The sequence below is a fragment of the Lactuca serriola genome, chromosome 1 (assembly GCF_051521515.1).
Source record: "Lactuca serriola cultivar US96UC23 chromosome 1, Lser_US96UC23_V15, whole genome shotgun sequence".
NCBI classification, from domain to species: Eukaryota; Viridiplantae; Streptophyta; class Magnoliopsida; order Asterales; family Asteraceae; genus Lactuca; species Lactuca serriola.
The window spans coordinates 181,230,886-181,302,974 of record NC_136408.1 but is presented as its reverse complement, the minus strand read 5'-3'; positions in this window follow the sequence as shown (position 1 = coordinate 181,302,974).

Sequence of the window (72,089 nt, the reverse complement as noted above, 5' to 3'; positions counted from 1 at the left end):
CCTAGACACAACTACATAACTGCCCAGGTTTAACCGCAGTGTACAACACCCATTTGCTTATATTTTTTTCTACTTGTAGTTACGGATCTCGACGGTCGGTATAATTGTATACTTTAGAAAATACTTATATTTGTAGAGTATACTTTTAGTTCAGAGCACTTAGGCCCCTTAATGTTTATAGTCTTATACCATGTAAGCTTTGGTATACTAGTTCACTATAAACAAGGGCTCTAATACCAATCTGTCACACCCCGAAAACCAAAGGCGGAAACATTTCCGGGGTTGACTCCACGTTGAGTATCAAATCCAATGCACATAGTAAAACAGTAAACACAAAACATTACATTACATAATATTGTTTACATCTGTTTCAAAGAAAAGTTATACAAGTTTTATACATATATCATATGAACAAAAGTAAAGACAAGTCTTCGGAACGCTCCGTCTTCTCCAAAAGGTGGCGGTGTACCTGTCTAATGCTGACCTGAGAATACAAGCGGTTTGAAAATCAGCATAAAGCTGGTGAGTTCATAAGCGGTTTAGTTTTGAAAAGAACGAGTTTCCTTTGCCTTCTGAAAAAGTAGTTCAATAAAATCCCATATTTTCTTAAGAAAACAGTTTAGTTATCTTTTGTTACAAATTCGAAAACGGTTTGTTATATCATTCCAGGAAAATCCCATATTTTCCTAATAGTTTAGTTATTCGTTTGTTACTTTATTCGTATATGAGTTGTTATGCTATCCCAGGAAAATCCCATATTTTCCTATGTATTAAGTTGTCTATTCGTTTCTAATTTCGTTACTAGTTGTTATGTTACTTCTGGAAAATCCCATATTTTCCTATGTGATAAGGTTGGTTCTTAAGTTTAATTTCGAAGTCCTAATGATACCATACTTACAGTATTAGTTAAGTATTCTAAACTCTTAATTATCCTACATTTGAATGTCTATCATCTACTATCTTAGTTGTATTTTCAAATATTTGGATTCACCAGAAACGTACATTATAGTATTTTCGATTATTCTGATGATTTCCAAAAGAGTACATTAGTTGTATTTTCGTATCTAATTAGGACTTGATTAATTTATTTGTTAGGGACATACGCTTCTAGCTGCGGAAGCACCCCATTACAAGTGTTTGGAAGGACCCAGGTGACATTTGGGGACACATATAGGCTAGGATATTGAGTTTACTCTTCAAGAGTAAACTCATACATGAGTTTTTGGCCCTAATGACATATTCCCCATGATTTTACGGCCATAAGCTCATGGAGGGGTACTTTTGGTTGCTAAGTGGCTTCATATCATTTAGGGATTAATGCTAGACGTGGTTTTGAGGCTTTGGAATGGGTTTGACTTACATAGGGACCATTTATTGGAGTTTACCGCAGTAAACATGGAGTTTACGGTCGTAAACTCCCCCTCACTCTAAGTCCTTGATGATTTGGGTCTTAAATCAATCACATGTGATTCCAATTGATTTTTCCAAGTCTTGTATGGATTTTTAGGGGACTTTTAGCATGGATTTAGGATTTTATGGCCCATGAACCTCCTCATGGCCGTGAACTCCTTGGAAGGGTGTTATAATATGTTTTAAGGTCTAATACTTGTTTGTAAACAATTCTAGAATTTATCCCAAGGCTTTAGGTGTGTTAAAGTGGCATTTTAACACATTTAGAGGAGTTTACTCCCCAAGAGTATGAGTTTACAGCCCAAGCATGTTCTTGGGCAGTAAACTCAAGTTTACTCCTCTAAATTTATGTTCAAGGTGTTCCAAGGCCAATTCCAATATTCTAAAATTCATATCTAAGCTTCAATGGTATTTTGGAAGGGTTTAAGGGCATAAAAACTCCATTTATATGAGTTTACGGCCCAAGCATGTTCTTGGGCAGTAAACTCATGTTTACTCTTCAAAATCCATGTTAAAGGCATTCTAAGTCCAATCCATTAAGCCATTAAGCCATATCTAAGCTCCAAATGTCGATTGGAAGGGTTTTTGGGCTCCAAAACCCATTTTATATGAGTTCACGGCCTAGGGCTCTTCCAGGGCCGTAAACTCATGAATGTGGTCCTATTCCATGATTTGATCTCGAATTTGAAGGCTACAGGGGTTGCATAACAAGTTAGGGAAGGTACCTTGGTGATTAGAAGCCTTAAATTTGAGATTTGGACCCTTAAACTTGAATATTTAAACACGTTTAAATAGGTCCCAAAACTTGGACACGGAGGAATTCTACCCGATACTAGCATTAAACGGGGCTTCTGGTCGCACCCGATTAAGTTTCAGTAACTCGGCGGGGACGTTTCTAAAATTTCTGAAATGAACATTTTTGGGCTAATTTAATGAGTTCCTAAGGGGTTTGGACACTCATCAGATTATAATAAACATATAAGTTTAAATAATTTAGCCCAAAACGAAATCGGAACGAATCGATAAAGGCGGATTTTTACGCGCGGAACGGATTTCGGCGATGGACAACTTCGGGTTGTTACACATTCTCTACAAGGACAAATGTGACAACCTGAAATTTCCATTTGTACGAACGTTATCTATTCAATAGAAGCTAGTTCAGTTTCAGTGAATTTCATACTTTTCCGAATGAGTTTGTGTACATTAGGGTCTACGTTTAAGGAGATATCAGGAGAGTGGATGCTCCTGGGTTTGTGAAATTTCAACATTCCAAGTTTCATAATGTTATAGTCCAATTTCCAGAATAAAAATATTTTCTGTCAAAATATTTTAGGACAATAAATAGATTTCTGAATTAAATTAATTCATTATTCACATTTCCAAATAGAGAAAAGCCATTTTCTCTCTCACGGATCTTCGGGTTTTCATCCCAGATTGTGAGTCTACTTGCCTAGATGTGTTTTAATACTAGTTATATGCTTTATAACATTGATTACATGTCTAAAATGCAAGATCCGGGAGTTTACCGCCCAAGAACGTTCTTGGGGAGTAAACTCCAAAATGGAGCTTTAAGGCTACCTAGTCCCATTTCCTTGGTAGATAACGAGTTAAGGACTTTATGAATGAACATTAGAGGCTAGAAATCAATCAAGATCACCTAGTTTTAGGAGTTTATGGCCAAGGATATGCTCTTGGGCCGTAAACACCTTTTTCAAGGGCTTAGAGTGCCCTAAACACCTCTAAGGCTTTAACACAATTACCCTCAAATACTTGTAACTTGAATGGCGAGTAAATTACATCAAAATCATCCCTTAAAGGGAGTTTACGGCCAAGGAACATCTCTTGGGCCGTAAACTTCAAGTAAAGGCACAAAAGTGTGCCTAAAGTCCCCTTTAGCCTTAAACAAAAACCTAGAAGCTATCCTTTATGTGCAAGTGACTTAAAATAATTAAAACCAACACCCCATAGGAGTTTACGGCCGTAAACTCTAGGGGATATGGTCTTTAGGCCATAAACTCCTCTATGGAGCATTCTAGTTTTTTAAACTACTTCAAGGATTATTCCACAAATGCTAGGCTTATTCTAGGATTAGTTTAGCACCTTAAAACACCCAAAACCACCAAGTGTGGAGTTCACGACCGTAAACTCAAGGGTTTATGACCGTAAACTCCAAGAGTGGGGTTTGTTGGGTGGTGCACTCTTATTCAAGGTCTTTTGGTACATTAAATCCTCTTGCCTTGTCCCATATAGACTTAGATGCAACCCTTTGGACCTTAAACCCTTATACAAAGTGTTTGCATGTTCCTGAGTGTCCCAACTTATTTTATTAAGTTATTATTTGGCTATCTAGTTATATATATGCTTATTATATGATAACTAGGCTTGTGCGTGTAAACAAGTCTCCGTTTGCCACCTAGCACGGTATCTGACACTACAATCCAATCAGCTCACCACAAGTGAGTTCATACCCCTTAAATCAACCTTTGAAATGATTTTAAATGTTTAAATACTTTATGGGGGGGGATACAAGTTAAATACTTATAGTTATTGCTTCAATCACATGTGATTTGCATTAATCACATGTGATTAATAACTAGGAAACCAATGATTTTACCACTATTCAAACTGTTTATCAAACTTTTTTACTTCAAAATGTTTTACAAACTCTTTTACTTATCAAATGCTATTATTTAAACTTTGTTTTACTTCTTATAAATTGCATGCCCATATATGTATAGATGTATAAATAATGTTTAAAGGGCTTAGGAAGGCCATCCGCCCTATTTCCTTTTTCTCGATTTGGATGTGGTCTGGTGGGATTTCGGGTGACCATCCGAAGGTCGTTTCAATATTAATTATATATCAAATATAAATATATAGACATAAAAGTACTTCCATATTCATATGTACTAGACACATCATTAGTGAGTTACCATCGGGGTAACACAGGATCATACTATTACAACTGTTAGATCAATGAGTTAGTTCATTCATGAGTCTATACATTACATTATTATGAGAACATATACAACTATACTAGGAAGAGAACCTATACAACTATACTAGGAGGAGAACATATACAACTATACTATGAGAACATATACAACTATACTAGGATGAGAACATATACAACTATACTAGGAGGAGAACATATACAACTATACTAGAACGAGAAACATTACATTACAGATACAAGAATACGTTAACAATTATGATCCACTATATCGGAGCATGCCTTAAATGTCATGGCCCGAGTTGTAGCCAGAATTCTCTTGGAGGGAGAGCGTGAGTTTGCGTATAGATCTATACTGGATTGACTATCCTACACCTTGCTGCTAGCTACAGCCGGACCTGCAGGTCTGCGGGTGCCAAACGTCATTCCGTTATTACGACCATTCATTATGTCGTTGTTACCAGTCGACAGTATGGTGCAATTATCACATTATACCTTAATATAAATCTGGTTTAAGGTAGTTAGTACAGCAGTAGTTCCTATAATACAAAACTACAGTACTACAATGATTTACCCATTACATATTTTTAGTGATAACCTCACTTAAACATTAATGTACAAACTATATTTTGTTAAATGATAGTTACACTTGGGAAATTACACACTTTTACAACAAACGAGCATACAAAACAGTTAAGCCTTGGTAGAAGGCTACTTTAATAGAAAATATAGGTTTTTCTGAGAGATTCAAACTTTTACAAACACTTACAAACATTTACTTACATTTTACAACTTATACTTGAGACGACGTCAAACGTTTTTGATAACAAACACCAACACTAAAATACTTATGAACTCACCAGCTTAATGCTGATAAACTCTTTCAAAATAACTTGTATTCTCAGGTCATCAATAGACAAGTACTGATGCCAGCTTTTGAGAAGATGGAGCGCATTCAAGACTCATCATATTATTTTGATTCACATTATATTTTTGGTGTCTAAAACTGTACAGAACACGCTTGTATTAAAATTATATATTTAATGCAATGGATGATGTTGTTTGCTTATTTACGTTTACTGTGTTGTGATACTATACATGACGTCCTCCGCCCCAGAACATTTCCGCCGTTCTTGGTTTTGGGGTGTGACCGATTGGTATCAGAGCATTGTTTATAGTGAATCAAGTATATCAACCCATAAAAGATATACTAAACTATAAACCCATTAGCGATTAAAGCACTCTGACCAAGAGTTTATACTTTAAATATTAAAATATTTAATTAAGTATACTAGTCTGCATTCATACTAAAATCAGTGTCACAATGACAAGAACAAAAGTATTACGATTGTTAAATATCACAAGTGAGCTCGGGGATGTATGGTCAGTCCTGGGGATGGCATAGCCTGATCAACTATGATGGTCCTAGGAGTGATTAGCATATGCCCTAGAACGGTTGTGATGTGTTACCAAGTCTAAAAACTTACCAAGAATACCACAAGAAGATCAGTATAACTTAAACTTAAAATACTATAGGTGTATTTTGGACTACTAGTTACATGTATACTATATTCTTATACCTCTCTTCTCGCGTAGATTAAATGGCTGGATTCCATCATGGCGACCCGTACTTTCCGAATGAAGGCAATGCCGGGTGGATCGAAAAAGAGCCCAAAGATGACCATCCAATCCCTTTGGATGATCACCTTGCAGAAGGCTTTTCTGATGGATCTGACTCCGAGCCTGAAGTCAACAACCTACCGCTTGTAGGTCAAGCTCCGAACAACAACCCCCGACCAGCTTTTCCAGGTCCTACTCCCTTGTGGGCAACCAACTTGAATCGCTGGAGTGATGAACAGGGTCAACCCTTACCATACTTTGGGGACCGAACCTTTTACAACGTCAGCGACGGTGGCTCTGCTGACCGAGCTCTGCCTGTCATTATCCGCATAATAGCTCGTAATGTCGAGCAAGGTCGAGAAGCCATCGACCGGGTCATGGAGATTGATGCCAACTCAGGTGTCAACACAGTTCGCATCCGCCGTCTTGAAGAAGACATGGAACGGACCCGGAGAACCAATGAAACCCTACAACAACAGCTGGCTGCCTCCCGAGCTGAGGTCATGGAACTTCGAGCCCGTCAGAGAGCTTAGGATCGACACCTTCAAGAGGTGTTTCGTCAAGTAACAGACCTCAGGGCTCGCCCGAGGAATTCCCGTCACCGTTAGATGATGTCTAGTACATCTCTGTCTTTTGATTTAGGAATAGCCTTGAACATCTGTGCTCTAAGTAGCACTTGTCTGTAAAATATTCCTAACTTTCAGTACTCTAATTAGGAATTTAAGAACAGTCAAACTTTCTGTATGGTATGATGTAAGACCTACTGTTAGGTCGATTTTCCCTGAACTTATTACATCAGTAATACCAGTATTATTGAAATCTATCTATCTGTGGAAAAAATCTATACACTTGTGTTTTCCTACTAATATTCCTTGTTATGATTTCAAACACTCATTCAACTGTTGGACTATGGTTAGTTAGTCCATGTGTCACTCTCACGTTGCTTACAAATTGATTCTTACCACTTTTCTTATCTTTATAAACTTATAGCTGAAAGATGCCTCCTCGCAAATCTCCCAGGAATAACCCTGCACCTCCACCGCCTCCGGTCATCGATACTGCAGCCCCGAATGCTATCGTAGTTGCAGCAGTGGCAACTGCCATGGCTCAGTATCACTCTTCTGACGCCAGCAGAGGTGGAACCCCTATTGAATCAACCCCGGTTGAAACCCCTGTGCGCTCGAGAGAGTGCTCCTACAAGGATTTCACCAATTGCAAGCCGAAGCCTTTCTATGGCACTGGCGGAGTCATTGCCATCTCGCAATGGTTCGAGAAGACTGAATCAGTCTTCGAAATCTGTTCATGCCCTGCTGCGAGCAAAGTCAAATATGCCGCATGCACCTTTGAGGGAAAGGCCCTGATGTGGTGGAACAGCCACGTGAAAGCTCTAACCCTCGTCATAGCCAACGACATAGGCTGGGAAGCGATGAAAGACCTCATGATGGAGGAATACTGCCCGAGGGGCGAAGTCCAGAAATTGGAACATGAACTTTGGAACCTGACCATGAAGGGCACCAACGTGGTCGCTTATACTGCCCGATTTAGCGAACTGGTGGCCCTCAGCCCCAACTTGGTTCCCACTGAAGGGAAAAAGATTGAGAAGTACATATGGGGGCTAGTGCCTCCGTATCAGGGGAATGTCCTAGCATCGAACCCCGCTACCTTTGACAGTGCCAAGCGATTGGCACAACGACTCATTAACCATGGAGTCAAAACCCCTGCAACCATAACAACCCTAGCCATCCCGGAACCCTCCAAAACCGCTGACAATAAGCGGAAATACTGGGATGAAAGGAAGAAGCACCAAGCTGCCAAAAAGCAGCAAATCGTGGCAGTGCATGTCGCGGTAACTGTCACATCCCAAAACCAAGAACGGCGGAAACGTTCTAGGGCGGAGGACGTCATGTATAGTATCACAACACAGTAAATGTAAATAAGCAAACAACATCATCCATTGCATTAAATATATAATTTTAATACAAGCGTGTTCTGTACAGTTATAGACACCAAAATAATGTAAATCAAAATAATAAGATGAGTCTTGAATACGCTCCATCTTCTCAAAAGCTGGCCTTGGTACCTGTCTACTGATGACCTGAGAATACAAGTTATTTTGAAAGAGTTTATCAGCATTAAGCTGGTGAGTTCATAAGTATTTTAGTGTCAATGTTTGTTGTCAAAAACGTTTGAACCTGTCTCAATGTATAAGTTTGTAAAATGTATGTAAGTGTTTGAAAGTGTTTGTAAAAGTTTGAATCTCTCAGAAAATCCTATATTTTCTATTAAAGTAGCCTTCTACCAAGGCCTAACTGTTTTGTATGCTTGTTTGTTGTAAAAGTGTGTAATTTCCCAAGTGTAACTATCATTCAATAAAGTATAGTTTGTACATTAATGCTTAAGTGAGGTTATCACTAAAATATGTAATGGGTAAATCATTGTAGTACTGTAGTTTTGTATAATAGGAACTACTGCTGTACTAACTACCTTAAACCGAATTTATATTAAGGTATAATGTGATAAATTGCACCATGCTATCGACTGGTAACAATGACATAATGAATGGTCGTAATAACGGAATGACGTTTGGCACCCGCAGACCTGCAGGTCCGGCTGTAGCTAGCAGCAAGGTGTAGGATAGTCAATCCAGTATAGATCTATACGCAAACTCACGCTCTCCCTCCAAGAGAATTCTGGCTACAACTCGGGCCATGACATTGAAGACATGCTCCGACACAGTGGATCACAATTGTTAACGTGTTCATGTATATGTAATGTTTCTCATTCTAGTATAGTTGTATATATTCTCCTTCTAGTATAGTTGTATATGTTCTCCTTCTAGTATAGTAGTGTATGTTCATGTTTCTAGTATAGTTGAATATGTTCATGTTTCTAGTATAGTTGTATGTGTTCATGTTTCTAGTATAGTTGTATATGTTCATGTTTCTAGTATAGTTGTATATGTTCATGTTTCTAGTATAGTTGTATATGTTCCTGTGTTACCCCGATGGTAACTTAATAATGATGTACTGAGAAGTATGAATATAGAAGTACTTTTATGTCTATACATGTATATATGATATATAACTAATATTGAAACGACCTTCGGATGGTCACCCGAAATCCCACCAGACCACATCTCAAGGCGCGAAAAGGAAATAGGGCGGATGGCCTTCCAAAGCCCTTTAAACATTACTTATATATCTATACATATATGGGCATGAAATTTTATAAGGAATAAACTAAAGTTTAACAAAAGCATTTGATAATTAAAAGAGTTTGTAAAACATTTTGAAGTGAAACAATTTGATAAACAGTTTGAACAGTGAATAAATCATTGGTTTTCTAGTTATTAATCACATGTGATTAATTGCAATCACATGTGATTGATGCAATAACTATAAGTATTTAACTTGTATCCCCCCCATAAAGTATTTAAAACATTTAAAAGCATTTCAAAGATTGATTAAAGGGGTATGAAGTCACTTGTGGTGAGCTGATTGGATTGTAGTATCGGATACCGTGCTCGGTGGCAAACGGAGACTTGTTTACATGCACGAGCCTAGTTATCATATAATAAGCATATATATATATATATATATATATATATATATATATATATATATATATAACTAATTAGCCAAATAATAACTTAATAAAATAAGTTAGAACACTTAGGAACATGTAAACACTTTGCATAAGTGTTAAAGGCCCTAATGGTTGCATCTAAGTTGCTACGGGACAAGGCAAAAGGGTTTGAAGCTCCCAAAGACCTTGTATAAGAGCTTACCACCCAACAAACCCCACCTTTGGAGTTTACGGCCATAAACCCATGAGTTTATGGCCGTGAACTCCTCACTTGGTGGTTTTGGGTGTTTTAAGGTGCTATTTTAATCCTAGAATAAGCCTAGCACTTGTGGAATAATTCTTGAAGTAGTTTAAGGCCCTAGAATGCTCCATAGAGGAGTTTACGGCCTAATGACCATATCCCCTAGAGTTTATGGCTATAAACTCCTATGGGGTGTTGGTTTTAATTCATTTAAGGCACTTGAACATGTAGGATAACTTCCATGTTTTTGCTTAAGGCTAAAGGGACAATAGGCACACATTTGTGCCTTCACTTGGAGTTTACGGCCCAAGTGATGTTCCTTGGCCGTAAACTCCCTTTAAGGGATGATTTTTATGTAATATACTCCCAATTCAAGTCCTAAGTATCAAAGGTTAATTGCCTTAAAGCCTTAGGGGTGTTTAGGGCACACTTTGCCCTTGAAAAAGGGGTTTACGGCCCAAGAGCATATCCTTGGCCGTAAACTCCTAAAACTCTATGATTTTGTAGTGTTTTGGTGTCCAAATTAGCTACAAGCATTAGAGGGTAAATGTCTTTAAGGCTTAGGGTGATTTAGGGCACTTATAGCCCTTAAAAAGGGGTTTATGGCCCAAGAGATATCCTTGGCCGTAAACTCCTATACCTAGTGGTTCTTGATTGATTTCTAGCCTCTAATGTTTATACATTAAGTCCTTAACTAGTTGTCTAACAAGGAAATGGGACTAGGTAGCTTTTAGGCCTTGCTTTAGACATGTAATCTATGTTATAAAGCATAAAACAAGTAATAAAACACATCTAGGAAAGTAGACTCACAATCTGGGATGAAAACCCGAAGATCCGTCAGAGAGAAAATGGCTTTTCTCTTGTTGGAATTGTGAATAATGAATTAATTTAATTCAGAAATCTATTTATAGTCATGAAATATTTTGGCAGAAAATATTTTTATTCCGAATATTGGACTATAACATTATGAAACTTGGAATGATCAAGTTTCACAAACCCAGGAGCATCCACTCTCCTGATATCTCCTTAAACGTAAACCCTAATGTACACAAACTTGTTCGGAAAAGTATGAAAATCACTGAAACTGGACTAGCTTCTATTGAATAGATAATGTTCATACAAATGGAAATTTCGGGTTGTCACAGCATCCCCCCGTTAGAAGGAATTTCGTCCCGAAATTAGAATTTAAGCAAATAAGGAGTTACAAATAATTAAGCGAAAAGATGAGGGTATTTCAGTTTCATCTGATCCTCGCGTTCCCATGTGAATTCCGGTCCGCGCTTGGCGTTCCAGCGAACCTTCACGATAGGGATACGGCTTTGCTTCGTCTCCTTGACCTGACGGTCCATGATCTCTACTGGTTCTTCCACGAAGTTGAGGCTCTCATTGATCTCGATCTCGTCGAGTGGGATTACAAAAGTCTCGTCGGACAGACACTTTTTCAAGTTAGATACGTGGAATGTAGAATGTATGTTACGAAGTGTGTCGGGTAGGTCGAGTTTGTAAGCTACGGGGCCGACTCTTGCAAGAATCTCGAAAGGCCCTATGTACCTCGGATTAGGCTTCCCACGCTTGCCGAAGCGTATCAAGCCTTTACAGGGTGAGACTTTGAGAAGGACTCGGTCTCCCACCTGAAATTCCAAAGGTTTTCTTCATTTATCGGCGTAGCTCTTCTGTCGGTCTCTAAAGGCTTTCAATCGTTCACGGATCTGAACGATTTTCTCTGTCATTTCCCGAATGATTTCCGGACTGGTGAGAGTACTGTTGGAAGCTTGCCCCCTGGCTAATTGGGTATCACCCACCTCAGCCCAGCACAGAGGGGATCTGCACTTTCGGCCGTAGAGAGCTTCGAATGGAGCAGCCTTGATGCTCGTGTGATAACTGTTATTATAGGAAAACTCGACAAGGGGTAAATGAGTATCCCATGCTTTCCAAAAATCAATCACACAGGCTCGCAACATATCTTCCAGTGTTTGGATGGTCCTCTCACTCTGTCCGTCGGTCTGTGGATGGTAGGCTGTGCTCATGTCCAGCCTTGTTCCTAAGGAATGTTGTAGCGATTGCCAGAATCTTGAGGTGAACCTACTATCTCTATCGGAGATAATGGACATAGGTACACCATGTAGTCGTACGATTTCCCTAATGTATGTTCTCGTAAGTTTCTCCATCTTGTCAGTTTCTCAGATAGGTAGGAAGTGTGCAGACTTGGTCAATCTATCAACGATGACCCATATGGTGTCAAGTCCACCCGTTGTCTTGGGCAACTTGGTTATGAAATCTATAGCGATCCGCTCCCACTTCCATTCTGGAATCTCTGGTTGTTGCAGTAAACCAGAGGGCTTCTGGTACTCGACCTTAACCTTTGCACAAGTAAGGCATTTACTTACGAAGGTAGCAATCTCTGCTTTCATATTAGGCCACCAGTATAGCTTTTTAGGATCCAGATACATCTTATCTGAACCTGGGTGGACTGAATACCGAGTGTTGTGCGCCTCGGTCATGACCAAGTCTCGGAAACCACCGTGTTTCGGTGTCCAGATCCGGTTCATGAAATATAAAGCTCCGTCACCCTTGGCTTCTAAATTCTTGTCCATTCCTCTAAGGGATACATTCGTCATATTTTCAGGTTTCATGGCTTCAAGTTGAGCCTCCTGAATTTGCTTAGACAAGTGTGAATGGATGGTTATTGACAATGACTTGACTTTGCGACCAGAATATTCCTTCCGACTTAGGGCGTCTGCTACTACGTTGGCTTTACCCGGATGATAATGAATATCGCATTCGTAATCACTGAGTAGTTCGACCCACCGTCATTGTCTCATATTGAGCTCCTTTTGATCGAAAATGTGTTGTAAACTCTTGTGGTCGGTAAAGATAGTGCTCTTCGTCCCATACAAGTAATGTCTCTAGATCTTCAGAGCAAACACCACTGCTCCTAGTTCAAGATCGTGGGTCGTGTAGTTAACCTCGTGTGTCTTCAACTGTCTCGAGGCGTAGGCGATGACCTTACCTCGCTGCATCAGGACACATCCGAGCCCTTGATTCGATGCATCGCAATAGACTACGAAGTCTTCTATTCCTTCGGGAAGGGATAGTATTGGCGCGGTGCACAAGGCTCGTTTGAGCGTTTGGAACGCTCTCTCTTGTTTCTCTTCCCAGTCAAAGGCCACGGCTTTCTGGGTCAGGGTCGTAAGAGGTTTCGCTATCCGAGAGAAGTTCTGAATGAATCTGCGGTAGTAGCCAGCGAGACCTAGAAATTGGCGAATTTCAGTAGGCGTCTTTGGCGCTGACCAGTTCTCAATGGCTTTAATTTTGGATGGGTCCACATGGATTCCCTCTTCGCTTACCACGTGTCCTAAGAATTCGACTCTTCGGATCCAAAATTCACATTTCGAGAACTTCGCATAAAGTTTCTCTTTTCGTAATGTCTCTAGAACTTGTCGTAGTTGATCGCCATGCTCTTTTTTACTTCGGGAGTAGATCAGGATGTCGTCAATGAAAACGATGACGAACTGATCCAAGTAAGGTCGGCATACTCTATTCATTAGATCCATGAAGACTGCGGGCGCATTGGTCAATCTGAATGGCATCACCACGAACTCGTAATGTCCTTAGCGAGTTCGGAAGGTTGTCTTCGGCACATCCTCCTCTAGCACTCGTAACTGGTGATATCCGGATCTTAGATCAATTTTGGAAAAATAGTTCGCCCCTTGCAGTTGGTCGAATAGATCATCTATACGAGGCAGAGGGTAACGATTCTTGACCGTCAGTTTTTTGAGTTCTCTGTAGTCGATACACATACGGAATGATCCGTCTTTCTTCTTAACGAACAAGATCGGTGCTCCCCAAGGTGAGACACTTGGTCTTATAAAGCCCTTGCTGAGTAGTTCGTTAAGTTGACCAGAGAGTTCCTGCATCTCAGCTGGTGCTAAACGGTAGGGCGACTTGGCTACTGGGGTAGCTCCTGGGACTAAGTCGATTTTTAACTCGACTTGTCGTTGCGGAGGTAATCCAGGTAGCTCTTCTGGGAAAACGTCGGGGGAGTCGCTCACTACTGGGATGTTCTTTAGTTCTTTCGTTTCTAGGTTTGTGTCGACGACGTGAGCAAGGAATGCGTGGTATTCTTTGCGCAGATATTTCTGTGCTTGAATACTTGATATAATGCGAAGACTCGCACCAGGTTTGTCGCCGTAGACTATAAGAGTTTCGTTAAACGGGAGGTTTAGTCGGACTGCTTTCTCGTAGCACATGATGTCAGTGCGATGAAGACTTAACCAATCCATGCCGATAATAACGTCGAAACTTTTTATTGAGACCAGCATAAGGTCGATTGGGAATGAATGGTTATCTAGGGTTAGGATACAACCTAAGTATATGCTATTTGTACTTTCAGTTTTTCCATTAGCCATTTCTACTGTGAATAGTTCTTTGAGTGCGTGTGGTGGTTGCTTAAACATGCGAGCAAATTTATGGTTTACGAAGCTTCGCTCCGCTCCACTATCGAACAGAATGCATGCATAGGAGTTATCAAGGAGGAACGTACCAGTCACCACTGTCGGGTCAGCAACTGCTTCCCCGTGGCCTATAGCTAGTACCCTCCCTGCTCCTCCAGCATTTCTCGCTTTGGGGCAGTCCCTCTTAAAGTGGCCTGTTTTGCCACATCCATAGCAAGTTGGGCTCGCGCTAGAGCCGGGTACTTGGGAGATCGGTTGTGCCGGGAATTTACAGAAACGGACGGTGTGTCCTTTCCTGTTGCAGTTAGAACACTGCATTTCACGACAGGAGCCGTTGTGGTGGAAGTTGTATTTGTTGTACTTCGGCAAACTTCCAGCATACTGCTTCCCCGGAGCAGTAATAGCAGCAGGGGTTACCGCAGCATGCACTGCCACGATTTGCTGCTTTTTGGCAGCTCGCTGCTTTTTCTTTTCATCCCAGAACTTCCACTTAGTATCAGCGGGTTTGGAGGGTTCCGAGATGGCTAGGGTGGTTGTTGTTGCAGGGGTCTTGACTCCATGGTCAATGAGTCTTTGTGCCAAACGCTTGGCACTGTCGAAGGTAGCGGGGTTTGATGCTAGGACATTCCCCTGGTACGGAGGCACTAGCCCCCATATGTACCGTTCGATCTTTTTCCCCTCAGTGGGAACCATATTGGGGCAGAGGGCCACCAGTTTGCTAAATCGGGCAGTGTAAGCGATCACATTGGTGCCCTTCATGGTCAGGTTCCAGAGTTCCCGTTCCAACTTCTGGACTTCGCCCCTCGGGTAGTATTTCTCTGTCATGAGGTCCTTCATCGTTTCCCAGCCCATGTCGTTAGCCACGACGAGTGTAAGGGCTTTAACGTGGCCGTTCCACCACGTTAGGGCTTTTCCCTCAAAGGTGCATGCGGCATATTTAACTTTGCACGCAGCAGGGCATGAACAGATTTCGAAGACTGATTCAGTCTACTTGAACCATTGCGAGAGGGCAATGACTCCGTCGGTGCCATAGAAAGGCTTCGGCTTGCAATTTGTGAAATCCTTGTAGGAGCACTCTCTCGAGCGCACAGGGATTTCGACCGAAATAGATTCAACAGGGGTTCCACCTCTGCTGGCGTCAGATGAGTGATACTGAGCCATGGCAGTTGCCACTGCTGCAGCTACGGCAGCATTCAGGGCTGAAGTATCGATGACCGGAGGTGGTGGAGGCGGTGGAGGTGCAGGGTTATTCCTGGGAGATTTGAAAGGAGGCATCTTTCAGCTATAAGTTTATAAAGATAAGAAGAATTGGTAAGAATCAATTTATAAGAAATCGTGAGAGTGACACATGGACTAACTAACCATAGCCCAACAGTTAAATGAGTGTTTGAAAACATAGCAAGGAATATTAGTAGGAAAACACAAGTGTATAGATTTTTCCCACATATTAGATAGATGTCAATCATACTAGTATTACATATGTAATAAGTTCAGGGAAAATCGACCTAACAGTAGGTCTTACATCATACCATACAGACCAGATTGACAGTCCTTAGATTCCTAATTAGAGTACTGAAAGTTAGGAATATTTTACAGACAAGTGCTACTTAGAGCACAAACGTTTAAAGGCTAACCCCTAATCAAAAGACAGAGATGTACTAGACATCATCTAATGGCGATGGGAATTCCCCGGGCGAGCCCTGAGGTCGGACACTTGACGAACCACCTCTTGAAGGTGTCGATCCTGAGCTCTCTGATGAGCTTGAAGTTCCAAGACTTCAGCACGGGAGGTAGCCAGCTGTTGTTGCAGGGTTTCGTTGGTTCTCCGGGTCCGTTCCATGTCTTCTTCAAGACGGCAGATGCGGACTGTGTTGACACCTGAGTTGGCATCAATCTCCATGACCCGGTCGAGGGCTGCTCGACCTTGCTCGACATTACGAGCTATTCTGCGGATAATGACCGGCAGAGCTCGGTCAGCAGAGCCACCATCGCTGACGTTGTAAAAGGTTCGGTCCCCAAAGTATGGTAATGGTTGACCCTGTTCATCACTCCAGCGATTCAAGTTGGTTGCCCACAAGGGAGTAGGACCTGGAAAAGCTGGTCGAGGGTTGTTGTTCGGGGCTTGACCTACAAGCGGTAGGTTGTTGACTTCAGGCTCGGAGTCGGACCCATCAGAAAAGCCTTCTGCGAGGTGATCATCCAAAAGGATTGGATGGTCATCTTCGGGCCCTTCTTCGATCCACCCGGCATTGCCTTCATTTGGAAAGTACGGGTCGCCATGATGGAATCCAGCCATTTAGATCTACGCGAGAAGAGAGGTATAAGGATATAGTATACATGTAACTAGTAGTACAAAATACACCTATAGTATTTTAAGTTTAAGTTCTACTGATCTTCTTGTGGTATTGTTGGTAAGTTTTTAGACTTGTTAACACATCACAACCATTCTAGGGCATATGCTAATCACTCCTAGGACCAGCACAGTTGATCAGGCTATGCCATTCCCAGGACTGACCATACATCCCCGAGCTCACTTGTGATATTTAACAATCGTAATACTTTTATTCTTGTCATTGTGACACGGATTTTAGTATGAATGTAGACTAGTATACTTAATTAAATATTTTAATATTTAAAGTATAGACTCTTGGTCAGAGTGCTTTAATCCCTATTGGGTTTATAGTTTAGTATATCTTTTATGGGTTGATATACTTGATTCACTATAAACAATGCTCTGATACCAATCTGTCACACCCCAAAACCAAGAACGGCGGAAACATTCTAGGGCGGAGGACGTCATGTATAGTATCACAACACAGTAAATGTAAATAAGCAAACAACATCATCCATTGCATTAAATATATAATTTTAATACAAGCGTGTTCTGTATAGTTATAGACACCAAAATAATGTAAATCAAAATAATAAGATGAGTCTTGAATACGCTCCATCTTCTCAAAAGCTGGCCTCGGTACCTGTCTACTGATGACCTGAGAATACAAGTTATTTTGAAAGAGTTTATCAGCATTAAGCTGGTGAGTTCATAAGTATTTTAGTGTCAATGTTTGTTGTCAAAAACGTTTGAACCTGTCTTAATGTATAAGTTTGTAAAATGTATGTAAGTGTTTGAAAGTGTTTGTAAAAGTTTGAATCTCTTAGAAAATCCTTTATTTTCTATTAAAGTAGCCTTCTACCAAGGCCTAACTGTTTTGTATGCTTGTTTGTTGTAAAAGTGTGTAATTTCCCAAGTGTAACTATCATTCAATAAAGTATAGTTTGTACATTAATGCTTAAGTGAGGTTATCACTAAAATATGTAATGGGTAAATCATTGTAGTACTGTAGTTTTGTATTATAGGAACTACTGCTGTACTAACTACCTTAAACCAGATTTATATTAAGGTATAATGTGATAAATTGCACCATGCTATCGACTGGTAACAACGACATAATGAATGGTCGTAATAACGGAATGACGTTTGGCACCCGCAGACCTGCAGGTCCGGCTGTAGCTAGCAGCAAGGTGTAGGATAGTCAATCCAGTATAGATCTATACGCAAACTCACGCTCTCCTTCCAAGAGAATTTTGGCTGCAACTCGGGCCATGACATTTAAGGCATGCTCCGGCACAGTGGATCACAATTGTTAACGTGTTCATGTATATGTAATATTCCTCGTTCTAGTATAGTCGTATATGTTCTCCTTCTAGTATAGTTGTATATGTTCTCCTTCTAGTATAGTTGTGTATGTTCATGTTTCTAGTATAGTTGTATATGTTCATGTTTCTAGTATAGTTGTATATGTTCATGTTTCTAGTATAGTTGTATATGTTCATGTTTCTAGTATGGTTGTATATGTTCCTGTGTTACCCCGATGGTAACTTACTAATGATGTACTGAGAAGTATGAATATAGAAGTACTTTTATGTCTATACATGTATATATGATATATAACTAATATTGAAACGACCTTCGGATGGTCACCCGAAATCCCACCAGACCACATCTCAAGGCGCGAAAAGGAAATAGGGCGGATGGCCTTCCTAAGCCCTTTAAACATTACTTATATATCTATACATATATGGGCATGCAATTTTATAAGGAATAAACTAAATTTTAATAAAAGCATTTGATAAGTAAAAGAGTTTGTAAAACATTTTGAAGTGAAACAATTTGATAAACAGTTTGAACAGTGAATAAATCATTGGTTTTCTAGTTATTAATCACATGTGATTAATTGCAATCACATGTGATTGATGCAATAACTATAAGTATTTAACTTGTATCCCCCCCCATAAAGTATTTAAAACATTTAAAAGCATTTCAAAGATTGATTAAAGGGGTATGAACTCACTTGTGGTGAGCTGATTGGATTGTAGTATCGGATACCGTGCTAGGTGGCAAACGGAGACTTGTTTACATGCGCGAGCCTAGTTATCATATAATAAGCATATATATAACTAATTAGCCAAATAATAACTTAATAAAATAAGTTAGAACACTTAAGAACATGTAAACACTTTGCATAAGTGTTAAAGGCCCTAATGGTTGCATCTAAGTTGCTACGGGACAAGCCAAAAGGGTTTGAAGCTTCCAACGACCTTGTATAAGAGCTTACCACCCAACAAACCCCAACTTTGGATTTTACGACCATAAAACCATGAGTTTATGGCCGTGAACTCCTCACTTGGTGGTTTTGGGTGTTTTAAGGTGCTATTTTAATCCTAGAATAAGCCTAGCACTTGTGGAATAATTCTTGAAGTAGTTTAAGGCCCTAGAATGCTCCATAGAGGAGTTTACGACCTAATAACCATATCCCCTAGAGTTTACGGCCGTAAACTCCTATGGGGTGATGGTTTTAATTCATTTAAGGCACTTGCACATGTAGGATAACTTCCATGTTTTTGCTTAAGGCTAAAGGGGACAATAGGCACACATTTGTGCCTTCACTTGGAGTTTACGGCCCAAGTGATGTTCCTTGGCCGTAAACTCCCTTTAAGGGATGATTTTTATGTAATATACTCCCCATTCAAGTCGCAAGTATCAAAGGGTAATTGTCTTAATGCCTTAGGGGTGTTTAGGGTACACTTTGCCCTTGAAAAAGGGATTTACGGCCCAAGAGCATATCCTTGGCCGTAAACTCCTAAAACTCTATGATTTTGAAGTGTTTTGGTGTCCAAATTAGCTACAAGCATTAGAGGGTAAATGTATTTAAGCCTTAGGGGTGATTTAGGGCACTTATAGCCCTTAAAAAGGGGTTTACGGCCCAAGAGATATCCTTGGCCGTAAACTCCTATAACTAGTGGTTCTTGATTGATTTCTAGCCTCTAATGTTTATACATTAAGTCCTTAACTAGTTTTCTAACAAGGAAATGGGACTAGGTAGCTTTTAGGCCTTGTTTTGGAGTTTACTCCCCAAGAACGTTCTTGGGCGGTAAACTCCTGGATCTTGTGTTTTAGACATGTAATCTATGTTATAAAGCATAAAACAAGTAATAAAACACATCTAGGAAAGTAGACTCACAATCTAGGATGAAAACCCGAAGATCCGTCAGAGAGAAAATGGCTTTTCTCTAGTTGGAATTGTGAATAATGAATTAATTTAATTCAGAAATCTATTTATAGTCCTGAAATATTTTGGCAGAAAATATTTTTATTCAGGATATTGGACTATAACATTATGAAACTTGGAATGTTCAAGTTTCACAAACCCAGGAGCATCCACTCTCCTGATATCTCCTTAAACGTAAACCCTAATGTACACAAACTTGTTCGGAAAAGTATGAAAATCACTGAAACTGGACTAGCTTCTATTGAATAGATAATGTTCGTACAAATGGAAATTTCAGGTTGTCATAGTAACCCCTACTACTGCTACTGCTCCGGGAAAGCAGTATGCTGGAAGTTTGCCTAAGTGCAACAAATGCAACTTCCACCACAACGACTCCTGCCGTGAAATGCAGTGCTCTAACTGCAACAGGAAAGGACACACCGTCCGCTTCTGTAAGTTCCCGGCACAACCGATCACCCAAGTCCCCGGCTTTGGCGCAAGCCCAACTTGTTATGGATGTGGCGAGGCAGGCCACTTTAAGAGGGACTGCCCCAAAACGAGAAATGCTGGAGGAGCAGGGAGGGTACTAGCTATAGGCCACGGGGAAGCAGTTGCTGACCCGACAGTGGTGACTGGTACATTCCTCCTTGATGACTCCTATGCATGCATTCTGTTCGATAGTGGAGCGGAGCGAAGCTTCGTAAACCATAAATTTGCTCGCATGCTTAAACAACCACCACACACACTTAGGGAACAATTCACCGTAGAAATGGCTAATGGGAAAACCGAAAGTACGAATAGCATATACTTAGTTTGTATCCTAACTCTAGATAACCATTCATTCCTAATCGACCTCATGCCGGTCTCAATAAAAAGCTTCGATGTTATTATCGGTATGGATTGGTTAAGTCTTCATCGCGCTGACATCATGTGCTACGAGAAAGCAGTCCGACTAAACCTCCCATCTAACGAAACTCTTATAGTCTACGGCGACAAACCTGGTGCGAGTCTTCACATTATATCAAGTATTCAAGCACATAAATATTTGCGCAAAGAATACCACGCATTCCTTGCTCATGCCGTCGACACGAACCTCGAAACGAAAGAACTAAAGATCATCCCAGTAGTGAGCGACTTCCCCGACATTTTCCCAGAAGAACTACCTGGGTTACCTCCGCAATGACAGGTCGAGTTCAGAATCGACTTAGTCCCAGGAGCTACCCCAGTAGCCAAGTCACCCTACCGTTTAGCACCAGCTGAGTTGCAGGAACTCTCTGGTCAACTTAACGAACTACTCAGCAAGGGCTTTATAAGACCAAGTGTCTCACCTTGGGGAGCACCAATCTTGTTCGTTAAGAAGAAAGACGGATCATTCCGTATGTGTATCGACTACAGAGAACTCAACAAATTGATGGTCAAGAATCATTACCCTCTGCCTCGCATAGATGATCTATTCGACCAACTGCAAGGGGCGAACTATTTTCTAAGATTGATCTGAGATCCGGATATCACCAGTTACGAGTGCTAGAGGAGGATGTGCCGAAGACAGCCTTCCGAACTCGTTACGGACACTACGAGTTCGTGGTGATGCCATTCGGATTGACCAATGCGCCCGCAGTCTTCATGGATCTGATGAATAGAGTATGCCGACCTTACTTGGATCAGTTCGTCATCGTTTTCATTGATGACATCCTGATCTACTCCTGAAGTAAGAAAGAGCATGGCGATCACCTACGACAAGTTCTAGAGACTTTACGAAAGGTGAAACTTTATGCGAAGTTCTCGAAATGTGAATTTTGGATCCGAAGAGTCGAATTCTGATGATAGTGGTAAGCGAAGAGGGAATCCACGTGGACCCATCCAAAATTAAATCCATTGAGAACTGGTCAGCACCTAAGACGCCTACTGAAATTCGTCAATTTCTAGGTCTCCCTGGCTACTACGGCAGGTTCATTCAGAACTTCTCCCGAATAGCGAAACCTCTTACAACCCTGACCCAGAAAGGCGTTGCCTTTGACTGGGAAGAGAAACAAGAGAGAGCGTTCCAAACGCTCAAGAGAGCCTTGTGCACGGCGCCAATACTATCCCTTCAGGAAGGAATAGAAGACTTCGTAGTCTATTGTGATGCATCTAATCAAGGGCTCGGGTGTGTTCTGATGCAGCGAGGTAAGGTCATCGCCCACGCCTCGAGACAGTTGAAGACACACGAGGTCAACTACACGACCCACGATCTTGAACTAGGAGCAGTGGTGTTTGCTCTGAAGATCTGGAGACATTACTTGTATGGAACGAAAAGCACTATCTTTACCGACCATAAGAGTTTACAACATATTTTCGATCAGAAGGAGCTCAACATGAGACAACGACGGTGGCTCGAGCTACTCAGTGATTACGAATGCGATATTCGTTATCATCCGGGTAAAGCCAACGTAGTAGCAGACGCCCTAAGTCGGAAGGAATATTATGGTCGCAAAGTCAAGTCATTGCCAATAACCATCCATTCACACTTGTCTAAGCAAATTCAGGCGGCTCAACTTGAAGCCATGAAACCTGAAAATATAACGAGTGAATCCCTTAGAGGAATGGACAAAAATTTAGAAGCCAAGGGTGACGGAGCCTTATATTTCATGAACCGGATCTGGACACTGAAGCACGGCGGTTTCCGAGACTTGGTCATGACCGAGGCGCACAACACTCGGTATTCCGTCCATCCAGGTTCAGATAAGATGTATCTGGATCTCAAAAAGCGATACTGGTGGCCTAATATGAAAGCAGAGATTGCTACCTTCGTAAGTAAATGCCTTACTTGTGCAAAGGTTAAGGTCGAGTACCAGAAGCCCTCTGGTTTACTGCAACAACCAGAGATTCCAGAATGGAAGTGGGAGCGGATCACTATGGATTTCATAACCAAGTTGCCCAAGACAATGGGTGGACTTGATACCATATGGGTCATCGTCGATAGATTGACCAAGTCTGCACACTTCCTGCCTATCAAAGAAACTGACAAGATGGAGAAACTTACGAGAACATACATTAGGGAAATCGTACGGCTACATGGTGTACCTTTTTCCATTATCTCCGATAGAGATAGTAGGTTCACCTCAAGATTCTGGCAGTCACTACAACATTCCCTAGGAACAAGGATGGATATGAGCACAACCTACCATCCACAGACCGACGGACAGAGTGAGAGGACCATCCAAACGCTAGAAGATATGTTGCGAGCCTGCGTGATTGACTTTGGGAAGGCATGGGATACTCATTTACCCCTGGTCGAGTTTTCCTATAATAACAGTTATCACACGAGCATCAAGGCTGCTCCATTTGAAGCTCTCTACGGCCGAAAGTGCAGATCCCCTATGTGCTGGGCTGAGGTGGGTGATACCTAATTAGCCAGGGGGCAAACTTCCGACAGTACTCTCACCGGTCCGGAAATCATTCGGGAAACGACAGAGAAAATCGTTCAAATCCGTGAACGATTGAAAGCCTCTAGAGACGGACAGAAGAGCTACGCTGATAAACGAAGAAAACCTTTGGAATTTCAGGTGGGAGACCGAGTCCTTCTCAAAGTCTCACCCTGGAAAGGCTTGATACGCTTCGGCAAGCGTGGGAAGCTTAATCCGAGGTACATAGGGCCTTTCGAAATTCTTGCAAGAGTCGGCCCCGTAGCTTACAAACTCGACCTACCCGACACACTTCGTAACATACATTCTACATTCCACGTATCTAACTTGAAAAAGTGTCTGTCCGATGAGACTCTTGTAATCCCACTCGACGAGAACGAGATCAACGAGAGCCTCAACTTCGTGGAAGAACCAGTGGAGATCATGGACCGTGAGGTCAAGCAGACGAAGCAAAGCCGTATCCCTATCGTGAAGGTTCGCTGGAACGCCCAGCGAGGACCGGAATTCACTTGGGAACGCGAGGATCAGATGAAGCTGAAATACCCTCATCTTTTCGCTTAATTGTTGTAACTTCATATTTGCTTAAATTCTAATTTCAGGACGAAATTCCTTCTAACGGGGGGATGATGTGACAACCTGAAATTTCCATTTGTACGAACGTTATCTATTCAATAGAAGCTAGTCCAGTTTCAGTGAATTTCATACTTTTCCGAATGAGTTTGTGTACATTAGGGTCTACGTTTAAGGAGATATCAGGAGAGTGGATGCTCCTGGGTTTGTTAAATTTCAACATTCCAAGTTTCATAATGTTATAGTCCAATTTCCAGAATAAAAATATTTTATGTCAAAATATTTCAGGACTATAAATAGATTTCTGAATTAAATTAATTCATTATTCACATTTCCAAATAGAGAAAAGCCATTTTCTCTCTCACGGATCTTCGGGTTTTCATCCCAGATTGTGAGTCTACTTTCCTAGATGTGTTTTAATACTAGTTATATGCTTTATAACATTGATTACATGTCTAAAATGCAAGATCCGGGAGTTTACCGCCCAAGAACGTTCTTGGGGAGTAAACTCCAAAATGGAGCTTTAAGGCTACCTAGTCCCATTTCCTTGTTAGATAACGAGTTAAGGACTTTATGTATGTACATTAGAGGCTAGAAATCAATCAAGATCACCTAGTTTTAGGAGTTTACGGCCAAGGATATGCTCTTGGGCTGTAAACACCTTTTTCAAGGGCTTAGAGTGCCCTAAACACCTCTAAGGCTTTAACACAATTACCCTCAAATACTTGTAACTTGAATGGGGAGTAAATTACATCAAAATCATCCCTTAAAGGGAGTTTACGTCCAAGGAACATCTCTTGGGCCGTAAACTTCAAGTAAAGGCACAAAAGTGTGCCTAAAGTCCCCTTTAGCCTTAAACAAAAACCTAGAAGCTATCCTTTATGTGCAAGTGACTTAAAAGAATTAAAACCAACACCCCATAGGAGTTTACGGCTGTAAACTCTAGGGGATATGGTCTTTAGGCCGTAAACTCCTCTATGGAGCATTCTAGTTTCTTAAACTACTTCAAGGATTATTCCACAAATGCTAGGCTTATTCTAGGATTAGTTTAGCACCTTAAAACACCCAAAACCACCAAGTGTGGAGTTCACGGCCGTAAACTCAAGGGTTTATGACCGTAAACTCCAAGAGTGGGGTTTGTTGGGTGGTGCACTCTTATTCAAGGTCTTTTGGTACATTAAATCCTCTTGCCTTGTCCCATATAGACTTAGATGCAACCCTTAGGACCTTAAACCCTTATACAAAGTGTTTGCATGTTCCTGAGTGTCCCAAATTATTTTAATAAGTTATTATTTGGCTATTTAGTTATATATATGCTTATTATATGATAACTAGGCTCGTGCGTGTAAACAAGTCTCCGTTTGCCACCTAGCACGGTATCCGACACTACAATCCAATCAGCTCACCACAAGTGAGTTCATACCCCTTAAATCAACCTTTGAAATGATTTTAAATGTTTAAATACTTTATGGGGGGATACAAGTTAAATACTTATAGTTATTGCTTCAATCACATGTGATTTGCATTAATCACATGTGATTAATAACTAGGAAACCAATGATTTTACCACTATTCAAACTGTTTATCAAACTGTTTTACTTCAAAATGTTTTACAAACTCTTTTACTTATCAAATGCTATTATTTAAACTTTGTTTTACTTCTTATAAATTGCATGCCCATATATGTATAGATGTATAAATAATGTTTAAAGGGCTTAGGAAGGCCATCCGCCCTATTTCCTTTTTCTCGATTTGGATGTGGTCTGGTGGGATTTCGGGTAACCATCCGAAGGTCGTTTCAATATTAATTATATATCAAATATACATATATAGACATAAAAGTACTTCCATATTCATATGTACTAGACACATCATTAGTGAGTTACCATCGGGGTAACACAGGATCATACTATTACCACTGTTAGATCAATGAGTCAGTTCATTCATGAGTCTATACATTACATTACTATGAGAACATATACAACTATACTAGGAAGAGAACATATACAACTATACTAGGAGGAGAACATATACAACTATACTATGAGAAAATATACAACTATACTAGGATGAGAACATATACAACTATACTAGGAGGAGAACATATACAACTATACTAGAATGAGAAACATTACATTACAGATACAAGAATATGTTAACAATTGTGATCCACTGTATCGGAACATGCCTTAAATGTCATGGCCCGAGTTGTAGCCAGAATTCTCTTGGAGGGAGAGCGTGAGTTTGCGTATAGATCTATACTGGATTGACTATCCTACACCTTGCTGCTAGCTACAGCCGGACCTGCAGGTCTGCGGGTGCCAAACGTCATTCCGTTATTACGACCACTCATTATGTCGTTGTTACCAGTCGATAGTATGGTGCAATTATCACATTATACCTTAATATAAATCTGGTTTAAGGTAGTTAGTACAGCAGTAGTTCCTATAATACAAAACTACAGTACTACAATGATTTACCCATTACATATTTTTAATGATAACCTCACTTAAACATTAATGTACAAACTATATTTTGTTAAATGATAGTTACACTTGGGAAATTACACACTTTTACAACAAACGAGCATACAAAACAGTTTAGCCTTGGTAGAAGGCTACTTTAATAGAAAATATAGGTTTTTCTGAGAGATTCAGACTTTTACAAACACTTACAAACATTTACTTACATTTTACAACTTATACTTGAGACAGGTTCAAACGTTTTTGATAACAAACACTGACACTAAAATACTTATGAACTCACCAGCTTAATGCTGATAAACTCTTTCAAAATAACTTGTATTCTCAGGTCATCAGTAGACAGGTACCGATGCCAGCTTTTGAGAAGATGGAGCGCATTCAAGAGTCATCATATTATTTTGATTCACATTATATTTTTGGTGTCTAAAACTGTACAGAACACGCTTGTATTAAAATTATATATTTAATGCAATGGATGATGTTGTTTGCTTATTTACATTTACTGTGTTGTGATAATATACATGATGTCCTCCGCCTCAGAACGTTTCCGCCGTTCTTGGTTTTGGGGTGTGACAACAAAGAATATGTTCTCGATAAAGAGCTTAAGGATATTGATGAATCTACTGCTACTCCCGAACAGATTACGGAATACAAGGCCCATGAGAGGGACGCGACCAAAGTGTCGTGTATTATGATTACTACAATGACTGCTGAGCTTCAGAAGTCCTACGAGGACTTCTAGCCTTATGAAATGCATCAGGATTTGATGGAAAGGTACCATCAAAGTGCACGGGAGGAAAGGTATGAAGTCATAGCCTCCATGATTACTACCAAAATGAAGGATGGAGAGTCCATCACGGCCCACTTGCAACAGATGCAAAGGTTTGTGGACCACTTGCTAAAGTCGAATGTCAACTTCAACGAAGAGTTTGCCATAGATATCATTCTACACTCTTTACCTCCTTGTTATGAGCAGTTTTGTATGACTTATCATAAGAACAAGGAAAAGGTCACTCTAAGCAAGCTTCAAGGCCTTTTAAGGACTGATGAAAGTAGTCTTAAAGGAAAATCGATTGTTTCTACTCCTACTGCTACTGTCCCTATCTTGGAAATTGGACATGGGAAGGGAAAGAAGAGGAAAGCTTCCTCAAAGAACCACAAGGGAAAGTCCCATCTTGGATCCTCTTCTACTGGGTCCAAAGGTGGTCCTGCTACACCCTCCTCAAACCCAAAGGAAGCAGAGTATTTCCATTGTCATGAAAAAGGGCACTGGAAGCGAAGCTACCCCAAATACTTGCAGGGCATAAAGGATAGGAAGATCAAACCGTCCTTTGCAGGTAGTTACACTATTCTATCTAATAACTCATCACATGCTAATTCTTGGGTACTTGATATAGGATGTGGTTTTCACATTTGTTCTGGTTTGCAGGGACTAAAAGAAAGTAGGGAAGTGGAGCATGGTAAGACGAACTTGATCACAGGGAATAGGAAAAAGTCGCTTGTCACCAAGATTGGAGTTTATTCTTTATTTCTTAGTAATGGTTTAAAATTAGAATTGAATAATTGTTGCTACTCGTCTGATATGGAGAGTAATATTATTTCCTTTCACAGTTTGTATGAACAATGTTTTATCTTTATTTAATGAAATTGGTGGTTTTAATGCTTATTTTAATGATGTGCTTTATTTTGAAGCATTGCCTTGTAATGGTATATATGAAACTATGATGGTTGTTGATAACTTTGGAAATAATGTGCTGCATATCGATTCGTCCAATGGTTTGGATAAAGCATCCTTATGGCATTATCTTCTTGGACATGTCAATATGAAGTGCATATCCCAACTCCAAAAGGATGGAGTTTGGAGTCATTTGACTTAAAGTCATATGACACTTGTGAATCTTGTTTGCTAGGAAAGATGACCAAGTCACTCTTCACTGGTTGTTGTGCAAGGGGTGAGGTTCTATTGGATCTCATTCACACCGATATGTGTGGACCCTTCAAAACCGCCACAAGGGATGTTAACTGCTTGTATGTGACTTTTACTGATGATTATAGTAGATATGGGTATGTTTTCTTAATCATGCATAAGTCAGAAACCTTTGAAAAGTTCAAAGAGTTTAAGCAAGAAGTGGAGAATCTATTGGGCAGGAAGATAAAGATGATTTGATCCGATCGTGGAGTAGAGTATCTTAGTATCGAGTTCCACAACTATCATAAGGAATGTGGAATTGTTTCACAATTGACGCCACCTAGGACACCACAACTTAATGGTGTGGCTGAGAGGTGCAATCAAACCATGTTGAACAAGGTTCGTTCCAGTCGAGCTTCATTACCTATCTCATTCCGGGGGTATGCCTTAGAGACTGCCGCTCATATCCTTAATCTAGTCCCAACTAAAAAGGTTACCAAAACACCTCAAGAAATGTGGACAGGGTAGGTTCCCTCATTAGACCATATCAAGGATTGGGGTTGTGAGGCTTTATTAAGACGAGAGACTAACGACAAGCTTGAACCTCTTAGTGAGCGATGTATTTTCATCGGCTACCCACAGAAATCCTTTGGATATATCTCTTCTATAGACCGAGTGACAATGTTGTCTTCATTGCGAGGAGAGGGGTTTTCCGCGAGAGAGAACTAATATGCCAGGAGAACAGTGGGAGGCAAAATGACCTTGAAGAGCTTTAAGATTTCAGTGATGAAGGAACCTCAAACACTAGCGCTCAACCTGCTAAGGAAACTCCAGTTGAACCAATTGACGAGTTCCTACCTCTTGGGTGTTCCAATAGAGTTAGAAATACACCTGAGTTTTATGGATTCCATATTACTACTGAAGGTGATACATTTATTAGTGATAGCACTCTGGTAAATTTGGATGAACCTAACAACTACAAGGAAGCCATGGCAGCACCGAGCCTGCTAAATGGAAGGAGGCAATGGACAGCGAGATTCAGTCCATGTATGACAATCAGGTTTGGAACTTGGTTGACAATATACCTGGCCGTAAGACATTCGGGTGCAAATGGATCTTCAAGAAGAAGACCGACATGGATGGGAAAGCACACACTAATAAGGCACGATTGGTTGCGAAGGGCTTTACTCAAACTCATGGTGTTGACTATGATGAGACCTTCCCACTAGTGGCCAAGATTAAATCTATAAGGGTTATGTTATCCATAGTTGCATTTCATAATTATGAAATATGGCAAATGGATGTCAAACCACTTTCCTTAATAGGAAGTTGGCTGAAGATGTTTACATGAATCAGCCAGAGGGTTTTGTCAATGCAAAATATCCTAATACAGTGTGTAAGATTGATAAATCCATTTATGGATTGAAACAAGCATCTCACATATGGAATCTTTGTTTCGATGAGAAAGTCAAAGAGTTTTAATTTTTGAGAAGCGATGATGAGTTCTGTGTATATGTCAAAGCTAGTGGGAGTATAGTTAGCTTTCTGGTGTTGTATGTGGATGACATACTGCTCATAGGAAATGAATCCCAACCTTGTAGGAGGTTAATTCCTGGCTTAGGAAGTGTTTCACTATGAAGGACCTCAGAGAAGCTGCTTATATTCTAAGGATAAGGATATTGAGAAACAAGAGTAAAAGACTAATTGGACTTAGTCAAACTACCTACTTGGACAAGGCGTTGAAACGTTTCATCATGAAGGAGTCAAAGAAAGGATAATTACCTATCCATAGCAATACCAAACTGAGTAAGACTCAGTGTCCAAGTACAGATGTTGAGATAGCAGAAATGAGTCGAATACCATATGCTTCTGATGTTGGCTCGATCATGTATGCTATGACATGTACACGCCCTGATTTAGCCTTCGCCTTGAGCATGGTTAGCAGATATCAAGGGAACCCTGGTAAAGCTCACTAGACTACGGTAAAGAACATTTTAAAGTACCTACGGAGGACAAAGGATTGGATCCTTACCCTTGGTGGGAGTGATGACTTAAGAGTGACAGGGTATAGTGACGCCAGCTTTCAAACCGATAGAGATAATTTCTGCTCTCAGTTGGGCTGGATATTTACCCTAAATTGTGGAGCAGTAACTTGGAAAGTTCCAAACAGGAGACTGTAGCTGATTCAACGTGCAAATTAGAGTATATGACAGTAAGTGAAGCATCGAAGGAGGCGATATGGCTCAAGAACTTCATCAGAGACCTTGGAGTTGTACTAGCTGTAAAGGAGCATGTGGAGATTTTCTGTGACAACGAGGGTGCGGTAGCCTTAGCCAAGGAACCAAGGGATCATGGCAGATAAGTCGAGGTTTATCTGTTTCTTTTATCCTAAGAGAATTAAAATTAATATCTTGGGAATCTCGATGATTTTGTTTTGACTTATATGTCGGGCTCGGTTAGGACTCTATTGATGTGTTCAATTAAGTTCTATGTCAAACAAATCAGAAATCAGGAAACAAAATGCTAGACAATGAGTATGAATTTAATTCCATGTCTTTATCTACACAATATCTTGTAGAACAGAGGATTATATGATCACTTATCTAATGGACACATCAAAGTGCGACAACGGATTTTTGGGAGCTACGATTGTTAATCGGATTTTAAATTGCATTGAAAATTATAATTTTACTTATCCAAGTGGGAGACTGTTGGATTAGGTGTCTAAGCCTATAACTATAATTGGTATGTACTTGACCCGATACTAGCATGGTCCATTTCGGGTTTCCTTCACCAGAACAATTTGAAAGATGGATATTTGAGTAAGAGGTTATTTATGATCTATTAATATATTATTATTATAATTTATTAATTGAGGAATCATAATATTTAATTAGTATTGATCATTAATTAATTTAGAATTAATTTAGTGATCAAAAGAGACTAATTAAATTGATAAATATGAGTTGGGTTAATGATCCATGGTTTGATTTGTGATGGGCTTATGCGCTAATCCATGAAGTATTTATCCAAATGAAATGGGTGGATCATAAGCTTATGCGTATGGATTAGGGTTACACATGACCCTTGATATTCTACACACACACACACACACACACACACATATATATATATATATATATATATATATATATATATATATGTATGTATGTATTCATAAGCTAAAATCAGTTACACCTTGCAGTCCAAGAAGTAGAATCCGATTTCTAGTCTCCTAAATGTCTCTCATATCCATCTAGTTATTTATTGGTGTTTGTGACTTGTTTGAGGCACAACACTCGGGGTGCCAAGTTCTCATAAGGCGAAAGTCTTACTAGCTACATAAAAAGGTAATCTTCTAACTAGTATTATGATTCATGTATCAAATTTTGTAAGCTAGTTTAGGCTTCATGCTTTGGATATCAATGTTGCATGTATAATTAGAGTAAACTTAGATCGAAAGCATTAGGGTTTTATGTGCACCATAGGAATGTTAGAGTACATAAAACCCAAGAAAGGATTCACTATATTAGTCATACATTGATAAAACTTCGACACTCTCTACTGATGGGTACATTTCATACTGGAATGTATTACACGCATCATAGACTGATTAATGAGTTACCATATGAAATGACACACTGATGAAATCTCACAATACTATGTTAATGAATGATAATTTAAATACCTATACGATCAGGAGACATCACAATCTTACTAGACTACAAGCTGAAACTCTAATACTCTGGTCTTCTCCTCCAGTTTCATTTTTATGCTGATGTCGAAAAGGGGGAGAATCTTGCTAAAGATGAAGAAGCTACTAGATGCTATTAATATAAAGAAAAGCACAATCTAAGGTGGAGTCAAGCTAACATCAACATTCTCAGCTCATCACTTATTCGTCTGCCGTCCGCTGCGATTCATAAATGTTGCCTTCAAATTATCCACCTTCTCAGGGGGAGCATTCATTAAAGTTAGAGAACTTAAATTTTAATTCTTCCTCTTAGGAGGAGCACGAGCTAAAGAATTCATTGAAGATTAGGTTTGACATCATCAGATATGAGAGATTGTAAGGTCATACCTTATGATCTGATGAGACAAACACTCTACATGCTATCTCTCAGCGTCAACGTCTACGACACCGCCAGTGCCAGTGTATCAAGTCCATCAGCGTCATCATGTAGTTAGCATTTAGTATCGTTATTATATGTAATCTTTTATATATTAGGTAATGATATAGATAAGTATAGAATAGATAGTAGATCTAATAGCCTTATGATGATGATCTGTTCTTAGTATAGATTAGACGTAATCCCTTCAATCAAGGGATATTCTTGTACAAATTAGTATATAATCAACATTAGGTTAAACCCTAATGTAGAGTTCATTCTAGTGAGCGTATTTGTTACAAACCATCTTCTTGGTGAAGACAAACCCTTTCTTGGTGAAAGACAATTTGGAGAACTCCCTATGTTATTTACTTTGTGTTCTTTGATTTCTTAGAATAGTTTATGTTTGATCTTTATACTTGAGTGTATCCATTCGATACGAAACTTCACAAAAATATTGTATTCAGTTATTCTATGACAATCCGTAATTCCAAATCTTGTAAAATTCAATCTTGGTCAATGAAAGTCAAACATATTAAATAAAGGTCAAACTTATTTCTTTAATTATCTTAATATGTTTAGATTAATGACTTCTAGCTTTATAGACCTTGTATTCAAAGGTGTTGTGTGTTAAGGAGGAAAACATTTGGAACCTAGAACCTGCATCCGAGCCTCAAACCCTCGCATAACATGAGACTTCGGACCGCAAACGGTTCGCAGTCGCAAACCTCAGGCTTATCCCTTCGGTGTGGTATCCAACGAAGGTGTCCATCAAGTTTTTGACCCTATATGAGGGCTGAGACGTGAACTCTTCCTCACTTCTCTTGTTCTAGCCGAAAACACTTCCTCCTCATTCAAGAACCCAACTGAAAACACCATTTCTCTCTCAACTATCATCCTTTATCCTTTGAATCTTCTTAGGATCTTGCTTGGATCTTAAAGTGATCTTCCTTTCATCAAGATCCTTGAGCGGTAAACTGTTGAATCTCCTTGGTTTCACTAAGAACACCAAGAACACACACTTGAGTTTACAGCCAAAAACACTTGAACCTTCAAGTGGTTGGGAACTGTTTATGTCCGTAAACACTCAAGCCCAGCCGTCAACTCCAAGCATGACTCGATTTCGCTTTTAACACATCTTTTGTATGTAATTCTAACATCCTAGATTGTTTCCTTAACACCTTTAAGGTTATATTCACTAATTTCATGCCAGTATATCGGGTGGAATGCATTTTAGGACTTGTTTTGTCTAGGGATCTAACTTGTGGAGACAATCATCCTATTTCGAACATCCAAACAAATCACTCCTTTAAGGTGAGTTCATACCCCTACATCTTACCTTTTTAAATGCTTTTCCAGGGGGGGGGGGATACAAGTAGAACACAATTTATTTGTGTTAACATTTACTTGTGACAAACAAACAAAAGATTTCTTATGCTTATAATTGTTGTTAAAATCATTTCAAAAACTCTTTTAAACTATTTTAGATTTCTCTTTATTATCAAAATCGTATTCATTTATATATTTATGTATAAGTATGCTTTAACGGACTTAGGACTACTGCTAAATACATTGACTCCCGTTCCTTGTTTGGTTGTGGGCTTAGGGTAGGATCACTAGTCTGACTGTCGGCTAAATAATATTTATACTTGCTAAATATATACATGAATATTAAACTCCATTTTCAAAGTACATACTTTACTCAGTTGCATACGTTGAGCAATTGTGTCGTTTCTCCAAATAATTTACAGTTCAAACAAACATACTAGTAAACTATAATATGTATAGTTTAGAGGATCAATACATACTATTTTCTAGAATAGAGAAACAATACATGAATCAATACATACATACTATTAATATTCACTACAAAGTATACTATTCATTTACAAGAACAGAAAGGAACTTACATACTATACGTGAACAAGATAACCAAAATGTGAGATACTATTTCATGGCACAACAATATACTTATTATGTCACGTTTTGTAACCAGAGTCTCCTAGAGGGAAAGCGTGAGTTTGTGTATAGATCTATACGGGATTAACCATCCCACACCTTCTTGCTAGCTACAGTGGGACCTGCAGGTCCACGAGTGACAAATGTCATATCATTTTCAGTGCCTAAAGAACGTCGTGTTTTATACTAGTCAATCAAGCATGGTTATAACCTAATAACATTTTAACCTTAATTAACCAGTTTGGTTACAAGGTAGTTAATGCATCAGTAGTGTATTTCATAAAATTCTACTGCAAACCTTCTTTTTCCATTACATTCATAACATGATATTCTCACAAGAGAAATGCTTACTATTTTTCTAGTAAAGATGGTTTACAAATATGGAAAACATACATTTTACACTATTTCAAGTACAAACATACAATTGATACTATTTCAAGTACAAACATACATTTTATACTATTTCAAGTACAAACATAGAAAACAGTCGGGTCTTGGGTAGAAGACTACTTTTCATTTTTAGTAGAAAATATAGGATTTTCTTGTAAGTATACAAACATTTCACTAAACAAATACAAACATTTTCATGATACAACTACAAACATTTGACACTAAATGCTTATGAACTCACCAACTTAAATTTTGATACTCTCTATCAAAATAACTTGTATTCTCAAGGAGCCGGTAGATAGGTACACTGGATCAAGTTTTGAGAAGACGGAGCATGTTCAAGACTCGTCCCTTATTTTGATATATATATATATATATATATATATATATATATATATATATATATATATATATATATATATATTTGGTGTCTTACAACTATACAAAGAACACACATGTATTAACTATTATATTAGTGCAATGGATATTGTTGCTTGTTTTACTATTGTGCATTGTTATGATACTATACATGACGTCCTCCGCCCCTGAATTTTTCCGCCATCTCGGTTTGTGGGTGCGACAGAGTGGTATTAGAGCATTGTTTATAGTGAACTAAGTATATCAACCCATAAAAGATATACAACTATAAACACATCGGGATTAAAACAAACTGACCAGGAGATTATACTTTTTAAATAATAAAATATTTTACTAAAGTATACATACATGCATTCATACTAAGAACAGTGTCATACTAGAACATAACAAAAGTATTGCATTTGTTGAATAGCACAAGTAGGCTCGGGGACATATAATTCGGTCTGGGATTGATATAGTCTGATCAACTATACATATCCGAGCAGTGATGAGCATGTGCCTAGGAATGGTAGTGGTGTTGCAACAAGTCTAAAACTTACCAACTCTACTACAATGAAACACTAGAACATAACATAAATTTAAAATACTATAGGAGTATTTTGTTGTACTATAATTACTTATGTGAAAACTAAAAAGGTCTTTACTAATAGGTCAATAGTTTCCGAGTGGATGCGCTAAGGTTATATGTGACTAAGATGTTATAGACTTAGACTCTGTGATCTTCGCTTTACTTCTTATTCCTTTTTTGGTTGTGGTCTTAGAGTTGGATCACTTATTCGAAGGTCTATTCTATCTTGGTTATATATAGCTGGTATGCACTACATAAGTATTGAAGTAACTGGTAAGGATCATCCTATAAATATCTATAGCAGTATCTATTATATGTCTCTTACACCCCTTTTCTCGCTTAGATAACATGGCTGGATTCCATCTACCTGGCGACCTGTACTTTCCCAATCAAGGGAATGGCAGATGGCTTAAAGTTGAACCTAAAGAAGAGAACCCTGTGTTCCCAGTAGAGGAAGACCCCAAGGAGAGTTCTGAGGAAGAGAACGAAGAGGATGTGCAAGAAGACTCTAACTCAGAACCTGAGGTCTATAATCCACCTCAAGTTGCCCAAAATCCTAACCCTCGACAGGATTTTCAAGGACCGATGCCTCTGTGGGCAGTAAACTTGGGAAGGTGGAGCCACAAACAAGGACAATCACCTCCATCTATTGGAGACTGAAGCTTTTATAACCTGAACGAGGGAGGCTCAGCTGACAGAATCCTCCCTAACTTGGTTCGACGTGTTGCTCGCAATGTTGAACAAGTAAGAGCAACCATCGACCAAGTCATGGAAATCAGGGCTAACTCAGGAGTCAACACAGGTCGTCTCCGCCATCTGACCGATGACCAGGAATTAACCAAGACTCACACTAAAGCACTGATCCGATGTTAGAGAACTTCGACAGGCTCAAGTTGCATTCAAAATATGTATGTGGGAAACAGAACACCAGCTGGCTGAGTCCAGGGCAGAATCTAGTACCAACCAGAACAACACTCCTCGCGAGTAGAGCATACACTACTCACTCTTTTGGATATAGATTAGGTCTACTTTTAGACACTAGTATTATTTTGCTGTTAGTATCTAGACCTTGAACTTTCAGTTCGTTAGATCGTTGTGTTGTCAAGTTTTCTCTATATTGGTATGTTGTTGACCTATTACAAGGTCAAATTTTCCTGAACTCTATACATCTATAATACCATTGATATTGACACGCATCCAATCCTATTGGAAAATCTTGTTCCAAATTCTTTCATCTTTCGAGTGGTAGACCTCAATTACAAACACTTCATCAATTACATGTTGAACTATGGTGTGTGAATTCAAGGAACACTCTCACTATTCTCATAATTAAATACTTACAGTTATCTTCATCTTTGTAAACTTATAGTTGAAAGATGCCTCCTCGTAGATTAGGGAGACGCAATCCACCAATAACTCCAACTCAACCACCACCTCCTCCACAATTCGATCATGTAGTTTTTCAAGATGCAGTGACCGTTGCTGTAACGGCAGCCTTAACCTAGATCAACGCTACCGGTACTAGTGGAGGTGGAACGGGTGTTAACACTACTCATGGTTATAGTCACAGGCATCCTAGGGAGTGTTCATACAAAGACTTCACCAACTGAAAACTGTCACACCTCCAAACCAGAACGGCGGATACGTTCGGGGGCGGAGGACGCAATGCTCAGTATCACAACATATGCATCATAGTAATCAAAGTAACAACAACCATTGCATTAGTAATAAAGTGTTTACAATGTATTCGATTCACAAAAGATTGACTACAAAAGTAAATAACAAAACAAGGACATAAAGCTACTATGCTCCATCTTCAGAATCCCAGTGCGCGTACATGTCTGCTAGTTTCCTGAGAATACAAGTTATTTTGAAAGAGTACATCAGCATTTAAGCTGGTGAGTTCATAAGTATTTTTGTTATAAAAAGTATAGTCTGAGTTCTTTGACAAAGTTCACCTGTTCCTCCAGAAAATCCTATATTTTCTTATATGATGAATGATAAATAAAAATGACACTTACAATTCCTTCTATGAGTACTTAATGAATACAAGTTATATACAATCCAGATCAAACAGACAATCGATTGTGTGAATCTGCCGTAAGCCCACAACCAAGCTAGGAACAAGAAATAAGGCAGAATTGACACATTCCATTGTTTGTTAGATCCTCATTGTATATAACCCTGATGTATTCACCAGGTGCTTACAGAGTTAACTGTAATAGTTCTTTGAATTTTGATGGAAATATTCCTTAAGAAATTCATATATTTTTCTTTAGTAAAATGGTAACCACAATAGTTCTTTATATAATCGCTTAGTTTAGACTAGCTATATATAATCTAATATCGAACGGACAATCAAATGTGTGAATCTGCCCTACGCCCACTGTTGGGTAGCAGATTTATTTTGTATTGCGTCATTAGGCTTGGTTAATAGTCCAAGTTTTGTACTCCGGTTTGGGCCTGTCCAACCGTGAGCTGATAGGGTTTAGTATATAATAATGTGCTTGCATGCATATTAGGTTAACGATTTAGAACGATTAAAAGCGATTACGATAGCTCACAGATTATTTTCTTTCATCGTTTTTGTAAACCCTAATCCTCTAAAGTAGAAGTTCTTTATCGAGCTCTTCTGAGGATTGATTATTAATCATTCGACATCTTTGATCCATTCTAGTGTTCTTGATGTTTACTTGTTTATTTCTTTACCTGTTTTATAGATCTAATCGATCTTCAAGTTAGTTTTTAACTTATCAATTGGTATCAGAGCAGGAGGCTGTGTAATCGATACACTTCTTTTCTGTGAAAAAGGTTTCGATTAGGGTTATTTCGCATTTACTGATATTTATTGAGCCGTCATCTCGTTATTGACGTATCTCGATATTTATTGTTTTGCCCTAATTTGATTTATTAGAAGTCTGATCTTTGAACAGGTTATTCGATCAATTATGGACGAGTCGCAATCTAATCCTATTAATATTTCGAACAACATTGGATCAACAACGAAGATTCCCATCCTGTACACCCATGATTATGAAGTTTGGGCGCATCACTTTGAAGATTATGTTATAGGATCTGAGGATAATGGATACCTCATCTGGGAAGCAATTGTTTCTGGACCGTTTTCTCACTCAGCAACTTCAAGGATTATTAAAACTCAAAAGGAGTATAATGATCTTCTGAAAGATGTCAAAGATATTGCGCAAGACGAAAAAGATAAATTTTAGTGCAATATCAAAGCGTTAAGACTGATTAGATTCGCTCTTCAATCTGATACTTTTAGGCTGGTGAGTTCATGCACGACGGCAAAAGAAATATGGGACAGGTTACGAGAATTGTACTCTACAGACGAAGATCTTGAACACTCCATTCAAACCTTACTCTTGTCCGAGTTTGGTGAATTCAAGCAAGGAGCCGAAGAAACGGTGACCCAAACGTTCGATCACTTCAATCATCTTCTTAGCAAGATGATCAAACACGACATCGAAAGGAAACTTATTGAGCAGAAGGTTACGTTTTTGAACGGTCTCAGATCCGAGTGGAGAGCAGTTGTGCCACAGTTAAAGCACACGAGCAATTTAAATCCTACTCTTTGGCGAAACTGGTGGGCATCTTCAAATCTTAGGAGAAGATCGTGTTGTAGGAGAAGAATGTGGTGTCAAGTCTGGGTTCTTTGGCTCTCCTGTCCAAAAGTAAAGTTGTGATGGGTGAAGATGACATCAACTTGGAGGATTATGACCTCACTTCTGAGGATTATGCTATGATGGTGTCAAACCCCAAGAGGTTCATCAAGAAGAGATTTCCCACCAACAAAAACCGAAATTGGCAGGGGAGTTACAGTTCTGAAAAAGTTAAAGATGAAACGAAGGCTGAAGAATCAAAGAAGGAACCGAAGGCTGAGGGTGATTCTGGAGTAAGCTGCTACTATTGTGGAGGAAAGAACCACTACGCAAAAGACTGCGTCCTCAAAAAGATGGCAGAAAAGGATGAGGAAAAGGATGAAGAAGCTTTGTTGCAGAAAAAGCTGGATGAAATCAGGAAAAAGAAATCTACTGCTAACCCTTCTATGAATGCGTTAATTGTGCAGGGTTCGGTAGCTGATGACAAGTTCGGTGGCGTAGAGGTTTGGTCAACCGACTCTGAAGATGATGAAGTAAGGAAGCCTTCTCATGGAAAGGCTTATGTGGCTAAAGTAGAAAGTAGTGGAGGAAGGTGCTCGATGGTGTCTGACGTATCTCAGATGAGGGGATATAATACTGATGGTGGGAATAATGAACCGAAGGAGCAACAAGATATGTGCTTTACAGCTAAACCGCTTAGCATGTAGTTCAACGAACTTGACGAACTGATCAAGAAGGTACAATCCATCTTTGTCTCATTTAAAGTCCCACAAAGCTTATATGAAAAAGAACTAAAAAGTGTTAATTCAAGAATCTCTCATCTAGATAGTAGTTTAACTCAAACTCGAGTCACCAATTCTAACCTAACTGACCAATTAAGCAGGGTGTCTTCGAAGAGTGAGGAACGGCGCATGTGGATCGAACTGAAGGAGTTGGAATTAATCAAAACAAAAGATGAAAACATTTATTTACAAAGAGACAATTTAAAGCTTTTGAAACAGCGAAATGTTTTTTGTTTGATTGCTAAACATCTTTACTCTAATATTACTCAGCTTCATTTGGATTGTGAAATAGGACAAAAGATTCATCGCATGATTTTACCCTTCCTTGAGTTTAAGGAGGATGAAATTGATGCTGAAGCATATAATTGTGAGAGTGTTATATCATCTGAGGACGTTAATCCTACCTATATGTATGGACTGGACAAAATCGAATCTTTTATTAAGTCTAAGGACCATAAGGACATGCTTAAAAACCTTTTGGATGAAAATGATAAACTAAAACTGAGAACCGAAACTATACAAAAATTTGACTCCTTAAACTCCAACTTGAGCTCAGAAAATAAAATTGATGTTGAAAATGCATCTGAGTTTAATGAGGATGACGATATGAGTGAAATTTCTGTAGAGGACACAGTTGACTGTTCAGAATTTGTCAAAAGCGAACCTGAAAACCACAAGAATCTTATTTCAGAAAATTCAGTGGAGTTCGCTCGTATGTCCCAACAAAAGTCCCCAATTCTTGTGGAAAAGGCAGTAGTATATCAAAAAGTCAGAACCACACCAAATCAGGTATACAAGGTCACAGGCGTAACCGAACATCAGACTGCTGAACTCACAGCTATTGTAAGCGAAGACAATGCTGTCGGCTGTGATGAGTTCTTCTGGTCTGCTCCTATTGATAATGTTGATGAGACGGTAGGCTTATCTGAAAGGACCTCATGGAAAAGCAAAGGCAGATACGTGCCAGAACCCTTGAATAAACCTGATAACTTCGATGTGCCAAGTACTAGCGGTACGAAAGACATTGCTCAAGAAAAAGGAAGTCCTGCAAAAGAAGTCACATCTTCAAGTGAAACTTCATCAGTTCAGAGTGAACCAGCCAAAGAAAAACCGAAACCGAAAGCTAACATCCATCATCAACCGAAACAGATAAGAAATCAAAAACGTCAAAGGAATCAGAGATACAGGAAGAATCTCTCTGAAAGAAAACAGTTTTGGCAATCCCAGAATGCCTATTTCTCAGATCAAGACAGGAACTTAAAGTCAGAGAAAAATCTTGTTAAAGCGCAAGAGAGCAACAACAACCGAAAGCAGAGGTTCGGTTCGGAGAAAAACATCAACCGAAAGCAAAGGTTCGGTTCAGAAAATGATTCCAACCGAAAGCAAAGGTTCGGTTCTGAGAATGACTCCAACCGAAAGCAGAAGTTCGGTTCAGAGAACAACATCAACCGAATGCTTAGGTTCGGTTCTAAGAACAAAAGAGATCAAAACTCTAAGGTTGGTTCCATTAATGATCAAAAGCAAGAGAGTCACTTAGATTCTCCAACCAAGAAGTCATCTAAATCTAAGATCCCTTATTCTAACTCTTCCAATTCTTATAATACTTCCAATTTTTCTAAACCTCATTCCAAATTCCACTCTGTTCATTCTCAAAAATCTCAATCATCAGCTGAACGTAAAAGAAAACAAAAGGTCTCTTCAGTTGAACGAGAGTCAAAACCAAAAGCAACGAATCCCAATAAAATTAAAGTTTTTACCATCAAAAAGAAAGATGAAACAACACTTATAAAACGAACATATCTTGTTGACATCTCTCTTACTATTCCTGTACCTGTGAAAGGCTCACGAGGACCCAAGAAGCTTTGGGTTCCTAAATCTGCTTAATTTTTGCAGGTTATCATTGACGAGCAGTTTGACGAAGAATGGTATATTGATAGTGGCTGCTCACGTCACATGACAGGGAGGAAAGAAGAGCTAAGGGAATACAGGTCTCTTTCAAATGGTGGAAACGTCAAGTTCGGGAACAACTCCTTCGGTACCATAAAAGGATATGGAATGATCACAAACGGTGATTTCACGATAAGGAAGGTTGCATACGTAGAAGGGCTACAACACAACCTCATCAGTGTATCTCAGCTTGTTGGAGGTACCGGTCTCAAAGTCTCATTCGACGATGAGGGTTCTGAAATAATTGAGAAGAAGACGAAAAGAGTTATTCTTAAATCCGAATGTAAAGGTGAAATGTTTCCCCTAAACCTCAAACCCATCAAAGGAAACCTAGCTATCTGCCTGTTACCAAAAGCACAATCTGACGAAAGCTGGTTGTGGCACCGAAGGCTCTCTCATCTTAACTTTAAGGACATCAACAAACTTGTCACTGGAGGTCATGTTCGAGGTCTTCCACTGCTCAAGTTCGATAGAGATCATTTGTGTGCTGCATGCGAAATGGGGAAGCAGAGTCGTCAAAGTCATCCATCTATAATAAACACTAAAGTTGTTGAACCACTTGAATTACTTCATATTGATTTATGTGGTCCATCATCTATCGAAAGCATCGGTGGTAGCAAGTACATTCTTGTTATTGTAGATGATTTTTCGCGTTTTACATGGGTGTTCTTTCTGAAGCTTAAATCCGAAGCGACTCACAAGCTAAAGGTGTTCATCAGGCAGATTGAAATACAGCTGAAGAAGGTTGTTCGCAACATCAGAAGCGACAATGGATTGGAGTTCAAAAATAAAGAATTCGAAGAATTCTTGGCAGAAAGAGGAACCAGTCACAACTTCTCAGCTCCCTACACACCTCAACAGAACGGAATTGTTGAAAGACGAAACCGATCTTTGTATGAAGCAGCCCGAACCATGTTAAGTTTCGCTTCCTTACCTTTATATTTTTGGGCTGATGCTATTTTTGCTGCTTGTTTTACATAGAACAGGTCATATCTCAACAAGCGATTCACGCTCACTCCTTATGAGATTCTCAACAACAGGAAGCCAAATGTGAAATTTTTCCATGTGTTCGGTTCACGGTGTTTGATCTTTAACTCTAAAGAACACCGCAACAAGTTCGATGTCAAAGCCGACGAAGGAATATTTCTGGGCTATTCTCTCACTTCTAAAGCGTACAGGGTATTAAACAAGCGTTCGAGGAAAATCGAAGAGACTTATTACGTGACTTTCGATGATAGCTATGTCAAAAAGCTAAAGGACAACGAAGATACAGCTGGAGAAATTTTTCCTCAAACTGGCCAAGTCACGGCCTCGATCGCTAATCTATTCGAGAAGTTCATGGAGCTATTTGACGAACTAGAGAAAGCCACTCTCTCAGAAGCAGGCGCAGCAGACAACAAGGTAGATCATATGAAGCAAATTGTCGAAGATGCTGCAAGAAGAATGAATGAAGGAGGATCAAGTTCTGACGATTCTCCATCACACAATGCTTCAGTCGAGGGGGAGGATCAACCATCGTCACCTCAGCCGACCTCACATGTTGAGGGGGAGCCAAGGTCTCCAACTGCTCCCGAAAGCACTTCACCAACCGAAAGTGCCTCACCATCCGAAGGTGCATCAACGCCCGAAAGCTTAGCACCACAAGAAACCACAGTAACTCAAGATTCTCAAGACATTCCTGTAAGATCATCTATCGAGGGGGAGCATGCTGATATGTCTTACGACTATGAAAGCCAGTCCGAACCAGAAGAAATGATAAACGCTGAATTAGATCCAACCTTTGATCCAAACTACCCTCCTTTCACCAAATGGACCAGAGATCATCCTGTCTCTCAAGTAGTTGGTGATGTCTCTGAAAAGGTTCTGACCCGATCACAACTCAAGGCAAAACATACCTCCTTATTTTCCAAAGTTGAATTCTGCATGTTTAACTCCTTCGTATCAAAAGTTGAACCAAAGACAGTTAATACTGCTCTTGATCACTCCGATTGGGTTCAAGCTATGCAAGACGAACTGAATGAATTTGAAAGGAACAAAGTTTGGCGACTTATTCCAACTCCTCCAGATGCCTCGGTTGTTGGTCTCAAATGGGTCTTTAGAAACAAAATGGACAAGGAAGGGAACGTTATAAGGAACAAAGCTCGTCTGGTAGTGAAAGGATACTGTCAGGAGGAAGGCATTGACTATGAAGAGACTTTCGCTCCTGTAGCTAGGCTGGAATCCGTAAGAATATTTCTAGCCTATGTTGCCCACAAAAACTTTGAGGTCTACCAAATGGACGTCAAGTGTGCATTTCTCAATGGAGAACTCGAAAAACCTGTGTATGTGGAGCAACCTCCTGGATTCGTGAACGAAAAGTATCCTAATCATTGTTACATTTTGGATAAAGCCGTGTATGGACTGAAACAAGCACGGAGAGCCTGGTATGAAACGCTGACTAAATTTTTTAAGATGTCCAAATTCAAGCAAGGTTCGGTTGACCCAACCTTCTTTCGTAAAAAGGAAGGTAACCACCTTATGATCGTTCAAATTTATGTCGATGATATCATCTTTGGCTCAACGAATCCTAGCCTAACAGCTGAATTCCGAAAGCTGATGGAGACTAAATTTGAAATGAGCTCAATGGGTCCTATTAACTTTTTCCTTGGTTTAAATATTAGACAGGGACCCGAAGGCATCTTTATTAATCAGGAAGCTTACACGAAGACAATTCTTGCAAAGTTTGGCATGATGGGAGATTCAAAAGTCAAAGTTCCTATGGCGTTCGGCACCAAGCTCACTCCATCCCTAGATAAACTGGCTGTTGATATTACACTTTATCGCCAGATGATCGGTTCTCTGATGTATCTTACTGCTAGCAGGCCTGACATAATGTTTTCTGTTTGTTACTGTGCTAGATTTCAGGCAAACCCACGCGAACCTCACATGCTTGCAGTGAAGAACATTTTACGATATCTCAAGCGAACTACCTCTTTAGGTACCCTTCCAACTCAGGCTTCTTCGTTCAAGCCTACTCAGATGCAGACCTTGGAGGTTGTGGACTCGACAGGAAAAGCACCACTGGCGGATGCCAATTCCTTGATGGGAAGTTGGTTAGTTGGCAGCCAAAGAAACAAACGTGCGTGTCTTTGTCTACAGCTGAAGCAGAATACATTGCAGCTGCATCCTGTACCTCTCAAGTGATTTGGATCCAGAGTCAACTTCGAGACTATGGACTCAATATGAAAAAGATCCCACTATATTGTGACTCTGAAAGTGCAATTAGGATCTGTCATAACCCAGTGCAACACTCCAAAAGCAAACACATAGCACTGAGGTATCACTTCATCAAAGATCATGTGGAAGATGGAAACGTTGAAGTACACTTTGTTAGAACCGCTGATCAACTGGCTGATGTCTTTACCAAAGCTCTTCCTGAAGCGTCATTCAACAAAATACTACAAGGGCTAGGTAAGATGGAATCAGAGTCAGTACCACAAACTACCTCTCAAACTCAAACGTCAGAAGCGAAATAGACCGAACGTTCGGGTTCGGTTGAATCATCTGCACTCACTCATCATTTCAAAGGTAGTTTTCCTGGTTGTAAATTTCATGTACAAAGTTGTTTATCTTATTGTTCAAAGTATTTTCTTTTTGAAAGTCTAAATTCCTTGGTTTTCCAAAATTTTTCAAAACCGAAATCAACCGAAGGTTCGGGTTCAGTTTTTCAAAATTTTTCAAAACCGAAACCAACCGAACGCTCGGGTTCGATTTTCCAAAAGTTTTCAAAACCGAAACCAACCGAACGCTCGGGTTCGGTTTTTCAAAAATTTTCAAAACCAAAATCAACCGAACGCTCGGGTTCGGTTTTCCAAAATTTTTCAAAACCGAAACCAACCGAACGCTCGGGTTTGGTTTTTCAAAATTTTTCTCAACCGAAATCAACCGAACGCTCGGGTTCGGTTACAAAATTTTCCAAAGTTTTTTTTTCATCTTTTTATTTTCTTTCTCAGTCTTATTTTTTATCATTTATTTTTTTTATATATCAAAAATTCCAAAAATATTTATTTTCTTCTAATATCAAAAACTGCAAAAATATTTTGTTGTTCATTTGCTTTTTTTCTTTAATTTTTATATGTGTGTTCGTTCGTTTATGGGGAAATATTTGTTGGATTAGTTAAGTGTCCCTAGAAGCATGCTGCTGTATGTGCCCACAGCCTCATCAGATTCTGAATAATAGCCTTAATGACTTGGTATACACAAACCCTGTCTTCCCAATTAGGCTACTACTCTCTTATTCTAATCGTGAGCTGTCTAACTCTCTTCTCACATGAGATAAGAGTTTTCTGCTTGGTCCTTTTCGCAGCAGAGGTACTTTGATTTCTTACACCATCTCCATTACATTTCTCCATCAAATTCGTTTCACCAACGTAACCCTTGAGACTCTCAAAAATTACCACTGAGGTTTATGGTTACTCAAACACTGTGTTTATGATCTTAGTTTCGTGCCACTACGAGCTGAGTGAAACCCAAAATTCAATACCAAATCTGAATTGACGGTGAACAATTAATTTGCTCAAGTTTTCACCAAAGAATTGACGAATGTATCTTCATGAAATCTCAAATTTTTATTTTGTGTGATTCCTATGAAATTGTTAAACACCATAACATTTCTTCCCTTAGGATCCAGTTTTTAATTTTTTGTTGAGATTTTATATTTTCCAAGCCACATTAAAATTAATTCCTACCTACTTGTTCAACAGACTACACCGGTCTCCAAAGTACTTTGTTCACTTTCTATCTTATTTCAAGATTAGGACTGTTGAAACAAAGCTAAAGCCACCCTAATATGCCTAATTAAAAGAAGCCTTTCAACACTTCTTAATAAGTGTCTGATCGTTATTCAACAGGAAACCATACAAACACTTTAAGGTCTCTCTTGATTTTGAAGGAAGAGATTCGTGCCCGAGATCATTTGCTTCATGTCTTTATTGACATCACACTTATTCCCAAAAAGATTTGCTTTATTTCTTTTCTTTTACACTCTTAGCACGAAAATCTTTGATTTTCCAAAATTCTGGTACTAATAATTACAGGCCGTTTCATTGAATTGGTGGTTGATTATAAGCTGTGGTCAAAATTAATCCACGTGGGCATTTTATTCAAAAGATGCCGTTACACTTTAATGGGATAAGATGAAGAGTTGTTGACTCAGGCGGGAGGTTAAGTGATTTGATTTCAAACGGCGGAATAAGGGAACGCGTGCGAATTTGAAGCGTCTATCTTTAACTGACGTTACTGACGCGTGTGAGAATTGAAACGGTTCCTCTCTGGCACAGAAAGGCGCGTGTGAATATGAAACGGTTCATCAGAAACGGCGCTTGTTGGGCGGCGTGTTCTTCGGAATCTGACATTCTCTCTCATGCGTGATCATCGGTTCCGCAACTGTCACGAATCAGTCATTCCGAAAAACCCTTGGTATTTCGATAGAAGATTTGGGCAGATTTTTCTCTCTCCTTAAACCCACTATAAAAAGCGACATCCTCTCCCGTTTACCTCTTTACTGCATCAAAATTCCCAAGAGAGCAAAAATTCCCTGAAACCTAACTGTTCATCATCTTCTTCCCATCTTCAACAATGGAAGATTCATCCTCCGTTCACGCTACTTCTCACATCCTTCCCATTCGCCCTCAACAGTGTCTCGTAACCAATTTAACCCCTCAAGCATATGACTCCTACATGTTCCCAATCATCGAGTGCTTGAAGTATTCGCCAATAGCACCTGCACTTTCGAGGGTGGAATTAGTGCCCATGGAGCTCTTATCGCAGATTTATGTGACTGCACACTATGATAAAGTGGTCGATAGGATCTTCTTCGAGGTTTCTAATCACAAAGCCTCTATTTCCAAGCAACGCTTTGGCTCACTGCTAGGGTTTGAAGCTGACCCTTCAAGGGTTAATCCGGAGATAATTCTGCTGGGGCACCTCTTCAATATGTTCTACAATATGGGGTACACGGAGGCGCTCACCTCCGTCGCAAAATTCAAAAAGTCTTGTTTACCGCCACAGTGGAATGGAATGTTCACTGTGCTTTTCAAGGGTCTCTCAGAAAGGAGCTCAGGTTCAGATGCCTCCAGTCGACTCTTCCTGTCCATTCTATACGGAGTTTACAACGGCGTCAACGTCGACTATGGGTTCGTTCTCTGGCAACAACTCATCCAAAGTTTATCTTCTTCTTCAAGACATTATGAGGTGTCGTATGCAAGGTTTTGGACCCTTATTACTAAGTGGGCGATGGATAAGCACAATGTCCCCACTGTTGCCGGCGCACCGATGTCTTCGATTGGTACATTCCATACCATGAAGATCATCGTCTCAGATGCATCGAAATTTCCTTTCAATGGTTCCATTCCGGAGACCATGTACGCCGATGTACCAGCTAACAGCAGGATCATTCGGACCTACAAGGAATTCAAGAAGTCTGGACCAAGGGATCTCACGCCGGAGATGCTAAAGTCCATTCACGATGCTGATAAACCTGCTCCAAGAGGCAAAAAGGCAGATAAAGGCAAGCAAGTGGCAAAAGGGACTAAAGGTCCTTCTCCTAGGAAGAGGAAATCAACGAAAGCTGCTCAGTCCCCGCAGCAGACGAGGCGAAAGACTCAACCAAAGCGAAAGCTCATTATCGCTTCCTCTTCGAGTGAATCGGAGGGTGAGAGTTCGGATTCGGACGGTTCTCAAAGAGGCGACACCCCTCCAAGAGGCAATACCCCACCCAGATCACCTACCCCTGAAATGGAAATCCATAACTCACCAATTCCCTCTCCCACTCAAACAATTCCTACTTCCATTCCCACCATAAACCCCTCTGCCAACATTCCTAAAACCTCATTCCCTATACCACCACCCATTTTCACCGATGCAACAACAACATCAACTGCAAAGGTTACAACCAACGTATATGATACGGGGGTTCATACCAATGCAACCGAACCACCGCCAGTAACCGAACCTATACACACAACCGAACCCATCCCTACTCAAACACAACCTGAACCTATCCCTACCCAAACACAACCCGAACCTACTCATACTACAACACCACCAGCTTCACCACCACCGCCATCTCCCGGTCATGCCTCTGACGGAGATAACCCTTTCCTTGGAGGGGAAAATATGACATTTGATTCGGTCTATTATAGTCCGTTTCAGGTGCAAAGCGACGATGATGAGGATGCTCCGGTAACAAAGAAGCACCTTAAGGAGCTGCATGAGAAGGTTGACCTGCTCATTGCTTCCTCCTCCAATTCTCAATCATCTCTCTCTGAAGCTGCTCTTCAGAAGATTGTTGATGCCTTCTCCAGGGCTCAGCATGATTCGGTCGCTTCTGCCACCGCTGCCATAGATGCCTCGACGAAAGCTTGTGAGGCAGCGACCAAAAAAGTCGATAAACTATTCTCCGAAGCCTCTACCCTGTTACAATCTTTGCAGGAGAGTGCCACTGCTACCAAGACAACGTTGGAACCAATTGTTCAACAGTTGGCCACGTTTGTCTCCACGGAGTTGAAGTCATTTGCCACACTTCGCCAATCGCTCAGTGACGACAACTCTGCCCTTCATACCTCTATCGACGAGCGCCTCTCTAAACTCCAAGAGGATCTAGCCACTAAAAACTCGTTGATGGACATTCTAGCAAGGAAGACCACTGCCCTAAAGGTCAAGAGTGCTCAACTTTCAAATTCTCAACAACAAATTGAGGCTCTTCGATCCGAACAGGAGGTAATCAGGACGTGTGTTTCGGATGTACACTCAGCTATATCCAACATCCTTGAAGCGCACGATCCGATCCTGAACCATTCTGTGAGGCGTACCCTTGCAGAGAAACTTGCTCCTGCCCTGGATCTGCTAAGTAAAATTGAAGGGCTACCCAATTTCGTGTCCACTCCGAAACAAGGGGGAGAAAAGGAGTCCGGATCGCAACCCCCTCATTCCTCGAAGGCAACTCACACGACCGAACCTCCTCCTACAGGCCAAGCCTCTGGTTCGGGTGTGAAGGACAAGGGCAAGAAACTTGCTGAGGATGAAGAGGAAGATGATCAAGAAACCATTGCCGACTTGCTGAAACGCAAAAGTCGACGCAATGATGAAGGTGATAATGTTCGTGTGGCGAGAGAAACTAAAAAAGCTGAGCGCAAATAGAAAGAAGCCCACGACCTTCTCGAGAGCAGGAAGACTCTTTTCCCTGCTTGGACTCTCGAGAGGATGATTAAGGAGGCAATCGATACTCCGAGTATCTTATGGCTTGAACCGGTAATCTCCTTTGACTACTACAACTCTGTCGACTCTCAGTTCGACATGCCCTTAACCCGAATGGCGTTCATCTTTCACGCCTTCGCCAACGTTGCTGAGTTCCCTCATCCTCATCCGGAGGTTGATCGGGAATTGATTGACTTCTATCTGAAGGCTGCTCAACCTCAGTACCAAACCTGGAGCGCTCAGAAGATAATCAACGTTCGGGTTCTGAAGCCATATACTGAAGGGAGATTTATCAACGTTCGGTTCAAAGTGCTCAGAGGGTCTGCAAAAACCGAACATGCCATCTCTTTAGCAGATCTACCGAACCTCAACCCCCATGACTGGATCGTTCTGCACAACATCCTATTGACTAATGAGGCTGAATATGGTCCGATCATTGACCATCTCAAAAGGATGTTGGTGTGCTATATCATGGAGGTAGCCCTGATGGATCAGGAGATTGCATCTGTCTTCAAGAAGAAACCGAAGATCTCTCCTGTTGGCTCGGCCAGTGATCTGAACCAGATGAAGATGGGAAAAATTGACCCAAGGCGAAACTCCGTCATGTTCACTAGGAGTGAAGGACAGAAATGTCTCTTTGCCTTAGCGGATAAACATCTTTATACCACTGCTTGTCTAGATCATGTGCTGGGGATCATCCACAGGTGCAAAGAAAATACAGCGGATGATATCAAATATTTTGACGATATGATACAGTGGTACATCCGATTCAGACAGAAAATCCTCGCCCTTATCTCGCGTCTGTTTGAGACTGTAAAGAAGAAGGCTCCCGCTGCTGGCCCAAGTAAGAAGACAAAGTGATCTCGCTCCAATTGATGCAAAGGGGGAGATTGTTGGGTAGCAGATTTATTTTATATTGCGTCATTGGGCTTGGTTAATAGTCCAAGTTTTGTACTCCGGTTTGGGCCTGTCCAACCGTGAGCTGATAGGGTTTAGTATATAATAATGTGCTTGCATGGATATTAGGTTAACGATTTAGAACGATTAAAAGCAATTACGATAGTTCACAGATTATTTTCTTTCATCCTTCTTGTAAACCCTAATCCTCTATAGTAGAAGTTCTTTATCGAGCTCTTTTGAGGATTGATTATTAATCATTCGACATCTTTGATCCATTCTAGTGTTCTTGCTGTTTACTTGTTTATTTCTTTACCTGTTTTATAGATCTAATCGATCTTCAAGTTAGTTTTTAACTTATCACCCACAACCAAACAAAGAACGGGAAGTAAGGAGGAAATCACACATTCCACTGTTTATCATATATTAATTATATATAACTTTGATGTATGAACTAAGGAGTTATAGAATTAACCAGTTAAGGTCCTTTATGTTATACTAGTTTAATAAGAAATATTATACCTTTATAAATAAGTTTCCAGTTTCACTAACTCTATTATGAAACATTGTTTTCGGTAATAAATGTTAATGTTTTCATAAAGTTCTATCAAAAACTATTTACCTTAAAAGAACGATGATTACCATAGAAAATCCTATATTTTCTATAAAACCGACTGGTAGTCTATGTTGTTCCAAGATGGAAAAGCACAAGTATAATCAATATACTTACTTCAATGATATCTAGTGTTATTAATAAGTCAAACTGAATAAAGACTTGTTTAACCTGAAAATATGATATGGCGATACTACCCTCCTATACTAATACTTACGAGTTGTATATAACTGAGATCGAACAAACAGTTGAATGGGTGAATCTGCCCTAAGCCCATAACCAAACAAGGAACAGGAAGTAAGGCAGAAATCACACATTCCACTGTCTACCGGACTTCAGGTTTATCTATCCCTATGATATGAACTAAGTAATCACATAGTTAATATCCCTTGAGATTTTTTAAGAAAAGTATATTACTATGTAAATATATCGTTGGTATCTAATTGTGACTATTATGACCATACTATTTGATACGACGTAAAACGGATGCCAATATCATTTATGACTTTGTCACCCGCAGACCTGCTGGTCCAATTGTAGCTAAGAGTAAAGGTGAGGGATTTTTGGTCCCATATAGATCTATACACAAATTCACGCTCTCCCTCAAGGAGACTCTGGTTCATAAGGGTAGACTTCCATTGGTACGTATGTGAGTACTCGAAGACGTGTCTCACAAGTCACAAGCTAGATTAACGACTTTACAAGTAATAATGCAGAAAACCCTTTTGATAATTAACAGATAAGTGTGTAAAAAGATTCCTTTGTTTCATAAACTAAGTTATAGCTTATAAGCTTATTTTCCATATTTTAACAAGTTTCACGTTTTTAAACACATTTGTAAAAGTAAGATAGACATAATAACCAATTTATATTTTAAAATACAAGATTCCTTGTGTTATACTTGTATCCCCCCCCCCCCCCTAAAAACATTAAAAAGTTGAACAGATATGGGGGTATGAACTCACCTTATGTGAGTGATTCGATTGAAGACTAGAATAAGGATGTTATACTCACGAATGAAGTCTCGGAGCATAAACGAGTCCTAAATAGCATGTAATGATACATATAGGCATGAAATTAGTGAATCCAACTGTAGAGGCGATTAGGAAACAACCTAGGATGCAAGAATAGCTTACTAAAGGAGTGTTAGAAGCAAGTTAGGAGGCTAAAAGAGAGTTCACGGACAAGCTAGAAGGGTTCGCGGCCTCATGAATGGTTCATGGCCCCATGATGATTGACGGCCCAACTTCAGGGAAGAACACTTGAAGTTCTTATTGTTTGGAAAGTGTTTGAGGATCCTAAGTTGTGTTCTAACGAGATACAAAGAAAAGGGATGTTTAAGAGTGAAATTGGTGTTCTTGATATATGATACTTGAGAGAGAATGGGATGTTTACGGCCAAGTGTAACAACCCGAAATTTCCGTATAAATTATTGTAACTCTTTTGTAGTCCAACTCGCGCAACCAATCGTCATTCCAAATTCGATTTACGATCTTTCGTATAATTAAGTCATTTATTAATACACATTTAACATGACTTAATGGGTGTCTTAATACATTTAGAAATCATTTTAACACCCAACTTTAGTGATCAGAATATTTCTAGAATTTGCCGTATCGGGTTACGGTAACTTTATCGGGTGCGACCAAAAGTCGCGTTTAACGTCGGTATCGGGTAGAATTCTATCGCGTACAAGTTTTAAGACCTATATAAACGTGTTTTAGCATCCATTTGAAGCTTTTTCATTCTCTCTCTACTCTCTCTCTAACCTCTCTCCTAAATCCAAGTTTAAGGGTCCAAAACTCAAATTTAAGGCTTCAAATCTCTAAGGTACACTCCTTAGCTTGTTTTGTAACCTCCTTAGCCTTCAAATTCAAGTTCAAAACATGATTTATGACCATATTCATGAGTTTACGGCCATGGAGCATTCATTGGCCGTAAACTCATATTAAGTGGGTTTTTAAGCCCTTAAACCCCTCCTTGACAAGTTTGGGACTTAGATATGGCTAAATGGCTTCAAGATATGGACCCTAAACAATTAAAACATGAACTTTGTGAAGTTTGAAGGAGTTTACGGCCAAGGGTCATTCTTGGGCCGTAAACTCATTAAACTAGGGTTTTCATGCCCTTAAACCCTTCCAAATCACTTCTATGGCTTAGATATGAATTATAGGACCTTGGTTTTAGCATTTGGACACTTGAAACATAACTTTTGAGGGACTTATGTGAGTTTACGGCCAAGGTGAGTGCTTGGGCCGTAAACTCCCCAAAATAAGGCATAAATTCAATTCTAAGGTGTTAGAAAGCCATCCAACACCACCAAAAGCCTTGGAATAAATCAAAGGACCAACCAAAAATAGTTTAAGGGACTTAAACACATCATTTGTGGGATTTCTAAGAGTTTATGGCCAAGGCTTGTTCTTGGGCCGTAAACTCCAAGATTTATGGTGCTAGAATGCAAACTAAACACCCCTAAAGCCTTTTGATGAATTTTAGAAGCCCTTCTATGCAAGTTTTAGACCTTGAAACACTTTATATCACCCTATAGAAGAGTTTATGGCCATGAGGAGGGTCTCATGGGCCGTAAACTCCATAACACCCCTCAAATGTCCCATAAAACTCATGTTAGGTCTTGGAATAATCCTATTAATCACATGTGATTTGTTTTAACAACATTTAACACCATTTTCATGAGGATTAAGGAGTTTACGGCCAGGAGCCTATGCTAGGCCATAAACTCCCATAAATTAATCATTTTGGTGATTTAAATCCATTCCAAGCATTTAGAACAAAACCTAGAAACATTCCCATAAACCATAAACCACCCCCACCATGAGTTTACGGCCGTAAACTCATGGGGAATGGGTGTTTTAGACCAAAAACTCTTCTATTAGTTTACTTATGGGGAGTAAACTCAAGTCCCAAGTCCCTAGTGTCATTTCACGTCCTTAAACGCCACCCGGGTCCCTCCAAACACTTGTATCGGAGTGTTATCGCGACTTGAAGCAAGTGTCCCTATCATATGAATAAACTAAGTCCTAATTAGATACAAATGTGTATCTTTACATTATAATTAGGAACCTCATGTATTTACAAGCCCCGGATCAACTCTTAGCATCCAAATCGTCACATTTCTCGTCCGGTGAGTTCATACCCCTACCTTTTTCACTGTTTTTCACTGTTTTCAGGGGGAACACAAGCAAAGTACAAGGGTTTTCTTGTACTCAAAACTTATTTTCGTGTGCGTGTGTTTCACAATCCATATGCTTTTAACACTGATATACGTAATTGATAACCAGTAGAACATAAAGCTCACTTAAACATTTATTTGTGAAATGGATTTTATAAACGGTTATGTTTTATATATTTCACAAATGTTTTTCTACATTTTATTAGTTAAAAGCATGACATTATAACATATGAACAATATAATTCGTACACTGTTTTGTCTTCGGTAATACTTCACACACATACACGAGTGAAGGACTATCATATTATCACTAGTAAATTTGTTAATCCTGTATGATTGGAGACACGTCCTCGGAGAACACTCCACCGAAATACGCGAGTGGAGGACTACACCCATAACCAGAATCTCTGGTATTTAGAGAGCGTGACTTGAGTGTATAGATCTATACGGGGCTGACTACCCCACACCTGGCTGCTAGCTACAGCCGAACCGAAATGGTTCAAGGGTGACGAAAGTCATAAGTATGTGGACGACTTATTGCCACATGTGGACTACTTATTGCCACAGGTTTTAGTCTATTGTATGGTTATGGAATTCGCAATTAGGATAACAGAGATTTACTTATAGTAATAATGAATTACTTTATATATCTTTTACATCTTTCACATCTTTCACATACTTTAACTAACATTCAGGAAAGTACGGGACTTTCCTGGGGAAAACATGGAAACTAATCACAATTACATCTTTTACATCCTTAACATCGTTTACATTTGAAACCAACATGCAGGAAAGCATGGGGTTTTTCTGGGTATCACTTACCTAACTAGAAAGAGTAACAAACTGGATGACATTACATCTTTTACAATTTGTAACATACAATAAGGAAAGTATGGGACTTTCCTAGAAATACATGATAAGTAAACAGAACAGTTTAACCAGTCAGATAACCAACTATATATTTTCACATGAATAAACATGTTTTCAGTGTACAAACTTACTATACCTTACATTTGTGAAACAATAACCAATTATTAAGAAAATATGGGATTTCTTGCTGCATATAACATTTCAGAAACAGAAAGGAAACTCGAAACATGTTCACAAACAAAAACCGCTTATGAACTCACCAGCTTTATGCTGATTTTCAAACCGCTTGTGTTCTCAGGTCAGCGTTAGAACAGGTACCCGAAGATTTCTTTTGATCAGAAGACGGAGTACATGAAGACCCGTTTCATTTTGTCTATATATACTATGTATCACAACTGTACAAACTTTACTTTTGAAACAACTGTGAAACTTTATTATGTAATGTAATGGTTGTTTTACTTTACTTACTATGTGCATTGGATTTGATACTCAACGTGGAGTCAACCCCGGAAATGTTTCCGCCTTCGGTTTTCGGGGTGTGACAGATTGGTATCAGAGCCCTTGTTTATAGTGAATGAAGTATACCAAACCTTACATGGCATAAAACTATAAACACTAAAGGGCCTAAGTGCTCTGAATTAAATGTATCTTCAAACTACAAGTATTTTCAAAAGTATACAAGTATACCGAATCGTCGCCATCCGTAACCACAAGTAGAACCGAACATAAGCAATTGGGTGTTGTGTACTATGGTTAAACCTGGGCAGTAATGTAGTCGTGTCTAGGGTCAATATAGCCTGGCCAACTATATTCATTCGAGACACGGCCAACATGTGCTTGGGAGTGACTGTGGTATGCGGCATGCCTAAAACTTACCCAATATCCCAAACAACAAATCGTCGCTGCAGCGAACCATGAAATACTATGGGAGTATTTCTCAAGCCGATCCTTTGTAGAAATTCTTGTATACGCGTTATTCTTTGATTATTACTCTAGCGATAAAATGTTCTATCTTGATAACTCCTTTCTGCTTTATCGCTTAGTATGATGCTATATTTGCCTTGATGAGATATCTCATGTTCCATATCTCTTGATTCAATTCAGAGGACTTATGATCCTCTCTTTCCTGATCTTTTTAGATCAAGATGCCTCCAAGAAAAAGACCCAGCTCAAAGAACAACGACAATCCCTCTTCGCCGCCACCCCCTCCCCAGTTTGACCTAGCATCACTCCAAACGATGATGACAGCTGCAATGGTAGCAGCTATGTCGCAAATGAACTCTAGTGGTTCAGGAGGTGGTCCTCAATCTCAAAACCCTGAAGGTAGTCAGGGGCACCAAAGAGGGAGTTCCTATAAAGATTTCATGAACGCGAAACCAACATCCTTTAATGGCCCTGGAGGTGTCATTTCCTTATCCCGATGGTTCGAGAAAATCGAGTCCATCTTCGAAATCTGTGCTTGTGCAGAGTCTGATAAAGTTAAATTTGCGGCTTGTACCTTCGATGATAAAGCCTTGACTTGGTGGAATGGCCGAGTCAAATCTCTGACCTTACCCGTAGCCAATGCCATGGGCTGGGAGGCCATGAAAGAACTTCTCATTGCTGAGTACTGCCCCCGTGGCGAAATGCAGAAATTAGAGCACGAGCTCTGGAACTTGAAGATGAAAGGTTCTGACATTGCTGCATATACTTCCCGATTTGATGATCTCGCACTTCTCTGCCCGGGATTAGTCACTCCTGAAAACAAAAAGATCGAAAGGTTCGTTTGGGGGTTATCTCAACCGACAAAGAGTCATGTTTTGGCTGCTCGTCCGAATACTTATGATAGTGCCAAGACTTTAGCTCAAATTCTGATTGATCACAGCGACGATGTTAAGGAAATCACTACCACTTCTGAGCCGACTCAAAGGAGTGGTGAAAAGAGGAAATTCTGGAAGAAGAAGAAGGGTCAATCTTCTCAATGATCTTCCAAGAAACAACAGACGGTAGCAGTCCATGCTGCTACTACTACCCCTGTTGCTGTTGTTTCTGTCATGGGATCCACAGCCTCAACTCCTACCAGTAAATATGCTGGTAACCTCCCTCTGTTTGACAAGTGTAAATACCATCATCATCCTGGTCCCTGCCGAGAATTGTCTTGCACCAACTGTGGTAAGAAAGGGCACACAGTTCGATTCTGCAGAACTTCTACCCAATCAGCCAACCAATCATCGGGAGCAGGTGTTAGTCAAGCCTGCTACAACTGTGGAGAAGTTGGGCACTTCAAAAGGAACTGTCCCAAGAAGTCAACTGCTGATAACACTGGAAAGATTCTAACCATGGGACGGGAGGAAGTGGTTGCTGATCCCACTGTTGTTTCGGGTACGTTCCTTCTCGACAACTCATATGCTAGTATTCTTTTCGATTCGGGTGCTGAAAGGAGTTTTGTTAGTCATGCATTCAAACATAATCTAAAACCAAATCCTCAACCACTAACTGAAACGTTCACCGTCGAGATGGCTAACGGTGAGAAAGAAAGCGCTAACGATGTATTCATAGGTTGTACGCTTACCTTAAACGATCACTCATTTCCTATAGATCTCATGCCCGTTTCCATTGAGAGCTTTGATGTTATCATTGGCATGGATTGGTTGAGTCCCAATCATGCTGACATTCTTTGTTACGAAAAAGCTATCCGTCTCAATCTTCCTTCAGATCAAACTCTCGTAATCTATGGCGATAAACCCAGTTCCAATCTTCATATCATTTCTTGCATCAAAGCTCGAAAGCTCCTTCGAAAGGAGTGCGTTGCATTCTTAGCTCATGTGATCAACGAGAAACAAAAAGTTAGAGACCTCGCGATCATCCCCGAAGTCTGTAACTTTCCCGATGTGTTTCCCGAAGAACTTCCAGGAATTCCCCCTGAACGTCAAGTCGAGTTCCGTATTGACCTAATTCCTGGAGCTACTCCCGTAGCAAAATCTCCGTATCGCTTAGCTCCGGCAGAAATGCAGGAGTTATCCAGTCAACTCAATGAGTTGCTAAGTAAAGGGTTCATTAGACCGAGTTCCTCACCCTGGGGAGCTCCGGTTCTGTTTGTCAAGAAGAAAGATGGATCCTTTCGGATGTGTATCGACTATGGTGAACTGAACAAGTTGACCGTTAAGAACCGATATCCTCTACCACGAATAGATGACCTCTTCGATCAACTTCAGGGAGCAGCTACTTTTCTAAGATAGACCTTCGGTCAGGGTACCATCAATTACGAGTCCAGGAAAATGATGTTTCCAAGACAGCTTTTAGGACTCGGTATGGACACTACGAGTTCGTAGTGATGCCCTTCGGTCTAACCAATGCACCGGCTGTGTTCATGGACCTGATGAACCGGGTGTGCCGTCCCTTCTTAGACAAATTCGTCATCGTGTTCATTGACGACATCCTCGTTTACTCCCGAAGCGAAGAAGAGCACAAGCAACACTTGAGGCTAGTGTTGGAGACCCTTAGATCCGAAAAACTATACGCGAAATTTTCCAAATGTGAATTCTGGATACGGAAGGTAACTTTCCTCGGTCACGTGGTAAGCGGGGAGGGTATTCATGTAGATCCTTCCAAAATTAAAGCAATAGAGAATTGGTCGGCACCGAAAACACCCACAGAAATTCGTCAATTCTTGGGTCTCGCCGGCTACTATCGACGATTCATTCAGAACTTTTCCAAAATCGCCAAACCTTTAACCACCCTAACACAGAAAGGTGTACCCTTTTGTTGGAGTGATAAACAAGAAACTGCATTCCAATCATTGTAGAAAGCCTTATGCAGCGCGCCTATTCTGTCTCTGCCCGAAGGGACAGAGGATTTCGTCGTCTACTGCGATGCGTCTAATCAAGGTTTAGGCTGTGTGCTTATGCAAAGAGGAAAGGTGATTGCCTACGCCTCAAGACAGTTGAAAGCACACGAGGTCAACTATACTACACATGACTTGGAACTAGGATCCGTAGTCTTTGCTTTAAAGATTTGGAGACATTATCTCTACGGAACCAAGTGCACAATCTTCACTGATCACAAGAGCCTACAACACATCTTTAATCAAAAAGACTTAAACATGAGGCAACGGCGATGGGTAGAATTACTCAGTGATTATGAGTGTGAAATCCGTTACCACCCCGACAAGGCTAATGTGGTAGCATATGCCCTTAGCCGAAAGGATAGTGCAGGCCACAAAGTGAAGAACCAGACGATGACCATCCATTCCAACTTACCCATACAAATCCGAAAAGCCAAGCTAACAGCCCTCAAGCCTGAGAACATGTCAGATGAAACCTTGAGAGGAATGGAAAAGAAACTTGAGATCAGAGGTGACGGAGTTCACTGTTTCATGAATCGAATCTGGATTCCCAAATCCGGAGGATTCAGGGAAATGGTCATGGAAGAAGCGCACAAAACCAAATACTCTATTCACCCAGGTTCTGACAAGATGTACTTGGATCTCAAGAAACAATACTGGTGGCCAAACATGAAAGCTGAGATAGCTACATTCGTGGGCAAGTGCTTGACTTGCGCCAAAGTCAAAGTCGAACATCAGAAACCTTCAGGTCTGCTCCAACAACCCGAGATCCCCGAGTGGAAATGGGAGATGATTACCATGGACTTCATCACCAAACTACCCAAGTGTTCTAGTAGGTACGATACCATTTGGGTAATTGTCGATCGTTTGACAAAATCCGCTCACTTCATTCCAATTAAAGAATCATACAAGATGGAAAGACTTGCGCAAATCTACATCCAGGAGGTAGTACGTCTACACGGTGTACCTGTATCCATTATCTATGATCGAGATAGCAGGTTTACCTCCAGATTCTGGCAATCCCTTCAGAAAGCCCTTGGAACCAAACTAGATATGAGCACGGCATATCATCCTCAGACCGATGGACAGAGTGAGAGAACAATCCAAACCCTGGAGGACATGCTTAGGGCATGTGTCATTGACTTTGGAAAGTCGTGGGATACACATCTATCCTTGATCGAATTCTCGTACAACAATAGTTACCACACCAGCATTAGGGCTGCTCCGTTCGAAGCCCTATACGGTCGTAAGTGCAGATCCCCTATGTGCTGGGCCGAGGTGGGGGATACACAGTTAGCCTGGAGTCGAGTCCCCGACAGTGCTCTCACTGGTCCTGAAATCATCCGCGAAACCACCGAAAAGATCATACAAATCCGTAACCGACTGAAAGCCTCACGTGATCGTCAAAAGAGTTACGCTGATAATCGTCGGAAACCACTAGAATTCCAGGTTGGAGACCGTGTTCTGGTAAAAGTCTCGCCCTGGAAAGGCACTGTACGCTTTGGTAAGCGTGGGAAACTTAATCCAAGGTACATTGGACCCTTTGAGATCCTCTCCAGGATCGGTCCAGTTGCCTATAAACTTCATTTACCTCACGAACTCAGTAACATTCATCCTGTCTTCCATGTTTCAAATCTCAAAAAGTGCCTATCCGATGAAACCCTAACAATCCCATTAGACGAAATCGAGATCAATGAAAACCTTAACTTTGTGGAGGAACCGATTGAAATCATGGATCGAGAAGTCAAACGTACAAAACAAAGTCGCATCTCGTTAGTGAAAGTTCACTGGAATGCCAAGCGGGGACCGGAATTCACTTGGGAAAGGGAAGATTCAATGAAACAGAAGTATCCACAACTCTTTTCTGATCCATGATTTGTATCTTGTCTTGTGTTTTAAACTTTAAATTTCGGGACGAAATTCCCTTTAACGGGGGGATAATGTAACAACCCGAAATTTCCGTATAAATTATTGTAACTCTTTTGTAGTCCAACTCGCGCAACCAATCGTCATTCCAAATTCGATTTACGATCTTTCGTATAATTAAGTCATTTATTAACACACATTTAAAATGACTTAATGGGTGTCTTAATACATTTAGAAATCATTTTAACACCCAACTTTAGTGATCGGAATATTTCTAGAATTTGCCGTATCGGGTTACGGTAACTTTATCGGGTGCGACCAAAAGCCGTGTTTAACGTCGGTATCGGGTAGAATTCTACCGCGTACAAGTTTTAAGACCTATATAAACGTGTTTTAGCATCCATTTGAAGCTTTTTCCTTCTCTCTCTACTCTCTCTAACCTCTCTCCTAAATCCAAGTTTAAGGGTCCAAAACTCAAATTTAAGGCTTCAAATCTCTAAGGTACACTCCTTAGCTTGTTTTGTAACCTCCTTAGCCTTCAAATTCAAGTTCAAAATATGATTTATGACCATATTCATGAGTTTACGGCCATGGAGCATTCATTGGCCGTAAACTCATATTAAGTGGGTTTTTAAGCCCTTAAACCCCTCCTTGACAAGTTTGGGACTTAGATATGGCTAAATGGCTTCAAGATATGGACCCTAAACAATTAAAACATGAACTTTGTGAAGTTTGAAGGAGTTTACGGCCAAGGGTCATTCTTGGGCCGTAAACTCATTAAACTAGGGTTTTCATGCCCTTAAACCCTTCCAAATCACTTCTATGGCTTAGATATGAATTATAGGACCTTGGTTTTAGCATTTGGACACTTGAAACATAACTTTTGAGGGACTTATGTGAGTTTACGGCCAAGGTGAGTGCTTGGGCCATAAACTCCCCAAAATAAGGCATAAATTCAATTCTAAGGTGTTAGAAAGCCATCCAACACCACCAAAAGCCTTGGAATAAATCAAAGGACTAACCAAAAATAGTTTAAGGGACTTAAACACATCATTTGTGGGATTTCTAAGAGTTTATGGCCAAGGCTTGTTCTTGGGCCGTAAACTCCAAGATTTATGGTGCTAGAATGCAAACTAAACACCCCTAAAGCCTTTTGATGAATTTTAGAAGCCCTTCTATGCAAGTTTTAGACCTTGAAACACTTTATATCACCCTATAGAAGAGTTTACGGCCATGAGGAGGGTCTCATGGGCCGTAAACTCCATAACACCCCTCAAATGTCCCATAAAACTCATGTTAGGTCTTGGAATAATCCTATTAATCACATGTGATTTGTTTTAACAACATTTAACACCATTTTCATGAGGATTAAGGAGTTTACGGCCAGGAGGCTATGCTAGACCGTAAACTCCCATAAATTAATCATTTTGGTGATTTAAATCCATTCCAAGCATTTAGAACAAAACCTAGAAACACTCCCTAAGTGTTAGAAGTTATTTAGCACCATAAACCACCCCCACCATGAGTTTACGGCCGTAAACTCATGGGGAATGGGTGTTTTAGACCAAAAACTCTTCTATTAGTTTACTTATGGGGAGTAAACTCAAGTCCCAAGTCCCTAGTGTCATTTCACGTCCTTAAACGCCACCCGGGTCCCTCCAAACACTTGTATCGGAGTGTTATCGCGACTTGAAGCAAGTGTCCCTATCATATGAATAAACTAAGTCCTAATTAGATACAAATGTGTATCTTTACATTATAATTAGGAACCTCGTGTATTTACAAGCCCCGGATCAACTCTTAGCATCCAAATCGTCACATTTCTCGTCCGGTGAGTTCATACCCCTACCTTTTTCACTGTTTTTCACTGTTTTCATGGGGGGAACACAAGCAAAGTACAAGGGTTTTCTTGTACTCAAAACTTATTTTCGTGTGCGTGTGTTTCACAATCCATATGCTTTTAACACTGATATACGTAATTGATAACCAGTAGAACATACAGCTCACTTAAACATTTATTTGTGAAATGGATTTTATAAACGGTTATGTTTTATATATTTCACAAATGTTTTTCCTACATTTTATCAGTTAAAAGCATGACATTATAACATATGAACAATATAATTCGTACACTGTTTTGTCTTCGGTAATACTTCACACACATACACGAGTGAAGGACTATCATATTATCACTAGTAAATTTGTTAATCCTGTATGATTGGAGACACGTCCTCGGAGAACACTCCACCGAAATACGCGAGTGGAGGACTACACCCATAACCAGAATCTCTGGTATTTAGAGAGCGTGACTTGAGTGTATAGATCTATACGGGGCTGACTACCCCACACCTGGCTGCTAGCTACAGCCGAACCGAAATGGTTCAAGGGTGACGAAAGTCATAAGTATGTGGACGACTTATTGCCACATGTGGACTACTTATTGCCACAGGTTTTAGTCTATTGTATGGTTATGGAACTCACAATTAGGATAACAGAGATTTACTTATAGTAATAATGAATTACTTTATATATCTTTTACATCTTTCACATCTTTCACATACTGTAACTAACATTCAGGAAAGTACGGGACTTTCCTGGGGAAAACATGGAAACTAATCACAATTACATCTTTTACATCCTTAACATCGTTTACATTTGAAACCAACATGCAGGAAAGCATGGGGTTTTTCTGGGTATCACTTACCTAACTAGAAAGAGTAACAAACTGGATGACATTACATCTTTTACAATTTGTAACATACAATAAGGAAAGTATGGGACTTTCCTGGTAATACATGATAAGTAAACAGAACAGTTTAACCAGTCAGATAACCAACTATATATTTTCACATGAATAAACATGTTTTCAGTGTACAAACATATTATACCTTACATTTGTGAAACAATAACCAATTATTAAGAAAATATGGAATTTTCTTGGTGCATATAACATTTCAGAAACAGAAAGGAAACTCGAAACATGTTCACAAACAAAAACCGCTTATGAACTCACCAGCTTTATGCTGATTTTCAAACCGCTTGTGTTTTCAGGTCAGCGTTAGAACAGGTACCCGAAGATTTCTTTTGATCAGAATACGGAGTACATGAAGACCCGTTTCATTTTGTCTATATATACTATGTATCACAACTGTACAAACTTTACTTTTGAAACAACTGTAAAACTTTATTATGTAATGTAATGGTTGTTTTACTTTACTTACTATGTGCATTGGATTTGATACTCAACGTGGAGTCAACCCCGGAAATGTTTCCGCCTTCGGTTTTCGGGGTGTGACACCAAGAGAAGAAAGAAATGAAAGAAAATCAGCTATCTCATATAGATAAGTAGGAGTTCACGGCCTAAGGAGGGTTCACGGCCGTGAACATGGTTTGCGGACGTGAACCTCATTTGTTGAGGTTTTATGTCTCGAATGAAGTTCTTGGCTCTCGGTTCTTACGTGGTTCACTTCCTAACACATAACCCTTACATATATTAGGTCTAGAAGCCTATAAGTTTGACCTTAAGTTAATGTGTTTGAGTTTACGAGATAGAAATTTCGGGTTGTGACATCATCCCCCCGCTAGATGGAATTTTGTCCCGAAATTGGCTTTCTTAGCAGGACTCATGGGGTCGTGCTCCTCTGATTGGTAGAATATCCACTCGTAGACCTGGGCAACTTTGCCCTGAAGTTCATCATAGGATTCATACCTGGTCCACCTATCAGTACCTCGTGTATAAAAGTCGTATATACTTATGATTGGTAAGATGGTCGGATGTGCGACTCTGCCTTGGTCCACAACCAAACAAGGAATATGAGACAAGGCAAAAGCACACATTCTCAGTCCGCAGAATCTTAATTATATACTACTCTCGCATATACACTTAGTAGTTGTAGGTTAACCGTATTCGTCCTAAGACTTTGTGCTTGAACTTAACATGTTGGACGAGTGGTAGTTCTGGAAGGTATGTTGGATATATGTCGGTAAGGTTTCGGAGGTCAAAGTAATCCTCTCATGAGTAATTTGGGGTTTAGAATACAAGAGACAATTCTGAGGTCTAGGTTGGGTTGTCGTTACAGGTGACGAGGGTTTCGTTAATCGGTCGGTTAAGGCGGTGGGTTTTCATAACACATGAACTTGGTATGGTGAGGACCATGTCAAACCACATCGAACGATTAAGACGGACTCTTTATAGAAACAACTGTTAAGTCAATTTGAAAGAAACTTTTGTTATAATGATGGTGTATTCCGAGTGTGCTCAACAGTGCATTATGTGTAGACTTTCTAGTGCTTTCTCGATATTACCATTGCAACAAATCGTATAGAAATAAGCGAGTACTAGCAGTGAAAGTGCTTTGATAACTAGTGACGATACCTTTTATTATGATCCTTCTCGGTACACCTATGATCGCTTGGCACATACTGGTTGTGTATAACTATGATGAATAAGATGGTCGACTGGGTGACTCTGCCCTAAATCCACAACCAGACAAGGAACATGAGATGAGGCGGAATCACTCACTCTAAGCCTGCAAAATCTTAGTTATGCATAACCCTGATGTACATTCTAAGCCATCATAGCTCACCTGAACGGATCTTTAGTTCCCTTATGAATGTTGTGACTTGTTCGCGTAAATAAGTTATAACTACTTTTTAATTTCCCCAAATTTTTAATTTTTAAAATAAATTTTATTTAGAAGTCGTACCACTATTCACAGGTGGTTCTAAGGAAGTCTCTCATGCGGTGATCCTTAGTACTCGCACTTCCCTGCCCGAGTTCTTCGTTATTGGGCAGTCCTTCTTGTAGTGTCCAATCTCACCATACCCATCAGGCTTGGTTCACCTTTACTCCGGGGACTTGGGAGATCAGTTGTGCCGACGCCCTGCAGAAACAGGCAATATGCCCCTTCCTGCGGCAATTCATGCAATGTGTTTTCGTTCCTTCCTCTTGTTCCCCGAATTTTGTTTATAGTTTTCTCCCTTTGTTGGCTCGGGAACTGGGGCCACCACGCCATGGCAGACTCCATGGTCAATGAGTCGTTGGGCTAGGCGTATGGTGCTATCGAAGGTAGTCAGTTTAGAAGCCAATAAATTCCCTTGAATTTGGGTTGATAAGCCCCATATGTACTTTTCTATCTTTTTACTCTCTAGGGTAACCATCCCGAGGCATAGTGCTGCCAGGTCGCTAAACCTATCAGTGTAGGCCACGATGTCTGAGCTAGCCATGATATGATCCCATAGCTCTTGCTCCAGCTTTTGAACATCGCCTCTTGGGCAGTATTATTCCAACATCATCTCTTTCAGGTTCTCCCAACCCATAGAGTTAGCCACTGATAGGGTTAGTGACTTAACATGGCCATTCCACCATTTTCGGAGAAGGTGTAGGCAGCAAAATTCACTTTGCTCCCTTCTGGGCATAGACAGATTTCGAAAACTGATTCTGTTTTCTCAAACCACCGCATCAGAGCAATGACTCCCTCATTTCCATTAAAGGTTTTGGGTTTGTAGTTCATGAAGTCCTTGTACAAACACTCATGTAGGTGTCTGTGGGTAACTCCAGGGTTAGATAGGTCGGTACCGCTACTAGATCCACTGGTACCACTTGCGCGTATTTGAATTATAACAGTTGTCGTTGCGGCTGTTACCGCTGCTTGGAAAGCAGCAGGATCGAGTTGTGGTGGTGGAGGTGGTGGTGGATTCTCTCTTATGGTATTGACTACGTGTCTTATAGGTCTACTGCGAGGCATCTTTTTCTATAATGAATACTAGATGAAACGGGGATAAGTCTATAGCAGTGGTTATAAGTAGAATGTTGATTAAACTAAGTTATCCTAGTTCTGAATGTATCCTGTTCTGACTTTATAGGGTTCTGAAACAATTCATGACGGAAGTCTATATAAAATAAACTTTATGAATTTGTAGTGACTACTCGCGAATGAATTTATATGAATTGAATAATTGTTACCAACTGTTACAAAAATGAAATAATTCTAACACATAGTGTGAGTAGTGTATTCACTAACTCACTAGGTTATTTTTAGTATATTAGTTATTTGTGTGAAGCATAAGAGGTTTGATTTCTTCAGCTGATCCTTCCTTGGAAAACTCCTCATGAATCTCTTCTTGTTCCTCCTTGACTCCTCTACTGACTGTTATGATGGAGTGGTTACATATATCTAGGTTTGTCGTGCAAGAATGGGAGTGTCTAAAGAATCTATGAGATTAAGTGAAACCTTATGGGGTGATCCTTACCGGGTCCTCCTATAATTGCACAGTGTATACAAGTTGTATATAATTTAAGATTAAATAGACCTTCGAATAATTGACCCTACTCTAAAACCACAACCAAACAAGGAACATGAAGTAGAGCATAGGTCACTAATTCTAAGTGTATAAAATTTCAATTATATAAAACTTTGGGACTATACACTCCGAAATTATTAACCTGCAAGTAAGGGTTTTTTAAATTTTCACATATGTTATTTATAGTGCCTAAAATACTCCTATAGTATTTTAATGGTATGAACTTGGTAAATTTTAAACTTGTTGTTATCTTATAGTATCATAATATACTCCTATAGTATTTTAACTTTATGTTCTGTTCTAGAAATCCTTTGTGTATAGGATTTGGTATGTTTTAAGTCTGTTGCAACACTACATCACTCCCAAACACATGTTGGTCATATCTCAAATAAATATAGTTGATCAGGCTATATTGATCCGAGGTATGGTTACATAGTTGTCCAGGTTTGACCGCAATGTTCAACCTTTAAATACTTCTGTTTCGTTCTTCTTGTGATACTTATTCTAGTATGTATGTATATATGTAGGTACGTATACTTTTACAAAACTATTGTTATATTTTAAAAATATACTTTTAGTCAGAGCACTTCGGCCCCATTGTATATATAGTTGTATATCTTTTATAGGTTGATATACTTAGTTCACTATAAATAATGCTCTGATACGAATTTGTCACACCCCTAAACCGGAACGGCGGAAACGTTCGGCGGCGGAGGACGTCATGCTAAGTATCACAACAAATGCATCATAGAAATCAAAGTAACAACAACCATTGCATTAATATTAAATTGTTTACAATGTATTCGATTCACAAAAGATTGACTATAAAAGTAAATAACAAGACAAGGACATGAAGCTATTATGCTCCATCTTCTGGATCCCAGTGCACATACCTGTCTACTTGTTTACTGAGAATACAAGTTATTTTCAAAGAGTAGATCAGCATTTAAGTTGGTGAGTTCATAACTATTTGTGTTATAAAAAGTATAGTTTGAGTTCCTTAGAAAAGTTTGCTTGTTCCTCCATAAAATCCTATATTTTATGATATGATGAATGATAAGTAAAAATGACTCTTACAATTCCTTCTATAAGTACTTAATGAATACAAGTTATATACAATCCAGATCAAACAGACAATCGATTGTGTGAATGTGCCCTAGGTCCATAACCAAACAAGGAACAAGAATGAGGCGGAAGTCACACATTCCATTGTTTGTTAGATCCTCATTGTATATAACCCTGATGTATTCACCAGGTGCTTACGGAGTTAACTATAATAGTTCTTTGACATTTGATGAATATATTCCTTATGAAAATCATATATTTTTCTTTAGTAAAATGGTAACCACAATAGTGGCTTCTATAATCGCTTAGTTTATACTAGCTATATATAATCTAATATCGAACGGACAGTTAAATGTGTGAATCTTCCCTAAGCCAACAATCAAACAAGGAACAGGAAATAAAGCAGAAATCACACATTCCACTGCCTATCGGATATTAATTATATATAACTCTGTTGTATAAACTAAGGAATTATAGGATTAACCACTTAAGGTCTTTTATGTTATAGTAGCTTAATAAGAAGTATTAAACCTTTTATAGATAAGTTTCTAGTTTCACTAACTCCATTGTGAAACATTTTTCTCGGTAATAAATGTTATTGTTTTCAAAAATTTCTATCGAAAACTGTTTACCTTAAAAGAACGATGTTTACCATAGAAAATCCTATATTTTCTATAAAATCGACTGGTAGTCTATGTTGTTTCAAGATCGAAAAGAACAAGTATAATCAATATACTTACTTCAATGATATCTAGTGTTATTGATAAGTCAAACAGAATAAAGACTTTTTTACCCTGAAAACCTGATACGGCGATACTACCCTCCTATAATCACTTAATACTTACGATTTTATATAACCGAGATCGAACAAATAGTTGAATGGGTGAATCTGCCCTAAGCCCACAACCAAACAAGGAACAGGAAGTAAGGCGGAAATCACACATTCCACTGTCTACCGGACTTCGGTTTTATCTAACCCTATGATATATACTGAGTAATCACATAGTTAATATCCCTTGAGATTGTTTAAGAAAAGTATATTACTATGTAAATATATCGTTGGTATCATATTGTGAGTATTATGACCATACTATTTGATACGACGTGAAGCACATGCCAATATCACTTATGACTTTGTCACCCGCAGACCTACCGGTCCAACTATAGCTAACAGTAGGGGGTGGGGGATTTTTCACAAATTCACACTCTCCCTCAAGGAGACTCTGGTTCATAAGGGTAGACTTCCACTAGTACTTATGTGAGTACTCGAAGACGTGTCTTACAAGCTAGATTAACGACTTTACAAGTAATAATGTGGAAAACCCTTTTGATAATTAACAGATAAGTTTGTAAAAAGATTCCTTTGTTTCATAAAATAAGTTATAGCTTATAAGCTTGTTTTCCATGTTTTAAGAAGTTTCACGGCCCAACTTCACGGAAGAACACTTCAACTTCTTTTTGTTCGGCAAGTGTTTGAAGATCCTAAGTTGTATTCTAAGGAGATACAAAGAAAAGGAGTGTTTAAGAGTGAAATCGGTGTTCTTGATATATGATACTTGAGAGAGAATGGGATGTTTGCGGCCAAGAGAAGAAAGAAATGAAAGAAAATCAGCCATCTCATATATATATATATATATATATATATATATATATATATATATATATATATATAGGAGTTCACGGCCTAAGGAGGGTTCACGGCCGTGAACATGGTTTGCGGCCGTAAACCTTATTTGTTGAGGTTTTATGTCTCGAGTGAAGTTCGTAGCTCTCGGTTCTTATGTGGTTCACTTCCTAATACATAACCCTTACGTATACTAGGTCTAGAAGCCTATAAGTTTGACCTTAAGTTGATGTCTTTGACTTTACGAGATAAAAATTTTGGGTTGTGACATAAACCCAAAGCCTTTAACGGTAGCGGTGGAATCATCGCTCTATCGCAATGGATAGAGAAACCGGAGTCTATCTTTGAGATTTTCTCCTTCCCTAATGGAAGCAAAGTAAAATTTGATGCATGCACCTTCTCAGACAAGGCCCTCACATGGTGGAATGGCCATGTTAAGTCACATACTCTCATAGTGCCTAACTCGATGGCCTGGGAAGCACTGAAGGACCTAATGATAGGAGAATACTACCCGAGGGGCGAAGTTCAGAAACTCGAACAGGAACTTTGGAGCCTTACCATGAAAGGCTGTAACATAGTAACCTACACGGCTAGATTCAGTGATTTAGTGGCTCTATGTCATGGGATGGTCCCACTGAAAGCAAGAAGATTGAGAAGTACATCAGGGAACTGGTACGTCCATTTCAGGGGATTGTATTGTCTTCAAACCCCGCTACATTCGGCAGTGCCAAAAGATTGACACAACGACTCATTCACCATGGAGTCCGCACGCCAGGAACAACCCCTATTGTCCCAGAACCGGCCAAAACAACCGACAAAAACAGGAAGTTTTGGGACAGAAAGAAGAGCTCCGCCAAGAAACAGCAGATTGTGGTTGTTAATGCCACAACAACCCCTATTGTCCCTGCACTAGCAAAACAGTATGTTGGGAGTTTTTCGAAGTGCAACAAGTGCAACTTCCACTATAACGGACCCTGTCGGGAGATGCAACGTGATAAATGCAACAAGAACGGGCTCACAGCCCATTTCTGTAAAGCTCCCACAAGAGCAATCACCAAGGTCCCAGGTACTGGAGTAGGTCAGGCATGCTACGGGTGTGGTGAAGTTAGACACTACAAGAGGAACTGCCCGAAAGCAGGGAATACTAGTGGAGTAGCGAGAGTTTTGGCAATAGGCCATGAGGAAGCTGTGGCAGACCCTACGATTGTCGCAGGTACGTTTCTCATCCATAACTTTTATGCATGCATACTATTTGATAGTGGAGCGAAGATGTGTTTCATGAACCAAAAATTTACACACTTAAACAACAACCACAAGCACTAAAAGAAACGTTCACTGTAGAAATGGCCAATGGGAAGACTAAGAGCACTAGCAATATATACATAGGATGCACCCTCTTTCTAGATAACTATTAATTTCAAATCGACCTCATGCCTGTCTCAATTAAAATTTTCGACGACATTATCGGCATGGATTGGTTGAGTCTTCATCGTGATGACATCATGTGTTTTGAGAAAGTCATTCGTCTTAATCTACCGAATAGCGAAAACCTAATTATCTATGGAGACAAACCAGGCACAAACCTTCGAATCATCTCGAGTATTCAAGCCCATAAGTACTTACGAAAAGAATATCATGCGTTCCTCGCTCACATGGTTGAAATGATCCAAAA